Genomic DNA, 72,089 nt, shown 5'->3' with positions numbered 1-72,089 from the left:
TTCAAAATTGCGCATCGTATTGATAAGAAATGTCATTACTATTTCATCTATTAATATGAAAAATTTAATAAAACTTTAGCATATAATAAAATGGGCTTATATAAAGTCAAATCTTTAAATTTGATTATAGAGATTGACATATGGATAGGGTTGGGCTGGGTCAAAATTGAGTACAAGTAAAGAATGGGGCAAACTAAAAGATTGCTAGTCCTAAGCCCAATTTATAGGTCTATTCAAGCACACACATGCACTCAATTTAATCCAATGACATCTTAGATCCATATTTTATTATGCTCGAATCCTCCTTAAAATCCCAAACCCGTTTAATCAAAGCATCAATCAAGCAAATGATCCCACAAAAATTAAGTGGTAATTAAAAAAAAAAAAAAAAAAAAAAAACATTCCATAAGAGAAGGATCATTCCAGTGCATTTGGTTTTTGTAATAACTTTGGTTGCTGGGTTGTGCTTGGATTTGAGCTTGGACCACTTTAAATCCTGTATGTCACACAAGTTCGTGAGTCCCATGGTATGGGTATTGAAGGGCCTAATATTTGCGAGATAAAAGTCCAATTTGAGTTAAGCCGCACGATTAAAACACTTCAATGTAAACAAAATGAAGTTATGGGACTTATTTTTAAAAATTCCAACTATTAGGTAAAAAAAATTAAGACATTTAGAAACCATCATGATTGAGCTTATTGATTGAAAAAGGAAAGGAGGTAAATTATAGAGCTCAAACCAAGTTTAATATACCGACTAAACAGTTAAAAGGAACCTCTAGTGGAGATTGATATTCTCAGTCTCGAGTCAATTTATTGGTTGCACCAATCATTTTGAGAGTGATTATACAAAAATCAAGTTGTGATGAAAAACCAAACTTGAATCAATTAGAATCATATATTAAGATAAAAACAAGAAAAAAATTGAATGGATATAAATATAAAGATAATGCTATTTATAATCATGAATAATATCTTGATGAATACATAGGAATAACAGAGATACCAGTAGATGACCCAAAAACTTTTAAACTAATTAACCCAAAAGAATTGAAAACATGATGCAAAGAAGTAAAGCAAAATTGATGATTAAAGAAGCTTGTATCATCAGCATATTTTTTTCCACAAATTATCAAATTATACATACAGTGATACAGAGCATGTCAATTAGGAATAGCTACGAATGATATTCACAACCACTAAACACCAGCATGCCAGAAGTGTGCACTGCTTCAGTACACTAACCACGAGGTATAGACAAAGTGTTCCCAGGGAATAGGGATAGATGAATCCCAAATCTGTGATTCTGCAACAAAAAAAAAAAAAAAAAAAAAAAATCAAATTAGATCAGATCAAATGGAATTATGGTCTCTGCAAAAAGTATGTTAAATCAAGAGAAGATCAAGTATTTCCCCAAATTTAAAATTTTTTTTTTTTTTTTTCTAATAAGTAAGAAAGATTTTATTAAATATACTACTTCATGCAAGAAGAATGCAGTAGCTAAACAAAATATGTACATAACTTATCTTCACTAGTGCTCATTGTGGCAATTAGCATGAAACTCTTAACCTACCAATTGGAATTTTGGAATAATAAGCAAACATTCTCAGTTTCTCACCCTTGGACAAGTGTGATGAAAGATAACAGTGCACAAAATTTTCCTTTTTACCATGCAAAGGCTTGCACCTTACGGAAAAGTGTAACAAAATTGAGGTCTCTTTTGCAGAGCAAAATAGTATTGCCAGATTCTGGCCAATAAGTGTATTGATTAAGCACAGGTTGGAGATTAAGATTAAAGAAAGTAACGTCGACACATTAACAAAGACACTCATACCAAAAATACGGGTGGAAAGTGAAAAAGGTTAGAACTTGATGGCAAGAAAGTTAGTGCAGATGAAAAGGCGACCAAGAAGGGGGAAAAAAAGAAAAGGCAAAAGAACATAGTGCATATTCTGGATCATGATAGAATCATTGAGAAACTTATTAACAATTTTTTTTTTTACAGGTAAGAAAAATTATATTAAGAGGAGACTACTTCATTAAAAAAATTTAAGTAGCCAAAAAAATACGTACGGACAACACGACGACAACTCCCAAACCACAATGCCAAATCCAAGCCGATCATCTATCCAATCTCACCCTCTACCTACACACAGTAACACACTCAAAATCCATATGACATTTTGGATTCTTCCGTATCTAGCTCTAATTCCCTTCAAAATCCCAGGCCCATTTGATCAAAATATCAACAAAAAGTCTGTTTGTTGGTGATGAAAAAAAAAGAAAGATAAAAAAAGCTCCATAGCATATAGATCAATTGGAACTGAGCCCATGGCGAATTCAACATAAGAAATAGTTGGATGGAACTGATTAACTGAAGAATGAAGATTGATTTGCTCTGTCTATTGAGACAATTAATAGATTACACTAGTCCTTTTTTGAGAATGACTATACAACAAAGCAACAATTATCTTGTAGATAAATACTCTAAAAAACTCTTGATTATCCTCAATTTTGTAATTATCTAATTATCCCCTTTATTCCCATACAAACAAGCCTATTTTTGACACTAACTAACAATCAATTACAAAATTATTTAATTAATTTTAATTGTTTAACCAATCAGACTTAATTTAAATTAATCATGCATGGTTGATTCTACCTAAACACAATCCATGCTGACCATGCAAACTTGGTTATGCGATATCTTTCGATTTGACGGTCCGATTTGGAAACCGGGCATACCGTCACAACCGTTAGAATCTTAAGATCTTTTTTATGATATGCAATGAATAAATTTAATGCATGTAATGCATGTAATGCAATCATGATTTTTGGGTACATGAATGGTCATTCTAGTCATCTTCCACGATTAAATCATGAGTGCAAAATCGATTATCTACAGGTTCAATTACATGCAATGGCGTGGTAACACAAAAAAATCACCAACTAAACTAAATGTAGTAGAAATTAAATTTGGCACGGTAATTTGTTTATAAATGGAGAAAACCACCAAGGCAGAACCCCACCAGGTGATTTTAAGGTCACCACTCCCAAGAATCCACTATTATCAATCACAAGCGGTTACCAGTATAAGGAATCTTACCAAACCTTTTGGTCTATCCCAAAATACCAACTTACAGTTAAACTCTTAACCCAATACCCAATTGGACTTGTATTGTAGTGGCAATTTTCCGTTCAATGCACGAATCCCAGTACGTGACTAACCAATGATGCACAGATCCCAATACGTAACTAACTCCTTTGCACGAATCCCAGTACTTGACTAAATCCACAGCAACCCTTTGATTGATGTAGTTGATTTGCAATAGCTTCACATAGAAACACCAATAAGATCTTCAATAATGGTGTGAGAGACTTTGCTTGGTTACAGAATCCAAATGCGTACAAGAAACGCAGCAAGAACTCTTTCTTCTGTAGGAGGAGGCTAGGGTTTCAAAATGAAAACATTATGAAGCTCTCTGGGGTTAAGTTTTTCTTTTTCCACCTCCTTATTTAAATAAGAGTTTAATGGGCTCTCCTATTCCAAATAGGTATATACAAACCTTGGATTTTCCTAGTTCAATAAAGATTATACAAACCCATAAACAGATAGCCTTTTAGAATAAAAAAGTTGCTGGTTATAGTCTGAATCTCGTAAGCTTGATAGATCGAGACATGTGTCGAGCTTTAATGAATCTCGACAGATCGAGCTTCTGTCAAGGAGGTATCGAGACCTGCAAATTGCACTTTTCTTAAGCAGTTCTTGAGTTATATGAGAACATCTAATACACTCACACACAATCATAACTATTTGATGGGGACTATCACTTTTTGAGGTACATCATATAACTCTCACATCTCCTAGAAACACACTTACAATGATTTTAAAAGCATTTTGATTCTTTTTGCTTTTATATTCTTTGCATATTTTCTTTTTGAACATATCATGCATGGGCATATAAGAAAGAAAAGAAATACCCAATTATGTAAGCCAAAACATAACAATTTTGATATACCGAAGCACACAGATGTTATACATGATTGGCGGGCTTTAGTGGTAGGATGGTTATTTATGCTTTTCTCTTAGTATTTTCTAGTCCTTCCCATCACAAAGAGTGATATGAGTATTAAGTATAAAAGATTACTTAATCGTACTCATCACCAACATGAGCCACAAAACTCACTTGCTTAGTTGTGCATTAAAATGCTCATCCAAGGTACACAAGTACCAATATATACAAACACACACTGTTTTTGTATTTTTCAAAATTTTTTTAAAAATAAAAAATAAAACAAAAACTGAAAACAAATAAATAAAAACAAGCAAACAACTATAAAGCATAAAAACTAGATGCAAATGCATGAAAGTATGATTCCAAAAACAAATAAGAAATCAAGCAAGAAAGTCCAACTTTAGATAGAAGGAATTAAAGCAGAGAACAAACAATTAAGTCTTAGGATCCTTTATTACCCACATAGCACGAGTCTTTGGCCGTGAAGATGAAAAGGCACGTGTCCTAATATGACTACTAAAGGACATAGAGGAATTAGAATTCCCCTGAAATTGAGTTAAAAAGCTTAAAACTTTTAATAACTCACCAAGAATAGGTACAGAGCTTTTAGACAAAGGATGAGACCTATTGGACACTCGCTTATGAGAAAACAACTTGAAACAATTAAGGCGAGTGTGACTAGAACCACCACAATGGTGATAAACATGAGTAGCTTTAGAGCTACTCGACTTCCTAGAAGGAGGTCTAACCTTAGAGGTTGACAACTTAGGACAATTTGGCCTAATATGACCAACAATATAACAATGATGCCAAGTGGGGACAAATTCAGAATTTTTATTCAACCAAGGAAGAGTTTTAGACATAGGTTTAGAAACTTTAGCGTTAGCATCAGATTATTTACCTTTGTCTATCTTAGCAATATTAGCATTCAACTCTTCATTATTCCTTTAAAATGGAGGAATATAAAAATCTTTTTCTTTTGAGTTAGGCTCAACAACAAGTTTGGCACAAGTTAATTTTTCAACTTCGGTTTTAGATTCAACTAGTTGCTCTTCCAAACTCTTAATTTTGTCCACTTGAGATGAAATTTGATTTTTAAATTTCTCATTCAAATTATTAGCTTCATCCAATTTTGCAATCAATTCATCTCTTTCAAGTTTGATCTTTTTAAAATTAGCTTTTAATTTTGTAGAACATTCAAGAGATTTCATACAAAAATTATAAAACTTGCAATAGGTATCTTGAATATCATCATCATCATTCAACACAAGATCATGCAAATCAAAACAATCAAGAGTTTCCATGACAATGGGGGTCAATGGATCACACAACAAAGATTAAAACCAAATCAGAGTGTGTTTGCTTTGATACCACTTGATAAGTTAAAATGCATTGACCCCTTACAAATTAATTAATTACCCAAGTTAATTAATTAGGTTCAATTACATGCAATGGCATGGTAGTACAAACAAATCATCAACTAAACTAAATGCAGCATAAATTAAATTTGACTCAGTTATTTGTTTACGAATGGAGAAAACCACCAAGGCAAAATCCCACCAGGTGATTTTAAGGTCACCACTCCCAAGAACCCACTATTATCAATCACAAGCAGTTACAAGTATAAGAAATCTTACCAAACCCTTTGGCCTATCTCGAAATACCAACCTACAGTTGAACCCTTACCCCAATACCTAATTGGACTTGTATTACAGCAACAATCTTTCCATTCAATGCACGAATCCCAGTACATGACTAACCAATAATGCACGAATCCCAGTACATGATTAACTCCTTTCCACGAATCTCAGTATGTGACTAACTCTACAGCAACCATTTGATTGATGTAGTTGATTTGCAACAACTTCACATAAAAACAACAATAAGATCTTCAATGATGGTGTGAGAGACTTTGCTTGGTTATAGAACACAAAGGTGTATAAGAAATGCAGCAAGAACTCTTTCTTCTGTAGGAGAAGGCTAGGGTTTCAAAAAGAAAACCTTATGAAGCTCTCTAGGGTTAGATTTTTTTTTTTTTTCCACCTCTTTGTCTAAATAGGAGCTTAATGGGCTCTCCTATTCCAAATAGGTTTACACAAACCTTGGGTTTTCCTAGTCCAATAAGGATTATACAAACCCATAAACAAATAGCCTTTTAGAATAAAAACGTTGCTAGCTATAGTCTGAATCCCGTAAGCTCAATAGATCAAGACATGTGTCGAGCTTTAATGAATCTCAATAGATCGAGTTTTTGTCGAGGAGGTATCGAGACCTACAGATTGCATTTTTCTTGAGCAGTTCTTAAGTAATCTTCATGTCTTCAATGTAATCACTTGTAATGACATCTTGAACCTAATTAGATTTACCCAAATACAAGTAAAGTGTGTTTTGTCAAAGAATATGCCAGTTACATAAAAATATGTCCCTTACAAATTGAGAAGAAAATTTATTTTCTAGTTTTCTCACCTCGGCTCTACATACTCTTTATGACTACCAAATTTCCCACAAGTAATGGTAACTAAACTAGAGATGAATATAAACTAGAGTGCCAATATTGCCAAGGGCAGATGGGAATCTTTTTCAACAATAGACATATAAGAAAAGGGTGCTCATTGATTTCTAGTTTTACACATCTTTGACTTTTTGCTCCCTCTGTTTCAAGTTCAAGAAAGAACCATATGCCCCTCTACTCCCTTCACGTTAATTTCTTCTTCTTTTTGTCTAAACATTAGGTATTTTTTTATTATAAAATATTATTTTATTTTTTATGTAACAGGAGCGTGTATCAATTTATACAATTACCATTTTCTATGTTTAATTTTCTTTTCTATCAAACAAATTTTTTTTCATCATTTCACCTTTTCAAGTCCAACCATATGCACATAAAGAAAAACTAAATCCTTTCTATGTCCACCATTTTCTATTCCCCCATCTTCCATTCCCATTCTTATCCTGATTTTCCTTGCATGTCATCATCATTTACATTATCCTCATATTGTGCATGCCCTTGTCACCTTGGGTCTATAACACGTTAAATTTGGGAATGCAGGTCACCATTGCGTTGATTCACTTCGATGAGGTGCTAGTGCAACGTATGTTTGTTGTATGAACAGGAATATACACGTGGTCAACAACTATTTCACGTAGTGGGAGATGTACGTTGTTGGTGATTTAGTTTCTGGGTTTTACTTTCTACTGCTCTGCTATACCCTAACGCCAATATTTTTTTTTTTTTTTGGTTTTCAGTGTATTTCCATTTTTTTAAAAAAATTTAGTATGAATGTCACTTATTTATTTATATATTGGCATATATATATATTTGATTTGGATCTATTCATTTTCTTCCTTTTCAAGATTTGGGTTTTTCTTCCTCAAAAAATGATTTTTTTTCTTTTTTTCTAATGGAATTTCAGCTTTAAAAAAAAAAAATCCAGAAAAGAGTAAGAATAGCATGAATTACTAACAATATTATTTGAATTTGTGAATAAAATGTTTGTTTGTTTTTGTCTTTCAATATAAAATTTACAATCTAACACAAATGAACCTCTCAATTATACATTTCAATGTAAAGGTAGATATATAGTTCCCATAAAGATGCTTGAGAGACCTCCTAGAGCTGAGGATGATCACGAAGATAGTTTAGTTTTGTTAAAGAATGTTGGAAACAATAACTTTCAAGGTGCGACACTTGTAAATGCTATTGCAGGTAATGGCCTCTACCCTTTTCTTTATGCGAAATATGTTGCTATTATAAGCACTTTTCTCTCTGTAATAAGTTTGTAATCTTTCTATTTTCCCTCTCTTTCTCTTGTTTTCATAAAGAAAAATTTACCCATTTCTATAATCATTGCATGTCACTTGAAAGATTCATTTATAATGTGGAAAGTTTAAACTAATTTATCATTTGTATCCCTTTTCTATGTTTGTTTGTGATAAGTTACCAATTCTCTGAAAAGCTTAAACTATTAGGAAATGGTGAATTTAATTATTTAACTATAGTTCTAACACTCTCTCTCATATGTGGGCCTAAATTCCCCCTTCAATAAATAGGGCTCAGAAACAATAAAAGGTACTTGGAAAACACCAAATTTAATTTGCTTGCTTAAGTGCCAATAGGTACCCTGTTGATTTCTTAATCCTTACCATTTTTCACGTAGCTCCATTACCACTAGATTTAGCCAGCCATTTTAAGGGGGAGAGATTTTTAAATGACAACTTGAATTCTCAATCAAATTACTTCTTTCTTTTGTAAAAAAGTTGGTTAAATGGATTATAAGTAGTCTCAAACCTCTTAAATATTGAAGAAGCCATTTTAGGTCTTTAAGGTTCAAATAAGACTCATGTCACATTCTTAGAGATTATAAGTGTGTACAATTTGCAAAATGTACAAATGTAAAATATTAATCACAAAATATGTAATATAATCAAATTGATATGATGCTTGACTATCGACCATCTAACAAGGTAAAAGTAATTTCATTGGTTGAGGATGGTTGGTTCTTGCTTGACGAAGGTGATTTTTTTTCCCACATAGAAACCCGGCTCTCTGGGTTCTAGTAGAGAACTCTCACTATGCAACATCATAACTACAAATGACATGTTAGGCCGATCCTCATGATGTTGTAGCAAACATAAGAAACTAATATGGAGACAACGTTCAAGCTCTGACAGGATGCAAGAGTCCTTTAAGCAAGTATCAATTAGCTCCAAAGTCCTTCCTTCTTTCCATGATTTCCATGCCTAAAACATTTGAAAATTTCTTGTCATTGTTTGTATCATAATATGTAGAAAAAATAAATAAATAAAAAGGAAGAAAAAAAAAAGTTAAATCTTTTGACAACTCACATGTCCAACAAGTTTTAGACCATGTTCTAGATGGAAAGACCCTCGATTTTTCTTTCCACATATTATCTCCAACATTAATATTCCAAAACTAAAGACATCAGATTTTACTGAAAATAGGCCATCAATGGCGTATTCAAGTGCCATATAACCACTGTTAGAATGGAAATCTTTGATTAGAAAATTTTTCAATAACAAAACATTTTAGAAATAGGCAAAATTACACTGTTGGCCCTTGAATTTTACCTTGAAATAGGAATTGGTCCTTCAAATTTTAAATGTACATTACCGGTCTCTCATGTTTCAAAATGAGCACTGTTAGTCTTTTAGTCAACTACTATTAGTGTTATTGCTTATGCAGGTAACGTAATAGTGACGTGACATCTTTTTATAGACTTGGACCAACCAAAATAAGGCAAATCAATTAAAAATTCAAGTCAAATCCATATATGTAAAAAAAAAAACGAAACAATCTCTTTTCTATATCATTCATCCCTTATATCTTTCCCTCCTCTATCCCAAATAAATCACTACCTTCTCTCCATCATCAACCTTTGAACCTTTGCCATTCCTAGTCCTATGGAGCTCTTTGGACCAAATAAGAAGGTCTTGTTTGTGTTGAAGAAGGAATTGAGTTTGTTGATTACGTCAGGAGGTCAAAGTCGGAGCATATCTCAGTGAGGATGTGGTTGGTCTCCTCAATGACTCTATAACTAAACTCATAGGCTCAACTATGGCAGAGGGTGAAAGAGGTGGATATCCATCATGATCTTTGATGGCCATGATTGACGAAGGTTAGGATGTGTGGGTTTGGGTGCAGTGGAGGATGACAAAGGAGATGATTGGGAGACTCTATAGACATCGTATTTCATTTCGAGCTTTACCTGAGATCCCCAACCCCAATGACGAAGAACTTAACCACTACCAAAATTATCAACATCATATATGAAGCCCAACAACATACAAGCCTAATTTGTAGCCATAAAATACCCAGGCCCTAACCCAAAACTCTTTTTCTATCCCAATTTGCAAATCTGCCCAGAGTGGTGTATGCTAGGAATTGGTGGCGTACGCACCAATTTACTAGCGTACGCCAATATGGGACAACAAGCCCCATTTTACTCTTTTTCCATTTTGGTGAGATTTCGGGTTAACCAGCCTAATCAACTAGTTGGTTCGACGTCCCATTGAAATCTCAGAGCCTAAAAATTTCTCTAGCAAAATCACTTGAAAAATTGGCCTCCTAGCTTCAAAGAGTGCAAGAATAGTTTTAGTGATCATTTGATTTAGTTTTCTAACATTTAGTTGTAAAACTAATCTCCTTCTCATTCATTCTCAATTGCACACACCATCACTTCCTTGCCCATATACCTGTGTAAGGATTTTTGTCTCCTAAGACGTTTAAGGCTAAATTTGTCTTGAGTTATAGCTTTACACACATCACTGTGGTAATTGGTAAAACACATCCCTTTTAAGGTGTTAAAAGTTAAGGTATGAATCCGTCCCATGATCCATATCCTCTATCTTAGTTTTTTTTTTTTTTTTTTTTTTTTTTTTTTTTTTTTTTTTTTCTATGCTTTCACATGTTTACATGTTATTTCATGATTTTTGTTCTTGAAGTAATGTTGGTGTAACATATTTCTCAATGACTACTTGCTTCATTCCTTAAAAAATCATGTAAAATTGTAAATCTGCTTAAGTGGCATACGCTTGAAATGATGGGCGTACACATTCTTACTCAGTGTATGCTGGGTCTTGACAAATTAGGGTTTTCCTTCCAATTGCTTTTTTGGAAAATGGCATGAGAGCTAGGTTCCTGAAGTATTAGGTTTATGTCTGTTAAGTTTAGACCCCTAGAAAACATAGTCTGTTTAACCTAATTTATTAGCCAAGTAGTTACTTAGGTTAATTATTCAAATCTAGGTTAAACATTCATCACATGAAATAAACACAGTGGAAAAGTAAATGATACAAGATGTGATGACCCAAGAAAACCAATGAAACAAATCGTTTCAAGGTAAACAATTTGGGGGGAACTATCCCAAGAGAACAATCAACTATATCAAGTTGAGATTTACAATCTAGAATACTACTTCGTAGTACATCTAACACAGTTAACAAATTGGGCTCTAAGCTCTATAAACTTCCTTGATCTGGATCTGTTCTCACATGAACCAATTGTTCATGCTTTGATCTTCAGTACGCTTGATAGCTGAAGGCTTCGTAGTAACTTTACTCCACCGGTACTAGCAATATGAATTTAATCTCTGGTAGGTGCTTGTAGATTTAGAAAGTTACAGAACCTCACAGATCTCACAGGAGTAACTCTCAAGACTTGAAAAACGTGTATTAGGGTTTCCCTTTTATATCTAGTAGTGTTGGACTCAATCCATAAACATTTCGCGGGCTATTGGGCTTCAGTTAAAATTCTACATATCTCAGTTCGATCTGTCGAGCTTGACAAATTTTTATTTCTTCTTTCTGCAGCTTGTTCATTCTTGAATCTTGACTTGTATCTACTTGAGCAATGTATAAAATAGTTCAAAGAACCTAAGATCTAATTCTAGACAAGTTTTTGTTCTCGGTTTGCCAAACTACAATAAATTTAATTCCTAAACATTTAAGTCTAAATATTTAGAACCTAACAACGCCAGTTTCATCTAGCATGCTCCTGCCTGGGAAAAATCTTGATTTTGACATTTTTTATTTAATGCTATATAATTGTTTTTACTTGCCTTATCTTTCTTTATTGGACAAAATTTAGGTACAATAACTTAAGTGCAATTCTTTAGGTTCCTCTCTTAAGATTCTAACATGTGGATACTTAACTAAAAAATAAAGTTTCATCCAATGAGAAAAAATCCACATGGCAGAATCTTAAGAGGGGAACCTAACAAACAGCACTTAAGTACTGTATCTAAGTCTTGCTCTTCTTTATTCATGTATATTTGTTTCCTTTCTTACTATTCTTTCCTAATTTGTTTTAAAACATTTAATAAAACCCAAAATACAAAAATATATTCGTTGCTTTTTTAATAAGCCATTTAACTCTTCCCTTCGTTTCCTTTTTTTTTCCTTTCCAATCAAGAAAGATAATTGAGCATAAATTGTAAAAGTTTCCTAAAAGTTTCCAGTCAACAGTTATTTAAAATTCAAAATCATTTAAAAAAAAAAACTTAATTGTTCAAAATAAGGAAAGTCTCTGTCGTTTAAAACTCTTTTAATATTTTGAAAAGGTAATTAAGCCTAACAATTGATTCAAAATTAAATACTTTCCAAGTCAAATGAAGCAATCAAGATTTAATTAAGGGATGAGAACTAATTACCTTTGCAGAAAAAATTGATTAAATTAATTAGTCTTTTAACTTTAACTTAAATCCCATTTGAATTTGAATTTGAATTAAGAGTCTAATAAGAAAACCTCTCACTTCTTTTTTAAAAGACTACAATATCTAGATTTTAATTGGTTTAAGGAAAGTGGGAAGTTAATTAAAGCATGGAAGATTATCAATGAAGAATGAAGACCAGTTAAGTATAATAAAGGAAAACATTAAAGATTTAATAAAGACTCCACATCAATTAATTCTTCTTTCCTTCATAAGACTTAAGCATTCAGCCTTAACAAACATTCAACTCTTATTTGATATCTACATTTTTGTACATTTATGCATTCACATGATTGGGTATACACAAACACACTTCAGTGCTTCTCTACTCTTTGTGTTCACATGTTTGGATGATATCATGATCTTATAGTTGTATAGTTATACTCATATTCTCAAATGATAGATCGCATGCTTAGGTGCCTTTTACATGTCATGAAATTTATTTATTCACATGCTTGCTTGCTCCTCCCATGACTCGTTTTTTAACTCTAGCCCTTAGATACAAGCGTGCATTCACTATAGCTTATTTGTGATACCCCAATTTGATTGATTGTGTGATGTGTGTGGGTGTGTGACGAGTCCCACATCGGGTATTTACTGGGTAGATCTGGGCTTTATTAACAACTACAAGAAGCCTCAATTGTGACTAGTCCTTTTGAGGTATAGCGCAGATGTGGCTAGCACTTTTCCTTGGGTCGTTACATATGGTATCAGAGCCGACCCGGTAACCCTATGTGGGCTCAGAGACACTACCCCACAAAGTGGGTCCTAATGAGGACGTTAAGGATTTAAGTGGGGGAGATTGTAATGCCCCAATTTGATTGATTGTGTGATGTGTGTAGGTGTGTGATGAGTCCCACATTGGATATTTACTGGGTTGAACTGGGTTTTATTAACAACTACAAGGAGCCTCAATTGTGACTAGTCCTTTTAAGGTATAGTGCAGATGTGGCTAGCGCTTTCCTTGGGTCGTTACACCACCATTTACCCATTAAACAAAAAAAAAAAAAAATCCAAAATTCAACCATTTCATAAAACCATGTCATTATACAAAATCCAAAACCTAAACCCTAAACAAAGCCCTAAACCTAGAGGTCCTAAATAATTCCTAAACCTAAGAGTTTCACATCAACTTTTAAAATAAACATGTTCAAAGCCAAAAAAATAGGAAGATCATTTTTTCTTCAATCTTTTCTCCTTTGGTTTTTAATTGATTCCATCTATGCTAGGTACTTTGTCATCTTTGTCCCTCCTTCTAAACTCATAGTTTTCAACCTCATGTCTTTCTCGGCTACCTCTAAGAAATTGTTTTCTCATAGCAACCATGTCAGCCTCCTTGTCTGCAATCTTGTTCACCAGCCAATTAGAATAGTCTGTGGTCATCGTTTGGAACTGAACCTTAACAAAGGATTGATCCACTCGATCAGCCATCTCTAAGACCAACAATATATTCCTTATAGAAGTAGGATTTGTCTCCACAGGAGTGAAAGGTTTTCTTCCTTTTCCACTAGGCATTCCTTGCTCATATTGGAACTACCTTAAGAGTCTATCCGCCTTATGGAAAGTTACTCTCCTTAATCCAACTAGGAAGATGTGATCTGATTTCGAGGACTCCAACAAAGGAGGTGGGCACTTCCTTCGATAACAATTCCAACAAATGAAGACACTGGATTTCTTGTTCAGAAATTTCATCCAGTCACTTTCAGTTTGACACTCGGTTTTAAGGATAGTCCTACTAAGGAAATTGCCAAGACCATAATTAACAACAGTAGACGTGGCAATCATATCTAGTCTTTCCATCAACCATATCTACAAAGTAAAGGGACTCCCAAGAAAGTTTTGTAACTCTCCACCATGAAATACAGAGTCCAATCCTAAAAGAGTTTCTGCCAAGATCAGAGAAACAAGATTATCACCATCCTTAACTTGACTCACAATACCTATGGCTCGTGCATCCACAATACCAGGTCTTCTAGAGCAAAGCAAAAATTTTCCCACGAAGCAAAGAGCTAAGCCAAAATTCTTCTGCTTGTTGTCAGTAACTCCATGAGTACGTTTATTAAGCAGTCTTGAAAGAACTGCACGTAGATTCACCATGTGCCCTTCAATCATGCTACTGGTAATTGAAGTAGGAAGTCCTAGAGCATCAGACAAAATTTCCCTATGTCTAGGATCACAAGAAACTGTTACGGACTTCTTGCTAGGATCACAACCCAGAATAGCTGAAAATTCTTCAATTATGGGACAAAGTTCAACAGTTTTAAACCGGAATACATGATCTTTAGTATCTAGAACTTCACAGTAGCACAGAGGAAATCCCACTTGATCTTGACATTCCTTAAAGCCTTGATTCCCTCCAGTTTGTAGTCTGTAAAATTGGTCTTGGTACCAAAATCAAAGCTACGAACCCATCTATTGATATCATGAATTGTTGAATAAGGAAAATTTTGATGGTTAGCCATGGATAACTCTTGCTTGTGATTATTGTGTCTTGTTAACCTTGATGCAGAGATTTGTTTGCAGGATAGATGCTAAAATAAGCTACCTCAGTCCTTAACCAGGTTTAAATAAGTTTCAAGAGTTTGTACTTGACTAGGAAAGCGTTTCATGGTCTCAAACGAAGAAAAATTTTTTCAAAAAACTCAAAAACACAACAACAACAACAAAAAAAAAAAAGGCGTTGGAAAAGTGCGAGGAATCGGCTCGAAATTGGGTGTGCCAGTCGAGTGTCGATTGGCACCCAGCTTAACCGAGTCCCACTCACCCTGTTTAGTGTTTTTGGGCACTTTCTGGGTCCTTTTTTTTACTCTGTTCTTCACTCAAAAAAAAAAAATTTGGTTGTGCAATAAAGTTTCTCAAAAATTTCCGTGGATTGTCAAATTGGGGCATTTAGACATGCCTTGTCTATTTATTTTCAAAAAAAAAAAAAATCACATACATCACTATTTTTCAAAAAAAAAAAAAGGGAAAGGAAAGAGAAAAGTAATTAAATCAAGATTTTCCAGAGTCAGGCATTCATCTCTTAAACTAGGGGCATTCGGCTATGCCTTATCCCCTCTTTCTAGAACAAGTAAAAATCACTCACTCGTTTTCAAAATAATAATAATAATAATAATAATAATAATCTTTTCAAAAGGTGAAGGGTTATCATGCATAAAGTTTTCAAACTAGGGGCATTCAGCCGCGCCTCATTCAAGTAAGTGCAAATCCCATCAGAAGTGGGCAGATAAGTTCAAATTGTTTACTACAAGACTTCATCAAGTGAATTCTAAACTTTTCTAAACTAAAGTTTCAACAAGATCAAAAGCAATCCAAAGGTAAAGAGCTAAAAGCTGAAATTAATACAAATTGTCCAAGGAATACTTTATTGTTTTTGCAGGAAAAATAAAATATAGGTCAAGCATCATTAAGACTCCAGGTCCACCTACGCGAAGATCTCCTAGACCCATCTCTAGAGGAGCCACCCTTAGTGTCTCCTTCTTGACTTGCATAAAACTGAGATTCTTGTTACTAGTTCTGAAGTTCAAGATTTCTGATCCTCTTTGATAGGCCAAAAACGAATTGACCCCTTGTGATAAATTAATTGATTAATTACTCAAGTTTATTAATTAATCAAATTAACATACAAAACACGTGGTAGTACAAACGAATCACCAATTAAACTAAGTGTAGTGGAAATTAAATTGACACGATGATTTGTTTACAAATGGGGAAAACCAACACGACAAAAACCCCACTGGGTGATTTTAAGGTCACCACTCCCGAGAATCCACTATTATCACAACAAGCAGTTACAAGTAAAGGAATCCCAATACCTTATACCAACCTACAGTTGAACCCTTACCCCAATACCTAATTGGACTTGTTCTGTAGTGACAATCTCTCCTTTTGATGCACGGCTGCCAGTACAGGACTAACCAATTGCGCGGATCCCAATACGCGACTTCAATCACTAACTAGAGAAGGTTGTTGGCTGCAAAGTTCTTCAATTCATCCAGACGATGAAGATCAAGAAGACGCTTGGTCACAAAACCCTACGATGCACAAACACAGCAACTTCTTCACAAGAACGATGAACTAGGGCAAAACTCTGTCCCCAGTCCCAATTTACTTCAACAAACTTTGCTCAACACTTGTGCAACTTGTGTCCACTTTGACGGCCCTTAAATAATCCTTTCATATGTCTAGGGTTGTGAGAAAAGAAAGCCCAAACACATAATCACGGATTATAGTCAAAATAGAACTGAAATTCTGTTTTTCATAAACCTCGACAAATACCCTATCTATCGAGTTGCTATCGAGCCACGGGGCTAGAATCTAGGACCTTTAGCAAAGGTCGAACATGGTGTAAACTGATGATCACCCCAATCAAAAGGGTGCTCGTAGAAAGTAGAGATCATCTCGTCTTTGGACACAGTCCTCAGATGCTCACATCCAGGGTAGTCAGGATGCTCTACCTTCAAAACATGGAGTACATCGGATACCAACTCCAGTGTGACAACAATGCGCGTACCTCGAACGCGAGTATGAAAGAGAGGTACTGAAGAATCAAATACATGCATGTTGGAGTAAAACTCCTGGATCAGCATGGAAGGACATGTGACCAGGACGTCACACAGTGACTCCTAACCCCGACTGTGAATGACATCAGGTAGGTCAGTGTCGATGAAGTCCGCCAAAACGACTTGGCGTTCCGAATGAACACCTCATCGAGAAAAGTTCTCTGAGAAGTCCTTTCGGGTGTCCTCATCATGGAATCGAATAGAAGAGGAGGTAGGATCAAAAGAAGACGATGCCCCGGAATGAAGAGGGTTCAGGGACTGAGCGGATTTACGTTTTGGTGCCATTGACGCACTAACGTAAACTAGAGAGTGAGGGGGGAAGAAAGAAACACTCAAAAAAGTCCCAAACAATTCAAATATACATAAATTTATTCAATGTAAGGTACGTATGCAAGAAAATGCGTGAGCATGTGACGTGTAAAGTAAAAACATCATGGGCTCAGCCCAATTCAAATCTACCAACACACAATCAGTTTAACATATATAACACACATCTAAATGCATGAAAATATAGTTATAATGCATATGTGATGCAATTCATGAGGTTTAAAGATCATTTAAACAAAAACCCATTCCAAAATTTCAATAAACACTTAACAATTTTGAAAAACCCCAAAACCTAGGTCTAAATGCATGAAATGCATGAATAATGAGAGAAAAAGAGATCATACCAAGTGATTTGAAGCAAGGAAAGGCCGAAAATCACATGGGTTGAAGGTTTAGAGAGAGAAGAGAGTGTTTGGGAGGTGAATAGGCGCAAATAGATCGAGAGAGATCGAGAAAATGAGGATTGGATCACGCTGAGACCTATTTATAGGTGTTCAGTAATTCTCGACAGATCGAGGTGTCGAGAGGTATCGAGGAAGGTGTCGAGCTTTAAAAGCTTTGACAGATTCAGCTATTGAGAGGTGTCTAGGTAGGTGTCCACAGCAACCAAAGCTCGATGGATCGAGGAGCTATCGAGGGGACAGGATATTTCTCAATCGATCCACCTAGCTATCGAGAGGTGTCAAGATTGTGATAACAATCAACTGAAGAGCTCGACAAATGGGCTAGGTATCGAGAGGTATCGAGGAGGTGTCGAGATTGCTTAAAAACAGTTTTTCAAGAAGGGAAAAAACACAGATATGAATGCAATCAAACACGTAACTCAACCAAGGATCCAAACATCATTTTGAACTCTTCAAAACATCTCTCAACAATAAAAATGATAAGCATTTTGATCCCAAACCACACACACACATTAAACAAGTCTAACCAATTTAATATTTCAAAAACAAGTCAAGACGGTTTAGTGAGCATACATTAACACATATAAACCTTGTGATGGCCAAATCACATTGTACTTGCACATGTATCAATAGTAGCAAAGAATATTGCGTGTTGTGTGTGAAAAACATCACAAGATTGCATAAGTGTATACATGTTATGATGATTTGAGATATGAGAAAATCACTTTAACTCACACATAATCATAACTGTTTGATGGGGACTATCACTTTCGAGGTACATCATATAACTCCCATATCTCCTAGTGTACACGCTTGAAATCATATTTAAAGCATTTTATTCTTTTTTCTTTTTATTTTCTTTGCATATTTTCTTTTTAAGCAAACCATGCATGGGCATATAAGAGATAGAAAAGAAATACCAAATGATGTTAAGCATTTAACATTGCACTTTTGCTATGCCAAAGCATATAGATGTCATTGACGTTGCACTTTTGCTATGCCGAAGCATACAGATGTCATTTAATGATTGGCGGGCAACAGTGTTGAGATGGTTATTTATGCCTTTCTCTCAGGATTTTCTAGTCCTTCCCGTCAAAAAGAGTGATACGAGTGTTAAGTACAAAAGATAACTTAATCTTACTCATCACAAACAAGAGCCACAAAACTCACTTGCTTAGTTGTGCATAGAGATGCTCATCTAAGCTACAAAAGATACAAAGTTTAGAAAACTTTGTTTCAATGGCCATCCAAGGTACACAAGTACCAATGTACACAAAACACACACTGTTATTGTATTTTTCTGATTTTTCAATTTTTTTTTTTTTTTAGAAAAAAAAAAAAAAAAAAAAAAAAAAAAAAAAAAAAAAACAAAACAAAACAAAACTGAAAATAAATAAACAAAAACATGTTAAGAAAAGCAAATCATAAAACTAGATGCAAATGTATGAGGAAGAAGGAGGAGAGAAAGAGATCAATCTATGGAGATAACACCAATGTTTGGATGAAGGAATTCAAAACGTTTGCTGTCAAGAGATTTGGTAAACAAGTCAGCCTTCTGATCATCAGTGTGAATAAACTCAAGAAAGAGAATGCCATCTTCAACAAGCTCCCTAATGAAGTGATGTCGAATCTCTATGTGTTTGGTTCGAGAATGTTGAACTCGGATTCTTAGAGATGTTGATGGCATTGGAATTGTCACAATAGATGGTGAGATGCTTTTGACAAATACCATAATCATGGAGGAGTTTTTGCATCTATAAAAGTTGGGTGCAACAGCCACCAGCAGCGATGTACTCAACTTCTGCAGTGGATAATGAGATAGAATTCTGCTTTTTGCCCATCTAGGAGACAAGATTATTACCCACATAAAAAAAAAAAACCCCCGATGTACTCTTTCTATCATCAGCATTCCCAGCCCAATCAGCGTCAGAATATCCAACTAAGATATCATTTATGTCCTTGCTATACCACACACCAAAGTCAGCTGTGGTTTTGACATACTTAATTATTCTTTTCAAAGCAATCATATGAGACTCTTTGGGATTAGCTTGATATCTAGCACACACTCCCACACTGTAACTAATGTCAGGTCTACTAGCAGCAAGGTAAAGAAGGCTACCTATCATGCTTCTATAAAGAGATGAATCAACACTTTTACCTAACAAGTCAACAATGAGTTTAACATTTGGACTCATAGGGGTTCTGACAAAACTAGCAGATTCTAAACCAAACTTTTTCACAAGATTTTTAGCATATTTAGATTGAGAAAGGAATATACTTGAATCTTGTTGACAAATCTACAATCCAAGGAAGTGAGTCAACTCTCCAATCATGCTTATCTCGAACTCGGCTTGCATGAGTTTTGAGAAGCCATGAGCAAGTTCATCCTTAGTCGACCCAAGGATGATATCATCAACATGGACTTGAGCCATGATCAACTCGCCATCTTCCCTTTTGATGAAGAGAGTTTGGTCAGCCTTTCCTCTTGTGAACCCATGTGATTGTGTGAGCCTATCATACCAAGCTTTAGGGGCTTGCTTCAACCCATAAAGTGCCTTCTTGAGGCACAACACATGATCCGGGAAGTGTGGATCAATGAATCCTTTTGGTTGAGCCACATAGACATCTTCTTTAAGTAGCCCATTTAAGAAAGCAGTCTTTACGTCCATCTGGTAAAGCTTGAATTTTGGGTGACAAGCTAGGGCAACTGGGACAAATGTTTTATCATAGTCTACTCCTTCCATTTGTGAGTATCCTTGAGCTACAAGACGAGCCTTGTTACGGATCACATTACCTTCCTCATCAGTCTTATTGCGGAATATCCATTTTGTGCCGATGATGTGCTCACCCTCCAGTCTAGGTACTAGAGTCCAGATATCATTCCTCTGAAACTGAAGTAGTTCATCATGCATTGCCTCAACCCAGCTTTCATCCTGAAGGGCTTCCTCAACTTTAGTGGGTTCAACCTATGACAAATAACAAGAATAAGACACAAAGTTAGCAACACATTTATCAACTGTTCACTTTCTTAATGTGAGTTCATTCATGCTTCCCACAATAACTTCAGGAGGATGATTTAATTTAATCCTGGAAGAAGGTCCTTTTTCTTCATGGGATTTAGAATCTGGTGATATGGGTATATCTGCAGAATCTTCCACAACACTAGGAGTACTAGGAGTATTTGGAGATGTGGGCTCTTGTTCAATAATTTCTGGAACTTCCTTTGGTTCAAGAGGAAGAATTTCTTTAGGGAGTTCCTCACTAATCTTCTTAGAACCAAAATCTGAAGACTCATCAATAACAACATTCACTGTTTCCATTACCTTCATGGTTCTTTTGTTGTATGCCTAATAAGCCTTGCTTGTGGAGAAGTATCCTAGAAGTATTCCTTCATTGTTTCGAGAGTCAAATTTTCCCACATTCTCTCTATCCTTGAGATTAAAACAAGTACTTCCAAAGATTCTAAAATACTTCACATTCGGCTTCCTTCCTTTCCATAACTCATATGGAGTCTTCTTGGTACCAAGTCTGAAGTTCACCTATTAACCGTATGACATGCAATATTAACGGCTTCTCCCCATAAGTTTCTAGCCGCATCCTTGTTATGCAACATGGCTCTGGCCATCTCCTGAATAATCCTGTTCTTTCTTTCTACTACACCATTCTGCTGAAGAGTAATAGGACCAGAGAATTCTTGAGATATACCTGATCTTGTGCAAAAGAACTCCATATACGAGTTCTCGAATTCTTTACCATGGTCACTTCAAATTCGATCAATCTTCGGGCTCTTTTCATTTTGCAGTCTTGTACACAAAGCTTCAATGTACTCAGGAGCATCAGACTTAGATCATAGGAGAATGACCCAAGTGTACCTAGTGAAGTCGTCTACCATAACCATGATGTATCTCTTCCCACCAAGAGACTCGGTTCTAGTTGGACCCATGAGATCCAGATGTAGAAGTTCCAATGGTCTAAATGTAGCTGATGTCTGAGTGCCTGAATGCTTAGATTTCATCTGTTTCCCAAGCTGACATGGTCCACACACTACATTGCTCATTCTACTGAGCTTTGGTATCCCCAAGACTGATTCATGCTTAGATACAATAGAAAGATATTTGTAACTAGCATGTCCCATCCGTTGATGCCATAGATCTTCATTTTACAAACGAATGTTGTTGCACACAATATCAGCATCAGGAACCAATCCATAACAGTTGTCTAGAGTGCGAACACCACTTATGAGTTTCTTTCCAGACTCATCCATGATTAGAGACTTTCCCTTTGAGAATAGCACCATGAAGTCTTGATTACATATCTGACTTATACTCAACAAATTCACCCTTAGACCTTCTACATATAGAACATTTGCAATGTCTGGCAGTCCAGGTAGAGAGATGATTCCCTTCCCTTTAATCTGTGATTTGCTCCCATCACCAAAAGTAACATTACCACCTTTCTTAGACTCGAAAATCTTGAAGAGAGATCGGTCTCCAGTCATGTGTCTTGAGCAACTGCTGTTAAGGTACCACAAACACGTGTCTATAACTTTAAATGCTGACTTCATCATAAAACACACTTCGTGCTTAGATGACAGATTAGTGGGAATGGTGCTTTCTCTCATCTGCCTTTTACGAGCTAAGCCTTTAACTTTCACTCTTCTCAGACGAACTCCTTTGCACATTTTCATTCTGAGATAGTCTAGTTTCTTCTTAGTCAAACTGAGATCTTTTCCAATAGTCATCCTAAGAGAATTCAAATAACTTTTAAACTTGTGTTTTCTGAGACACTCAAACAAATAGAGATTAGAAAAACAAGATGTATCTAAAAACAAAGATCTCTTCAAGCCGGCTACAGCCATGACAACAGGGGTCAATGGATCAACACAGCAAAGATTAACCCTAATCAGAGTGTGCCTGCTTTGATACCACTTGATAGGCCAAAAATGAATTGACCCCTTGTGATAAATTAATTGATTAATTACTCAAGTTTATTATTTAATCAAATTAACATACAAAGGCGTGGTAGCACAAACAAATCACCAATTAAATTAAGTGCAGCAGATATTAAATTAACACGGTGATTTGTTTATGAATGAGGAAAACCAACATGGAAAAAATCCCACCAAGTGATTTTAAGGTCACCACTCTCGAGAATCCACTATTATCACAACAAGCGGTTACAAGTAAAGGAATCTCAATACCTTATACCAGCCTACAGTTGAACCCTTACCCCAATACCCAATTGGACTTGTTCTGTAGTGACAATCTCTCCTTTTGATGCACGGCTCCCAATACGTGACTAACCAATTGCGTAGATCCTAGTACGCGATTTCAATCACCAACTAAAGAAGGTTGTTGGCTGCAAAATTCTTTAATTCATCCAAACAATGAAGATTAAGAAGATGCTTGGTCACAAAACCCTAAGGTGCACAAACACAGCAACTTCTTCACAAAAACGATGAACTAGGGCAAAACTCTGTCTCCGGTCACAATTTGCTTAAACAAACTTTGCTCAACACTTGTGCAACTTGTGTCCACTTTGACGGCTCTTAAAATAATCTTTTTATTTGTCTAGGGTTGTGAGAAAAGAAAGCCCAAACACATAATCATGGATTAGAGTCAAAACATAACTGAAATTCTATTTTTCATAAACCTCGATAAATACCCTATCTATCGAGCTGTTGTCGAGCCACGGGGCTAAAACAACTCTTTAAGCTCGATAGATAGCTAGCTATCAAGCTTTAATGAACTTGCACTTTTCAACTTGAATCTTGGACAGACTTGCATGGATTAACACTTGATCTTGAAACAAAGTTTCTTGAAGTATTAAACACATCCTAGATCTACCCAAATACAAGTAAAGTATGTTTTGTCAAAGGATTAGCCAATTACATAAAATGGTGACATATGTTTCTAACAAGTAAATCACATATGTCCTAACACTCTCCTCCAAGGATCTTGTGTTGGCATCAGCTAATGCCATTCAGTTGGTCTGAAGAATTAACAAAGACAAGTGTTAGATCCATTATCATGAAAGTTCAAGCAAAAACTCTCGGAAAGCATCATCATATACCCAGTTCACATCATTGAGCACATATTGAGAAGATTGGGTGCATGCTACCAGTTGCAACCTCCAATCATCCGCATGCTTTCTTCCACAAGATTAACGCCGACTTCAAGCACAGATTCACCAGTTCACAAATAACCTAACAATTCAAAAAAGGCCCCAAAGCCAAGAATACAACATGATCACACAAGGGTTTCCAACCAAAAATTCCAACAAAATTTCCACACTCATCAAAGGCAAAAACCCAGGTTCTAAGGAAGAGAAGCTCGTTGGTTACCTTCAATTCAAATCGAGGTAGAAAAGCCTATTGGTCATCACGATTCAAGATTGAGATAGAGAAGCCTCTCAATCGCCCCAGGTTTCGAGTTAAAGAATCCCCTTGGTTACCTTCCCTTCAGATCGAGGCAGATAAGCCCCTTGGTCGAGACAATTAAAGATTGAGATAGAGAAGCCTCTCAATCGCCCCAGGTTTCGAGGTAGAGAAGCCCCTTAGTTACCTTCCATTCAGATTGAGGTAGAGAAGCCCCTTGGTCGTCATAGCTCAAGATTGAGATAGAGAAGCCTTTCAATCACCCCAGGCTCCAGGGTAGAGAAACCCCTTGGTTACCTTCCATTTAGATCGAGGCAAAGAAGCCACTTGGTCACCACAATTCAAGATTAAGATAGAGAAGCCTCTCAATTACCAAGTTCCAAGGTAGAGAAGCCTGTTAGTTACCTTCCATTCAGATCGAGGTAGAGAAGCCCCTTGGTTGTCAGAATTAAAGATTGAGATAAAGAACCTTCTCAATCACCTTAGGTTTCGAGGTAGAGAAGCTCCTTCGTTACCTTCCATTCAGATCAAGGTAGGGAACCTCTTGGTCGTCATAATTAAAGATTGAGATAAAGAAGCTTCTTAATCGCCCCAGGTTCCAAGGTAAATAAGCACCTTGGTCACCCACAATTCAAGATTGAGATAGATAAGCCTCCCATTCACCCTACGTTCCGAGGTAGACAAGGCCCTTGGTTACATTCCATTCAGATCGAGGTAGGAAAGCCTCTTGGTCGTCATAATTAAAGATTGAGATAGAGAAACCTCTCAATCGCCCAGGTTCCAAGGTAGAGAAACCCCTTGTTTATCATCCATTCAGATTGAGGTAAAGAAACCCCTTGGTCACCCACAATTCAAGATTGAGATAGATAAGCCTCTCATTCACCCCAGGTTCCGAGGTAGAGAAGCCTCTTGGTTACCTTCCATTCAGATCGAGGTAGAGAAGCCCATTGGTCATCACAATTCAAGATTGAGATAGAGAAGCCTCTCAATCGCCCCAGGTTCCGAGGTAGAGAAGCCCCTTGGTTACCTTCCCTTCAGATCAAGGTAGAGAAGCCCCTTGGTTGTCGCAATTAAAGATTGAGATAGAGAAGCCTCTCAATCACCCCAGGTTTCGAGGTAGAGAAGCCTCTTGGTTACCTTCCATTCAGATCGAGGTAGAGAAGCCCATTGGTCATCACAATTCAAGATTGAGATAGAGAAGCCTCTCAATCGCCCCAGGTTCCGAGGTCAAGAAGCCCCTTGGTTACCTTCCCTTCAGATCGAGGTAGAGAAACCCCTTCGTCGCCCATAATTCAATATTGAGATAGAGAAGCCTCTTAATCACCCCAGGTTCCAAGGTAGAGAATCCCCTTGGTTACCTTCCCTTCAAATCGAGATAGATAAGCCCCTTGGTCGTTACAATTAAAGATTGAGATAGAAAAGCCTCTCAATCGCCTCAAGTTCTGAGGTAGAGAAGCCCCTTAGTTACCTTCCATTCAGATCGAGGTAGAGAATCTTCTTGGTCTTCATATCTCAAGATTGAGATAGAAAAACCTTTCAATCACCCCAGGCTCCAAGGTAGAGAAAACCCTTGGTTACCTTCCATTTAGATCGAGGCAAAGAAGCCACTTGGTCACCACAATTCAAGATTAAGATAGAGAAGCCTCTCAATCGCCTAAAATTCCAAGGTAGAGAAGCCCTTTAGTTACCTTCCATTCAGATCAAGGTAGAGACGCCCCTTGGTCGTCATAGCTCAAGATTGAGATAGAGAAGCCTTTCAATCGCCACAAGTTCCAAGGTAGAGAAGCCCCTTGGTTACCTTCCATTCAGATCGAGGCAAAGAAGCCACTTGGTCACCACAATTCAAGATTAAGATAGAGAAGCCTCTCAATCGCCTAAAATTCCAAGGTAGAGAAGCCCTTTAGTTACCTTCCATTCAGATCAAGGTAGAGACGCCCCTTGGTCGTCATAGCTCAAGATCGAGGTAGAGAAGTCTCTCAATCGCCCCAGGTTTCGAGGTAGGGAAGCCCCTTGGTTACCTTCCATTCAAATCAAGGTAGAGAAGCCCATTGGTCACCCATTATTCAAGTTTGAGATAGATAAGTCCCTTAATCACCTTAGGTTCCAAGGTAGAAAAGCCCCTTGGTTACCTTTCATTCAGATCGAGGTAGAGAAGCCCATTGGTCGCCCATAATTCAAGATTGAGATAGAGAAGCCTCTCAATCGTCCCAGGTTTCGAGGTAGAGAAGCCCCTTGGTTATCTTCCATTCAAATCAAGGTAGAAAAGCCCCTTGGTCGCCCACAATTCAAGATTGAGATAGAGAAGCCTCTCAATCACCCCAGGTTCTGAGGTAGAGAAGCCTCTTGGATACCTTCCATTCAGATCGAGGTAGAGAAGCCCCTTAGTCACCCCTCCCTCCCCCCCCCCCCCCCACCACATTCAGATCAAGGTAGAAAAGCCTCTTTATCCACCCCAGATTCAGACTGTGATAGAGAAGCCTCTCAGTCACCTCAAATTTCAAGATTCAAATCAAGTTTATCAGTTGTCAAGTAGGTCATGTATTCACAATTTTCATTTTTCAAAACAGCAAAGCACTAATTCTGTGTTCCAAGGTTTTAGGTTCTAATGCTAGGAAATCTTTAAAAAGTCAAACTTGATTAAATCATGGCTGCTAAAATCAGTGTCTTTATTTTACGTTGACATTCACTTTGCAAGCTCTGTCAATGAAGGGCATTCTGTAAACACTCGATTTACCCATAATTTAGTCTTGGAAGATGACTAAAGTAACCATTCATATACCCAAAATTTAGAGCAGCATTACATTCATTAGTTCATTCATTGCATATCATAAAAATGATCTTGAGGTTCTAACGGTCGCAATGGTATGTCCGATTTCCAAATTAGACCGTCGGATTGAAAGATATCATATGATCACGTTTGCACGGTCTGCATGCATTTTGTTTAGGTGGAACCGTCCATGCATGATTAATTTAAATTAATTCTTATTGGTTAGACAATTAAAATTAATTAAATAATTTTGTTATTGGTTGTTAGTTAGTGTTAAAAATAGACTTGCTTGCATGAGAATAAAGTGGATAATCATATAACAAAGAAGTTGTGGATAGTCAAGCCTTTTTGGAATGTTTATCTATAAGATAATTAACACTTTAAAGACCTGAATATCCAGAAAAATGGATTAATTTTTAGAATACGGATTAAAAATGCATCTAGGTACAATTCCCGGCTCAAAAATCCTCAAAAAAGAAGTCCAAATTGGACCAAAACTCAAACACGGGCTCAGCACCTAAGAGGGCCATTCGACACTCTTGGAGTGCCGATCAGCACTCTCCAAGTGCTGATCGGCATATCCCAAGTGTCGATTGGCCCAAATTTTTGGCCCAGCCCGAGGACTCCCTAATTGAGATAAAGCTTATCTTTTTCGACTTTTTTGAGATAAGGATGCATTCCAATTCGTATTTGATCTCATTCAACTGATTTTTTGAAGCATCCCAACCTCTATAAATAAAGAAAACAAATCAGAATTAGGGTCTCTTCTCTTCTGACTTTTCAATTCCCCTTACGTCAAAGGCGTTCTAGAGGCTTTTGCTTTAGGAACTTCTTTTTAGTAAGTAAAGTATTTTAGGCTTCAAAGAGGTGAACAAGCTTCTTTGATTTAAAAATATTCTTTTATTAGAAGAGCACGCTCATGCAAGAGGTATTCTGCTTTTCTTCTTTCTTTTCTTCTTCCATTAATTTTTGTTATTGTTTGATGCATGAATATATTTAGCATGTTTTATTATGTCTTGTTCTTGATATATAATTACCATGCTTCGATACTTTGCTAGAATTTTCTTTAACATGTTCTTAGATGATTGTTTATTATAATTCTTTTTCTTAAGTTTCAAAATCTGCTAATGACTATCAAAGATTATTTTAAAATTCAAACACTGATTTGTATTTTTAGATCTGATTTTTTTTTAGAAAAAGTTTTCTTTCTTACAAAATTGCAGATTTTGAAATTTAAAAGAAGGGATTGAAAGTTAGGTTGAAGTCTTTTCTTTTTTAATATGTGATGCATGCATAATAAATTTACCTCATGAATGTGAATCCTCTTTCAAAAAGTCTTTTTTTTTCTTTTTTTCTTTTTTTTTGTTTCTAAAAACAGATTTGATTTTTCTCTTACAAACCTAAAATTATTTTTTACAAAATCTCATTTTTTTTTCTTTTACAAAAACATATATGATTCTAACAAATCAAATCTTGTTTTTTTTTTAACTATACATAAAATAGATCTGATTTTTTTTCTTGATAAGATTTTTCTTCTTAACCCTATATAAAAACGAATCTAATTTTTTTTTAACAAAATCTTATTCTCCTTGTTTCTAAAAATAGATTTGATTTTTTTTTAACAAACCAAGTCTTTTTTTTATCCTCAAAATAGATCTGAATTTTCTTTAAAAAAGAGGACATATTCACAAGGTAAATTTATTTAAATTAATTTTTGTCAAGTGTCTGTCATGTGTGTTCAACATATCATTCAACATCATGCAAAAAGCGTATATTGGTCATTAGAGTCTAGAAGACTAGACTTTGTCTGGGCGGAATAGGTGCCTAACACCTTTCCATTCCATAACCTAGCTCCCGAGCTTAGGATTTTTGGATAGGTAGATTAGTGCTTTGTCTTTTAATTTTGGTAGATTGTAACTAGGACCAAAGCTTTGTATTCTTTTGCATAGATTATAACTAGGACCCAAAGCCTTGTAAGGTTAATTTACCAAAATTTTATTTTTTTTATTCAATCAATGACATTCGACGTATTTTGAATATGTAATTTGTATTTAGTTTTTCTTATTTTTTATATAAAAAATAAATGGCGACTCCATACCACTACCCCAAAAGAGAGGTGCTCTTACAAGCACCCGAATCTCTTTTTTGAAAGGGCCCAAATTTCACAGCCTCTCACAGGTTTAATCACCTCAATGAATATTTATTGAAAGAAGGATTTGTAAATAATCCAATTTGTCCATGTGTTTTTATTAAAAACTCATAATCTAAATTTGCAATTATTGCGATATACGTTGATGATTTGAAATCTTGTAGTGGCTTCAGAAGAGCTCAAAAAAAACTGCAAATTATTTAAAAAATAAGTTTGAGATGATAGATCTCGGTAAGACAAAATTTTGTCTTGGACTGCAAATTGAACATCTTCCAAATGGAATTCATATTCATCGGTCAACATACACAGAAAATGTCCTAAAACAATTCCTAATGAATAAAGCTCACCCCTTGAACACTCCAATGGCAAGTGGGTCAGTAGATGTCAAAAAGGACCATTTTTGTCCTCGAGAAGATGATGAAGAAATTTTTTGTCCCCAAGTACCATATCTTAGTGCAATTGGTGCTCTAATGTATCTTGCAAATTGCACACAGCCTAACAAGGCCTTTTCAATAAATTTATTAGCAAGATATAGTTCTACACCAACTCGAAGACTTTGGAATGGAATCAAGCATGCATTACACTACCTCCGTGGAACGACTGACTTGGGATTGTTTTATCCAAAAGGATCAAATCCACAATTGATTGGATATGTAGATGCAGATTATCTTTCCGATCCACAGAAATGCCGATCACAAATAGGGTATTTGTTCACTTGTGGCAACACTACCATTTCATGAGATCTGTTAAGCAGACATTATATGCTACTTCCTCTATACATTCAAAGATTATTTCCATTTATGAAGCAAGTTGTGAGTGCATTTGGCTAAGATCAGTAATTCAACATATTTGAGAAAAATGCGGCTTATCATCAATCAAAGATAGCTCCACAATCTTATATGAAGACAATGCTACTTGAATTTCTCAAATCGGAGGAGGATATATCAAAGGTGACCGAACGAAGCATATCTCACCAAAATTCTTTTATACACATGAGCTCCAAAAGAACGGTGAAATTGATGTCAAGCGAATACGGTCAAGTGATAATTTTGCAAATCTATTTACTAAATCATTACTAGCTGCAACATTTAAGAAGATAGTGCACGACGTTGACATGTGTCATCTTAAAGATCTTTGAAGATATATATAATCATGAGAGGGAATAAATGATCAAAATGATATGTGCTTATTGTACTCTTTTTCCTTCGCTTAGGTTTTTTCCTATTGGGTTTCCTTAGCAAGGTTTTAATGAGGCAATTTAAAGGTACTCAAAAGCTTACTAGAATACCATACTCTTTTTCCTTCGCCACTAGTTTTTTCCTATTGGGTTTTTCCTTGGCAAGGTTTTAATGAGGGATATCCTTAACGAGTGGTCATCCAAAGGGGAGTGTTGTAAACCTATATATAAGAACTTTTGCTCCCATTGTAATGTGCAGAAAAATATTAGAGAAACACCAAAAGCAAAAGAGAGATATGTATATCAGTTCTAGAAATAATATGTTGTAGTTGATGACCATTACCACTAGACAAGAAGCAATTTTGGTGTGGGTCTTGTCCCACATCGAAAAGTTTGCTTGGTATGCATGTGTATATCAACAGCTCCGCGACTCTAACTGCCTTGGAGTTGGCGTGTTGTTGTTGTTGTGTGTGTGTGTGTTATCAAAAAAAAAAAACCCCATGTGTGGGTCTTGTCCCACGTTGAAAAGTTTGCTTGGTGTGCGTGTGTATATCAATAACTCCATGACTCTAACTATCTTGGAGTTGGTGTGTTATTGTATGTGTGTGTTATCAAAATAAATAAATAAATAAAATAAAAAGACAAGAAGCAATTTAAATATAATATCATCCTCATCTTTTATTTTCTTGCCTATATATTTCATCTATTTACAACAATTACTGTATTGTGACTTAAAGTCAAAATTGGCTGCCTCTAAAAGCTTGGTGTTATAAATTCCAGGGTTCACATTAAATTGGGTCCGGCTTAGGTTATACATTTCAACAAAACCTCACTGAATAAACCCAAAAATGACGGTTGACTAACGTTACGGATAACTAAACACCTTCCTTCAAATCTCACATAGCTCTACAAGCGTGCTCACAGCTAGAACCCATCTTAATTTACACCTTTCTCTTTTTTTTGAGAAATTTTACACCTTTCTCTTTGCAGGTTGCATCAACCGTTTTCTCGAAGTACATGTTGCCCTGCTGCCCCGATGAACATATTTTACTCTCTTTTTTAGAAACAATTTGATCATACATTTGGATCAGTGTTTAACAAGTAACAATCAATCATAATTTGTTAAAAGTTCAGCTATGATCATAAATTTGGATGAGCTTTTGACACCAAAATAAAAAAAATATAAATAAAAAATCCTTTTTAATGCTCCATAACATATCCTTAAAACATATCCTCTTCAGTATCTAGCTCAAATTCCCTTAAAAATCCCAGACCCGTTTGATCAAAATATCAATCAATCAAAACCCCACCCCCCCCCCCCCCCCCCCCCCCAAAAAACAAAAGTCTGATGGTTGGTGATGAAAACAGAATATGAAATACAAAAAACGCTCCGTAACATACAGATCAATTGCAAGTTGGAACTGAGCCCATGGCGAATTCAACATGAGAAAATTGTGGCAACATCTTGGTAAAATACCCAAGAACTTCTCAACTAATTAATCCCAAAAGAATTGAAAACATGATGCAAAGAAGTAAAGCCAAATTGATGATCAAAGAAGCTTATATCATTAGCATATTTGTCCACAGATTATCAAACAGTATATACAGAACATGTCAATTTGGAATAGGTATGAAAGATATTCACAACCACTAAATATCAGCATGCCAGAAATGTGCGCTGTGCATCACTTTTGTACACAAACCACGGGGTATAGAAAGGTGTTTCCAGGGATAGAGGGATCCTAGATCTGTCATTCTGCAAACAAACAAAAATAAAAAGTAAGTCAGATCAATTGGAATTATGGTCTCTGCAAAAGGAATGTTTTAATCCAGTGGAGATCAAGTATTTCCCCAAATTTAGCATCATAAAGTATAACAAAATGCACCCAGGCACATAACTTATCTACTGCATGAAATCATCATTCCATTTAAAGATTTAGTAGTTTCAAAAAAAGCTTCACTAGTGCTCATTGTGGCAATCAGCATAAACCTCTAACCATAACCATTGGAAGTTTGTAACATGAGATGTAACCTTTCTTTAAAGCATATCATGTTTCCCAGATGGGCCACGCTGTATATTTAAGCATGACCAACGTGCAACCAGAATGAGCACTGGTAATGAGCTACATATACACCCATTACATGGAATAATGCGCAAACATTCTCAGTTTCTCACCCTTGGACAAGTGTAATGAAGATGTCAGTCCACAAAAATTCTTTTTTACCATCTAAAGGTTCGCACCTACAGAACAAGTGTGACAAAATTGTAAGTCCAAGAGAGGTCTCTTTTGCAGAGCAAAATAGTATTGCCAGATGCTGGGCAACAAGTGTTCTGATTAAACAAAGGATTGGAGACTAGAGAGAGTAGCATAAAACAAACTGATACACATACAAAGCCACTCATACCAAAAAAACAAGTGGAAAGTGAAAAATGTTAGACCTAGATGGCAAGAAAGCAAGTGCGGAGGAAAAGGCAACCAAGAAGAAGAAAAAGAAAAATAACTGTTTATATTCTGGATCATGATAGAGTCATGGAGAAACTTAGTAACATATTATTATCTCAATCATGCTTGTTTTGGGGAAAAATGATTGAAAGCATCTATAAAAAAAAGTTGAAGATGTTAAGACAAAACTGATTCCCCATTTGTGGTTTGGAAGCATCAACAATCCTAATGCAAATGAAAAAATAAGGTAAAAGATGGTGGCTATTAATCCCTTTTACAGATATGTAAATGTACTCAGATGTAAACGTGCTCAAACAAGGTAATCAAAATTGGTCCAATATGCCACAAGACAAGAAAAACTAACTGGAATGCCATGGTCATTTGCAGCAAGCAACACAAGTACATTAGTAAGCACATTCGCATTAATTCGTGTAAAAATTTCTGTCTATTTTAGCATAAGAACTTAATTTTTCTATTTTACATACTCACTTTTCAAAACACTCCACATCAAATTATCTATTTAACACTACATTTCATTAAAATACTATTTTTTTATCAATTTTTTTTTATTATTTTCCAAAATCATCTCTCTCTCTCTCTCTTCAACCAAAAACCACAACATCTTTGTCTCTCTCTCAGAAATCACTCTCTTCTTCCTTTCCAAAACTCTCTCTCTTCACAACTAGTCTCTTCTTCTTTTCTATTTTACATACTCACTTTTCAAAACACTCCACATCAAATTATCTATTTAACACTACATTTCATTAAAATACTATTTTTTTTTTATCATTTTTTTATTATTTTCCAAAATCATCTCTCTCTCTCTCTCTTCAACCAAAAACCACAACATCTTTGTCTCTCTCTCCGAAATCACTCTCTTCTTCCTTTCCAAAACTCTCTCTTTCACAACTAGTCTCTTCTTCTTTTCTATTTTACATACTCACTTTTCAAAACACTCCACATCAAATTATCTATTTAACACTACATTTCATTAAAATACTTTTTTTTTATCAATTTTTTATTATTTTCCAAAATCATCTCTCTCTCTCTCTCTCTCTCTTCAACCAAAAACCACAACATCTCTGTCTCTCTCTCCGAAATCACTCTCTTCTTCCTTTCCAAAACTCTCTCCCTCTTCACAACTAATCTCTTCTTCTTTTCCAAACCCAAGGCGTTCTCTCTCTTCCTCCACAACAGTCTCTTGGTCCTTTCCAAACTCAAGGCTCTCTCTTTCCTCCTCCAAAAGGATCATAACCAGTCTCCTCTTCCTTTCCAAACCCAAGATTCTCTCTCTCCTCCTCCATAACCAACTCACCCATTGCACAGATCCTCAACAAAACAGTCAATGATTCTAGGTTCTCCCACGCACCGATTAGCCCGCATAATCACTGTTCTCACTCATGGTGGTCCAATCGGCATCCTACCCCGCCATCACAGATCAACCCATCTGCAACTAGATCCACAAAAGCTCAAGCAACCCTATCCACCAATAGGCCTAATCAGCAATCTTAGGCGACGATTCCAAATTCCCCCAACACACTGACGAGCCCACATCATCACCATTCTCACTGGTGGTGGTCAACAAGAGTATTAGTGGAAGAAGGAAGAAAGAAGAGACAGAGAGAGTCCAAGATGAAGAAAGAGAGTGAAGGGAAGAGAGAGAGAGCAAATCTGACATGGGACAGTGGAAGAAGAAAATATTAAAATGCAAAGCTATTGTAGCCAAGTATATTTACACGGCTATTGTAGCAATTTTGTAAATTTGCAGACTTTTACAATCACTGATGTGGGTATTTTTTTGGTTAAAATGTGTAAATTTTACACCTTTTGGTTAAAACCCATCAGTGATTGTAAATTTTACAATCACTAATGTGAGTGCTCTAAGGAGCTATGTGGCCATAACCTGATGAATAACAACTAAATAACATAAGGGATAATCATAAATAAGGCTTTGTTGACTAGACTCAAACAATTAGTCTATAAATTGACTGCATAACATATAGCTGGGAAAAAAATATTGTAAGAAAAATTAAATTTTTGAAGAAATAAACAATTAAGGACTCTTTTTTTTTTTTTTTTTTTTTTTCAACAATTAAGGACTCATATTTTACCCAAACAATATCATGCTTAACAAGAAAATTGAAACATCAACAAACAGAATACAACTCAATGATTTACCATTAAAAAACATACGTGTCCTTGCATCTAATTACAGAATCTCAAGCTTGGCAATACAAAAGCTAAACCTGATAGGTATAGAAATCATAGTGCAAAGTAAATAGAAACTTAATCTTGTTGCAGAAGTTCAATTCAACTGAAACTGACCACTACCTAGACAGGTTGGTTCACAGAGATAGCCCAGCAAAAAGCAACTCCAACTCCTGATCCTGTGCCACAGTTCTCTGACATAAGAGGCATAAAATCAATAACCCATATGGCTTAAAGTCTAATTGTAATTAATTAATTAATTGTATAAAATGCATAGAAGTTCATGTTGTATATCAACCAAATTTGTACTTGGATAAGAGCTGATGAATTTCAAAGTATCGACCATGACCTTTATGAGCGCTATGAGCTATCATTCTTTTTCCCGCAATCTCACCGATGTCAAGATTTTCCAAGATGAGGAGACATGATGAGGAACATAACTAGGAGCCCCCAGTGAAGACTTATACAAGCCAAAGGAAAAAGCAGGTTCTATTGCTCAAACATTAATTTGGGATGGTTCAAATGATGGAGATCTCTCTTGGGACCTTGCTTAGTTAGTCTAAGTTGAATTGAGCCTTTTTTATTGTTTATTTGCTGCTAGATCAGTTTTAATTAAGTTTAACTACAACAAGGGCAATCTGATAAATTCCAGGCTTTCCGGAATGGGCTGACCTTGGGCTGTACCAAAAACCCAAGAGTCTTATTTTGTGTTTCAAGTCCTGTTCCTATTTGTTTTAGAAGTACTTGCACACTTTTTTTTATTGTTATTGGTAGTCCTAGTCTTTCAAGGAATAAATTATTTAGATCCTAATCCTTCTAGGAAAGGATTTAGCAAAGCACTAGGCTGTGTTGTGAGAGTGGTTTCAATAAAATTTCAGCAGCTTATATTAACCATTGAGGTTGTGATGCTTTCTCCTACCTAAGTGTGATCACTTAGGAGGTGTGATTGCCTAGTGTTTATCTTTCTTTATTTCTAGCTCTATTCACTATTGTAACATCCAATAACCATCACACATATTAAATATCCAATCTTTTTATTACTCAACCCTATCTAAACCTCAAACATCAAACCCTCTTCAAGAACCCATCAAGATTTCATCAATAAATTTAATTTAGTTCTGTATTACTAAAAATTCTACAATTAAAATTTCTTGGCATTTGATAAGGAGAGGAATGTAGGGTTGTAAACTATACTGTCTTCAGTATAACTTATAAGAGTGATTAAACCTGCAAAAATACCAAGGAAGAATTTCAAGTTTGCCAAAAGCCTTGTAGATCAATTGGCTGGCACCTCCTAGTGTTTCCATGACATCCAAGGTTCAAATCCCCTCTCCCCCATTGTAACTGTTGAATAATCAAAAACAAGCCCACCAACTTACCTTTGCAGCACTAAGCTTGAGATTGATGACCCTGCTTCCTTGGGGCTATGCAATGACCTTTGAACTTTCACAAATATAATCTGCAACTCTCTAAGATTGTACATGCATTCCTTATGAAACTTTTTCCAATATCTGAACTGTGAGTTGTAGAGAAAAGAAATAAAATTTTCTTTTTTAGATCACATTATGTTGGAATTTGTTTGGACACAACATAGACAGTAGACACTCCAAATTTTGAGCATCCAATGGTTACATACCTCCCTACTTCTGCTCCTTGTGCATGTGCTTTCACACTACCGGCATCAAGAAAATGGAAAATATTTGTGTAACATTAAAATTCTATGGTAAATATCAACAATCACTCATAAGTCCTAAGCTTTTAAAAGGCAAGACTGGTTCCTATACCCTCTTTTCCACTTTCTACAATTCTACAATTATATTGTTCCCACAACTTAAACTATTTTTTAAATAAGTAATTTTTAGCCCCACAGGGAGGGGGAAGGGGATACTCAAGCTAGTGACCTCTGCTTCATGAGGTATGGTCCTCAGCTGATCATACTATCCCTAGAGGTTACTTCACACTAACTCTCAGTAATACACAACACCATTTACACTGTGAATCCAAGTTTCCAATTGTGCTATCCCTTGGGGTTAATCCACTTGTTACCATATATTAAAGAGGGAATAATGTTCTTTATAGACAAAACAAATTCTCTCTCTTATAAACAAGTAGTTCCTTAAACCTGTTAGCATTGACCTTTTACACAATGCTTATAACATAATCGGCCCTATAAAGGAATTGATCCCGGTCAATCATACTAAAGGACGAATCACAATGTCCAGCTTTCATTTTCTAAAACATTAATTTTTTTTTTTTTTTTTTCCCTAGACTCTAAATTTCCTCTTCTTCTTCATTGTGACTCTAAATTACCATTTGAGCAATAACAACACATAAGTTAATTTTATATACTCAAATCCACTTTCACAAATAAAAAAAATGCACGATTTAGATGCGATGCCAAACCTGAATGGACATAAGTTGCAGTATCTTATTAAGAACCCGCAAGCGATGAGTAGCATACGTGCTGTTAGCAGGAAGTCGGTTCATTCTCTTCATTTCGTCATGAACTGCAGCCGTCTTCTCTTCATAACCCACTTCCTTCGACTGACTTTTTAACTGAGTACTAACTCTAGTGTCCATCTATATACACTTTTCAACCAAACCTATTTTTGAAAAGCACAACAAGATTAATTTTATCACAATCAAGAGAATACCCAACAATGAAGCAAACAAATAAGACCCAAAATTTTTAAGTTGTTCTCTATTTCAAACTCTAGGCAAGTGTAAACCCTAGTCCCTTGTTTGGTTGGTAAGAAAATTTACAGGACTGAATTTTTCTCGGGTGAAGCAGGTTAAATAAACGATGGCGGGCATCAAGGATTATAATTGAGTGTTGAATTCTGTGTCTCCGTAAACAATAATAAAAAAAAACTCTTTTTACGATTCGAAAATTCTAAATTCATAGACACCGCCAAACAGAGTCTTATTATAAGCCATAAACGAAGGAATAAAGCGAGAAAAGAGAAAGGAGAAAAAAAAAAAAAAAAAAAAAAAAAAAGCTTACAATTACAGGAAGCGTAGGCCAATCAATTTCGAAGAGAGAATGATTTGAGAGATTGAAGCTTAAACTACACGAAGACAGAGCCACCGTCTTTTACTTTTCACACAAGGTATTACTGATTACTGAAAAAAGCGAAACGTACCGTTTTGTATTGCGTAGGCCAAAGTTGTCAAATCGTTTGCCGCATTTCAGCGACGCAGCAAACGGCGCCGTTTTCAAGTAGATACAAGTTTTTTTTTTTTTTGGGATAAAAATATCATATAACAAAATTAATATTGTTAATTTGTTACAAGAGGAACAATTTTTTTTTTTTTTTCAAAATTTTAAAAAATGTGTATTATTTGAACTAGGGATAAGTTCATTATACTTTCCTTTTCTTTTTTTTTTTTTTAACTAAACTTACTTATAGTCTATAAGGTGAAATGTGGAATTATCTTAATTTTATAATATACTATTCCTCAAACACAGGTTAGGGAGAAAATAGGAAATTTCAAAGTTTTCAAGATTAAGATTGCATACAATAGGGATGAGAGGAACCACAATTTCTTGATTTATGGCCTGTTTGGATGTTAAAAAATAGAGGGGGAGTAGAGTAGAGTGAAGGAGAGTAGTTTAATTACCTTGTTTGAAAGTTTTTTTAAGGAAAGAGGGGGAGGGATTTGGAGGGGTTTGGAGGAGTTTCAACTACCTCTAACCCCTCATTTTTAATTCCCCCAAATTGGAGAGATTTGGAGGGAGAGTAGATCACATAAATTATTAAAAATATAAATTACCTAATTTGCCCTTGATATATTAACAAAATTACAAAACGAATTTGTTTGTTTCCCTAGAAAATTTGAGGTTAATGAAGCAATTTCCCTTCACACTGTTTTTGTTTAAGCTTCACCATTTTAGATTTGAGCTTTGTGTAAAATGGTCGGAGAACATGGCGTCGTCGTCGACGTCGTCGTCGTCGACTTCGGCGAGAGCTGGAGGAGGCTCCGATCAACCTTCGCAGCCGCAACAGGTTACCATTCATGGTGATGACTTCACTACCGGCTTTCACCACTTGCCGTCGAAGTCAAGTACAAATCTCACGCCGCCGCGATCGAGTTCATCGCCGACCTAAACCACGGTCGTTGACCCACCGGTCCAGTTGCCGATGAAGCACGACGGCGACTCCCCTTTGATGCCGGTGAACTATCCCGACGACGAAGAGGATCTCGCTTTGCTTGCTCTTCGTTCTCCAGGATTTCGCTTTTTTTTTTCTTTTTCTTTTTTTTTTTTTTGGTTGTGTGCGTTTTGGGGGATTTGGTTTGTCTTTCTGTGAATTTTTTTTTTTTTTTCCTCGACTTGTGTCTGTGTTTGGTTGCTCAGAAAATGTGGAAAAAAAATGGGAATTTGGATTTTGGTTAGAGTTTTAAAAAACCTACTAAATTTGGCGATGTTTAGTATTTTATTAAAACTGATATGAACGCTTTGTTTTCAAATATTTAGATAACAGTTCAATTTTGACTGATTTTTACTCTCTTTTTTTTTAGTTTTTAGGTGTATAAATTGTTTTTTTTTTTTAAACATTTTTTATTTATTTATTTTTCTAAAAAAAAAATCACTAACATATTTTAAGATTTGGACAAATGATAATCAAGTTCAAAACTTTACAAAACTAATAAATTAATCATAAACCAATGTTACAAGTTCATTTTCAAATAGGGGTAAATCTGTCTATTTTAATCATTTTCTCTCATTTCTTTTCTATTTTTTAAAACATCCAAACAAGGGAAAAGGCTAATTACTCCCTTTCTCCTTACTAATTTTAAAAACATCCAAACAAGATGGAGGGGAATCATTCCCCTCTACTCTCCTCCCCACTACTCTCCTCCCCTCTACTCTCCTCTACTCTCCTCCCTCTCTAAACTTCCAAACAGGCCATTAGTGGGAAGTTGGGAAAGATTTATTTAACAATTAAAGTTATTTGTGAAGAAAGAAGTATTGAGATGCTAATTGATTAAAAAAAATAAAATTGTTAGAGATTTATTTAACAATTAAAGGGTTTTTTTTTTTTTTCTTACATTGATAATTGGAAGTGAGGGATTTGAATCATGGATTTCTCTGTTTGAAACATTAAGAAGTGCCAAGTTGAGATAGCCTATAAAGCTCTTGGCAAAGTTTGTTTGTTTTTAACTCCAATTTTTATTATTTTACTATTTGAAGTTCTTGACATCATTTTCTTTTACTTTTTTTTTAAAAAAAAAAAAAAAGCCTTGCAGCAATATTAGATTATAGATTTTTTATTTTTGATAGTTATAATATCGGAGATGACCCATAATGGGGTTCGAGCTTTAATTCTTTCCACAAAGGAGATAAGACAATGTCGTGGAACTACATAGCTCTTGTCATAACAAATATATTTTATAAAAATTAAAAGATGGGACTAAATAGTAATACTATTTCCATAATATATATGTAACACTCTTATAAAGCACTAGAAGTCTCCTATGAAATTCATCCAAATAACAAAAAGACACTAGTTAACCATGCATCCAAAGATAGGGATTTTTTGGTACCATCTAGACATGTATCGAACATTCAAACTGTTCATTACCCTAAGTTTCGTACCCTCATCCTTGACTTTCAAGGCAAAAAAGGCTCTCTCTTATTTCTCATGGCATCACACCGCATGCCCCCCCCCCCCCCCCCCCCCCCAGGCCAATGTTGAGTATGGTGATTTTCAAGGGCCAAAATGGGCAAATGTCCTTTTCGTGCAAAAAAATCAGCGTTTTGCCTCTTTTTTCAAACTAATTAGGGAAATGCCCCTATTTTGAAACTTGATTTTCTCAAAATCAGGTATCAATTTAAAACTCGATTTCTAGACAATCAAGTTATAGCAAACTAAAAATTAAAAAAAAAAAAAAAAATTGGAACTCGAGCAATTTAAAGTCTTATAGTGGCGTTTTGAAGCCCTATAGTGGCGTTTTAATATGCAAGTTTTTTTCTTAAATCTGATTGCTCCATTGGGAGCCTTATAGTGGCATTTTAACATGCAAGTTTTCTTCTTAAATCTGATCGCTCCATAGGGAGCCCTATAGTGGTGTTTTAAATACCTATAGTGGCGTTTTTAATGGAACTCGAGCTCCATGAACTCAAGTTCCATGCATTTTTTTTTTCTTCTAAGTTTGATTGCTCCATACTCGATTTTTTACAAATCGAGTTTTACATTGAAACTTGATTTTGAGAAAATCAAGTTACAAAAGAGGGACATTTCCCTAATTAGTTTGGAAAATGGGGCAAAACGCTGATTTTTTTGCACGAAAAGAGCATTTGCCCATTTTCTCCAATTTTCAAGGCTTCTTTATTGAAGTATCTATTAGTAGCAAAGTGACCCAAGTACCCAACAGACATTTATCCCTAAGAGTCTTTAGTGACCATCTTCTTATCAATCATCAAAATTTCTTTTACTTCATCTCATGTTAATGTTGCTATTAAACTTGTTATAATTTGTCTACCTTAACCTATGTATAGAGAAAACATGTACCCTCACACACAGACGAGATAGGTGATGGATTGGAGAGAACCTTGTACCTAGATAAGGCTCACAGCACACTGTTATTAGAGCAGTAGAAAATATAATTATTAACTAAATTGTATTTTAATTTATCTACTAATCTCTAAACACGTGCTTACGTGCATGCTTAGAAACTTTTCTATATTTTTTTTAAAAAAAATTAATAATTTTTATTCATCATAATATGTAACTCACGAAAAAGAGTAATATAATGAAAGAGTATTACATTCATTGTAGCATTTGACCTTCTCATTTTTTATTCCACTTCTCCACTTCGAATCCTTCATTGAATCAAATGGAAACAATTACATTTATCTTGTCGCACAGTAATAGTAAGCACTCATTATATTTTTGTTGGGGAAGTAACTAAAAAATGAAAAGTGGATTTATCGGAATATCACTGGAATAGTAGAATTAATCAACTTCGAATGCTTTTTCAAAACATTCATTTGCCCTGGAAAACATTAATATCACATAAGTAGTAGAATTGAAAAAAAATTCAGTTTTGATAAAGCCATAAGCAAAAAGGATAATACATGCTTGTGAATGTTTTAATTAAAAAAATTATTTGTATTTCTAAATGAGTACAAAGTTCCAAACCATTAGTTAATGTTTGCTCCTCTTGCAATTACATTATAAATAATTTTTTAAAATGCTTCACATAAACAAATTAACCCAAGTGTTTTTTTTTTTTTTTAAAAAAACATATAAGACTGAATCACACCAAAGCTATAACTTACCAAACAATTACTGTGTTATCGGATTCAAAATCAACCAAACATTCCTAAGAACCACATTGAATCAAAACATGAGACCATAAAACAATATTGGACAATTTTCAAGTATAAAACTTTATAAAGTCGTAGGAATGGAATTAAATATAAGTACTACTATAAAACTGTATAAAAGATTCTTACATGTAAATCACATGGCCTATCCCATTTTTTCAATTGTAGAGTTCAAAGATGAAGGGAGACATTGACTATTTTATTGAAGTAGGCAAACTGCAAACTTGGAAGTGTATCCCATGAAGGAGTAATAAGGATAATATTGGGGGAAAGCCCACTATGTTTGGGGTAGTTTACAATTTCCTCCTTTATCTTTGAAACCAATCAATTTCCCCCTCTATGTTTGGGAAATGAGCAAATACTCTTAATCCGTTACTTTTTCAGTTAAATCCAATGAAATTACAATGATTACAAATGCAATTTTCAAATTTTTTTCTTCCTTGTGGTGTACAAACTAATAATTTCTTTAAAAATTCTCATTTGGCTTAACTAAGAAAGTAACAAATCTAGAGTATTTGCTCATTTTCCAAACATAGAGGAGGAAATTGGTTGATTTCAAAGATATATGTGGGAATTGTGGACTACCCCAAACATAAAGGGGTAGTTCACAATTCCCTCATATATCTTTGTTAAAGGGATAATATTTGTTTGGTTTTGAAAACTAAAAAACAAATGACAATTATTCAATCGTTTTATTTTGAAAACTAGAAAAAAATGACAGCTATCCAAACTTTTCGGTAGGGATAAAGATAAGAAAATAAGGACAATATTTGTTTTAAAATGTGGGGTTCAATAAAAAAAACTAGCTTCATCACACGCGCTCTACACGTGCGATGAGGCTTTTTTTTTTTTTTTTTTTTTTTTTTTTGAGTTTAATGTTGTAATTTTTCAATTTGAATTTATCTATTGTTAGTGAGTTTACACGAGAAGGGATTTTTATAAAGCTAGAATTTAGGATTTTGAAAAGGAGTAAACTATTCGGTTTAATGTGTACTAATTTTTAGGAAAAAATGTATTAAACGTGTATGAGATATATTTAAATAGAAAGTGTGTGCTAATTTTTAGGAAAAACGTTTCTCAAATAGTTTTTGTTTTTGAATTTTGTTGAATTATAATTTTAACCCTATTATTTATTTTTTAGGAATAAGAATTATCAAATTAGATTAGGGGTATTTTTGACATTTTATAAAGTCATAACTAATTTTCTGAATTCTCTTATTATCTATACTACTATTTAAGGGGTTTTCCCTGTTTGGGTTCCTCAATTTTGATGCCCAAAATACCCTTAAATTTACCAGTTTGTAAAACTTAAATAATAGGGTTAGACATGTAAAATTACTAATTTAAGAACTCCTAAATTTTAGTTAAATTTAAAAAAACAGTTTCTTCTATGATTCTATACACGTTTCATACCTCCAATCAGTTTCCTATCATCATCTGGCAGTTACAATATTATCTGAACTCTATCCATCTCAAACCTCACGTCTCATATTTTATAAAAATTCACAACAAAAAAAAAAATGCTACATAACTAGCAAGATAGGACTGCAAAAGTGGCCCGATCAAATTAGAATTTAAAAAAAGGTAGACTACTCAAATCTTTCTTTTTGTTATTGACATTTGAGTTATTATTATGTGTTGTGATTTCTGTGGGTTGTGATCCCCAAATACTTGACAGGAAATTGTCAACAAATTGTAATTCTTTTCATATACACTAAAGTTACAAATTTTTTTAATTCTTTAATTTCTTGAATTTTTCTTCTTCTTTTAATTTATATATAGAATAAGTGACCAATACATATGATTATATGTAATTTTGTCAAAATCCAACACTGTGATTTTTCTTTCAAGAAAACGGTGAAGACGAATGTATTTTGGTTCTAGACGATGAAGTTTGTGGTGATATGTGAATTGAAGTGAGAGATGAAGATAGGATTGAATTCTAGATTGGATTTGTGGTTGAATTTATGGAGGTAAGGGATTCTCATACGCCGATCTCAATGATCTATGTACAAATACCCATTATTAAAATTCACTACTTTTTCACTCTCTATTTGTGGAGATCTTGATCTTGAGGTATGATTATTCTGAAACATGGCCATTGAGTTTGTTGGAAAGTAATCCATTGAGTTTGTTGGAAAGTAATTTTGTTTGTTTTGAAGCATAGTAGGAATGAGTTTCATCTTTTATCAAAAGTCAAAACCGTGTACTTCTAAGCTAACTAATGTATTCAAGGTTTTATTTTTATTTTTTACTCTACAAGAATATCAAACTGTTTACAATTTTTTAGTAATTCTTTTCCTATTAGTTATTACTTGCATTTTTCTTTTTAATATTTGTGGTTAAATAATAAATGACAAAACTTATGTACAACATCTTACTTAAGTCTTGCCTAATAAAAAAAAAAAAATAAATAAGGATGTTTATCCCACATTGGTTGTATGTGTTAAGAGTTTCAATCCTTACTAGCCTTTGAGCTCACGCGTGTGCTCAGAGACTCTTTTATTTTTTGGGATAAAGATTAATAATTTGCATCTTTTATAATTTGGGATTACTAAATTTTCCAATTACAAAAAAACCTAGGAGTGTGATGAAAAAATTATTTCACTTGCATAATACTTATCACACCCCAAGAGAGTCTCAACTCGCAAGCTTATTCACGTACACATTATACGCTTAAGTTTGATTCATTTATTAAATTAACGAACATAAACACACGTTTTAATGAGTTTGAGTTCGGGTTGTTTATAAATAGCTCGGTTCATTTACAACCTAACTCTTATAAATGTTTCCTTATAGAGAAATTGTAGAAGGGACTTCAATTTAGGTTAGAAAATTGCATAGATATAGTGATGATGATATTCATTTTTTCCCAATAAATACTGACAGTTGTTTAATTTAGATGAAGTATGAGGCCCGTTTACACTTTCATTCAAAGAGACATCATAAAAGCCAATTAATCTCACTAAAAATTGTACCAACTGCCATAAAAAGAAGTATGAAGGCCTGTTTACACTTTCATTCAAGAAGACATCATGAAAGCCAGTTAATCTCACTAAATATTGTACCAACTGCCATAAAAAGTGGGGGGTCAAACAATTTTGTGACATTAGTTGAAATGTGAACATAGGATGGAGAATCAAGTTGTAGTGTTATTATGTTGTACAACATTGTTTGTGTAAAAAACTATTGGGGGAAGGAGGGATATATATGATTAGGGGCAATAATTCCCATGGTCCCAAAAAGGCCTTCGCAAAAGTCAATGGCAAGAAAGTTACAAATTTTAAAAAGAAAATGGGCTCAAAGAATTCGACTCTATGATTAGTTACAAGGACTCTGTAAACCAATGATAAAAGCTTGATTAGCGAAATTTGAAGTTTTATCTTTTTCTCTATGACTTTGTGTCTATTATAAGAAAAAAAAAGTATAGAATATACATATAATTGAATGATGAAGACCACACAGCGGAATTGATTTAATATTTTTCATTCATATGCTTGGAAGGCCAAAAGATACGAACAAGGAGATCCAGCCATGTGGAAATCACATGGCCAACCCCAACAACTTTATGCCATCATCCCACTTGTTATTAAGTGGATACATCGATTCCCACTATAATTCTTCCACTTTTTCTTGTGTTCATTCATCAAAATCTTAGGCTATGACCGATTGATTAGAAACCAGCTGCCTCACCAGCAATTCCAAATTTGGCTAGAGAGAGAGAGAGAGAGTTTTGACATGCATTGTGCTAGTCTTGGAATAAGATGCATTTTGTGTGATAGTTAATAGTTTATCTATGGTTGGTGATTGGAGTATTGAAATTTTTTACATACTTAACTTCAAAACCAATATTTGAGTATTAGTCCAATTGAATTGACTAATCAAACTACTTCTTGAAGTCCAAACTACTCAGTACCTACCAAACCAAATTTTTAAATGCAGAGCTTATCAGAAAAATCTGGTTCAACTTCAACAAGATGGTTTTTACGGACTGATGTGAGTTACTTTTAGATAAAATTGTATAAATTCTACACGTTTTTCTATTATATATAAACTGATATAAATGTTCTTAATATAATAAATAAATGCCAGCAAGGAAAAGAACAATATATTGACTCCATAAAAAATTATACGTATCTGGGAGCACTAGTCATATTGACTCCCTCACAAAAATCACATAAAAACTATAATAAGTTCTATAATGATGGTTATTGGCACCATCTTGTCACTATTATTTTCAAATCAAATCATAATAATTATATGATTTAATCTCAATAGTGCCTTCACATTCGATGGAATTATTTCAAGTTTTCACCACACATCAAAGACATTTTCACATTTTGATGGCAATAGCCCGAGTTTTCTTTTTCTTTTGTAATTTTATTTACTATCAAAGGTAATCTTTGGATCTCCTTTCATTCCACTACAAGCCTACAAGCTATCCGCCAAATTTTCCTTATTGATATTATCCAAAAAGAAAAATCCTCTTTGAGTGATTTTTGATGTTTTTACAATTTTTAGTGATTTCTTTTTATAGACTTTTATTAGTTATTTTGATAGATATTTAGTGATTTATTTTTTTATGTAATATTTTTAAGTTTTTACTAATGAATGCCGTAATATACTATTTAGGAATTTTTTTTATGGGAAAAAAATAATTGATTTCTAAGAAAATTTTATAGAAAAAATACTAATGAATGCCCTAATCTATTAATATACTATTTAGGAATTTTTTTATGGGAAAAAATAATTGATTTCTAAGAAAATTTTATAGAAAAAAAAAGTAACTGATTTATTTTTTTGCAAATTTTTTAATTATTCATAAAAAAATTTCCTAAAATGATTAATCAATGAATACCTCTTAACCGAATTTATATTCTAAATATAACATGAAACCAACAAATATAAAACCTATGACGTATAATAATTACACATAAACAGATAAACTCCTTTATGTGTGTTGATTATTTGGATCATTTGGGGATAGAAAAATGGGATAATATGTTAATTTATTTTCATCTTTTGGGAGGGCGAAGTCTTATTCATTAAAAATCTGGATATAATGAATCAAATTTTATTACACTTTTTTTTTTTTTGTTGATAACCTCAAATTTTACTACACATCAGAGTGTAATTTAATCCGTGGATTGTGCAAAAATTGGATAACACATGTCTGCTTAGGAATGGTAGGGGACCCAAGGCGTACTGAGCTAGTGTAGACCCCTCCATTTCAAATCCCAACCCTCCACACGTGCCGAAGAACAAAAACAGCAATCAAGCACCAAACTCTCCCCCCCACCGGCACACACGTGCGCACGCCGAAGCCCAGAGAAAATATAGGCAAAAATAAAAACAAACAACAACAACAAAAAACGCCCCCCCAAAAAAAAACTCAGTTTATAATTAATAAATAAAAAAATATAAATAATATAAAAAAAGTCAAGAGGAAGAGGAGCAGAGCAAGTTGTGCTGTGTTCTGTTCTGTTGTGGCTTTTCGATCTCTCTTTCTTTCTTTCTTTCTTTCTTTCCGCTCTAATATTTATCAGAGCCCCGACGAGAGAAAGAGGAAGAGAAAGAAAATCGCGCGTGAAAAGACCATTTTGCCCCCCCCCCCCCTCTGGTTCCTCTCTCTCTTAATCTCTCGCTTCTGATTTTTGTGCGGACCACCATGAACGAGAAGGCCAGCGTTACCAAAGAGCTCAACGCCAGGCACAGAAAGGTTTTTTTTTTTTTTTTTTGAAAATAATCTCAAATTCAATGAAATGCTAAATTCGCAACTCGTTTTGCTCGAAAAAAAATGACCATGGATCATTGATTTGGTTGTTGTGCTGTTTGATTGGTTGCAGAGAAATCGAATTAGAAAGAAAATGAAAAATCTTGAAGACTTTGTAACTTCTATGCGTGGCTTAAATCTTTAATTATGCCTGTTATTGATTTGATCTGTATGTTTTGGACCTGAAATATATTTTTTTAACATTGATTATGAATTCTGGTTTATTGGGGTTTATTCATGTAATTGATTTTGGCCACTTTTTTTTTTATTTTTATTTTTTTATTTTAAATTTCTAATTCTTTTAATGGGGTGGGTTTGGTTAATCTTTGGTTTGGATTACTGGGTGCATTTCCATCTGATTCAATGGTGTTTCAGTTAAGCTCATTTTGTAATCATGTTGTTTTTAATTAGATTCATTGAATTCTATGGTTTTCTTTTTCATGTTATATCAGTTTACAATAGGGTATAGCACCATGAACTTAGATTTAGACAGAGAGAATTAATTGGATTGTTTCGATGACTCAAAGGACTCCAACGTATGCTTTGATGAGATTTTGCATCTAGACATGTCTTACACATTGCAATGATATGTTGTTTATAACTGGGTTTTACCATAAATGCAAGCTTGTTCAGTAGAATACTACGGTGCATAAATTTGAGTGTTTTCTTGTCTGTGGGGTTATAATTTTTTTTAATGGTGATGTGGGGATAAAACCAGATGAGATTGAATACTTCTAGGATTAAATCGTGCATAGATGAATGCATAAAAGGATGGGCGTCAGTTTTCTGTGCTCAACTCTATCTATCAGATGGTAAACATGACCTTGTACCGCTGCATGGAATATGGTTCTTTGTAGGCTGGGTGTAGGGGAAATTTTATATTTGTTTCACATGACAAAGGGATAATATGTCAGATTCTATTTCTTCAAGCAGTTTCTTATTACATGAGAAGCGGATGTTTTAATATGTAAATTAGAATGGAGATGATTTTCTTGAGTTTTGGAACCATGGGCAATTTCAGAATCAAGAGGCATTGATCAATTTGTGTAATTTTCTTCGGATGCTAAATTTTGCTTTGTCTTAGACTTGATGTAATAGTTCTACTAGGCTTAATTATGCCAATGCTGTGCTTTGCTGTCAGTGTTTAATGTTAGTTATGGTTTTTGTTTGTACACTGATCTTTGCTTCATTTTCATCTACGTTTGTTGCTCCTTCAGTGTGTTCTCTATTATATTCTTATCTATACTACTTTAAATAAATGCAGATTCTTGAAGGACTTCTTAAATTGCCAGAAAATAGAGAATGTGCTGACTGCAAAGCTAAGTATGTACCTTGAAGAATTCAAAAGAGATGATCTGGATATTATTAGAAATTTTATGGCAAGGAGCCCAGAAGAGACAATGTAGATATTGTTCACTAGCAGGGTTCCAAGTACATAGAAAGAAATTTACTACATTAAAAAAAAAAAAATATCATTGGTTATTCCAAATATAAGCATGTCATTATTTAAGTACATTACTAGTACAAGTTGCTTATAGTGACTTTACTACTATGCAGAGGTCCAAGATGGGCTAGTGTGAATTTAGGCATCTTTATATGCATGCAATGTTCTGGGATCCATAGAAGTCTTGGGGTACACATATCAAAGGTGGGTTATTATTATTATTTTATTTATTTTTAAATTTATGTGTCAATTAATCTATATCCATGGTCAAATTACAAACTTTCTTTGCAATAGGCTGATTTGTGTATCCAAAAATGGATTTGGTTGCAGGTGCGGTCTGCTACGCTTGACACATGGCTTCCAGAACAGGTTGCGTTTATTCAATGTAAGCTTGTTTATTAGCTCATGGGCTTGAATATATCTTGACTGATTTCACATTGAATTTAAGATTGAGAAACTGCCTACAGATTTTGATTTTATCTTTTCTATGTAGCAATGGGAAACGAGAAGTCAAATAGTTACTGGGAAGCAGAGCTACCACCAAATTACGACAGAGTTGGAATTGAGAATTTTATCCGTGCAAAGTATGTGATAAGAGCTAGCCTTATGAACTTGTATCTTACATTATATCATTTTAGTGCATTGTAATTCTTTTTAACGTACATTTGGTTAAAATTATAAGGTTATATTTTCTTTTCTATTCATAGTAATTTTAGCACATTCTTCTAGGTATGAAGAGAAGAGATGGATTGCAAGGGATGGAAAACCAAAATCACCAACTAGAGGGCAGGAAGACAAGGCTTCTGTGCATTGGCAGAGGCCTGGGGAAAGAAGTGGGCATGGCCATATTTCTAGTTCTGAAAATACGTATGAGGAAAGGAAGATCACTCGACCACCTAGTACTATTGCTACAAGAATTAGCCTTCCTGTTCCACCAAAAGGACCTGAGCAGGTATCTTGATTTGTATTTCGTAGTTGATTACCATTTACATATAGTCTTTGCTTTCAAAGCAATTACCTGTATGGATAAGATGAACAAGTTGAACATGATGACTTCTAAAGTATTACTGACGCAGGACAACCAAAATAAAACAGAAATAACGGAAAAATAAAAGATATGACCTAGGAGTTAGCACCTAGGCCTTACTTGTAGTCAGCACCAAGCGGAGAAACCACTAGGAGTCAGCACCTAGGGTAGACCTGGAGTTAGCACCAGACCAAAGAAAGACCAAACGGTCATTGTTTTCATTCATCAAAATATCAACTATCTCCTCAAGGAGTACAATAAGTTGCTTATAAAAGATTGCTAAACACTAGTTCTAATTGGCTAGGAAACCCTAATTGCCTTATTACAAAAATAACCTTGCTTCCCAAATTAAAATACTAATAGCCCAATAAACTACTAGGACCTAAAACATAAAAATACAATTGACTTGCGAACATAAATAATATTAAATAATAATTTTCTTGCATCTCCCACATCAATAACTTTGTGAACCATCATAACCTTTTGGTCCCACAATATGTAGAGAATGCCTGTAATTTAGCTTTGTAGTGCCAGTTATTGGTGATGTTTAAAAGGGAGGCCCAAGGGGGGCCATGAGCCCCAATGCCTCTCACGTTTGGTCATTTTACCTGGAAGTGTATCAAAATTCCACAAACTTACTTTAAATGTCCCCCCCCCCTCTTCCCTAGTCTCTTCATGTCTGGATCTGTCCCTGCTTTAGTTCTAGTATCTCAAAAGGAATACTCTCGTTTATGGGCACAAGTGGGGAGCTGATCTAGTTGGCTCAGCTATTGTTAGAGCATTATTATCATCTTTCTTAACCCAGATATTTGCAACACTGCATGCACAATGTATTCTTTCCCTAAGTGCTTATCTCTGGACATCTGCAATTTTGGAAGAAAAAAGAAGAATCAGCGACCCTTTAGGGGACACATCATCACAATGAGTTTATTAGACTGGATGGTGTTTGTTCAAATCATTGAATGCGAAAGTAAATGGCCTTTATCATGAATGTAGATCCTTTCTTGTGACCTAGATTGCTACTTCTGCTGATTTATTTCCAGATACATCTTTGGCATTTGGAAGCGTAGCAATGGGTTGGGAGAAAAATCAGGGATGTTTTAATCATGGTGGTTGTCTATATAAACCATGCCAATGTGTATCTGAAAGTGAATTAAGTACATTGTTGGAATTTCTGGGTTCTATATATTTTACATAGCAACAGTTTATTGAGCACAAGAATTTCAAATCAATGTATGGATCCTTTTCTGGTCTCAATCTTTGGTCTGAGGACCAACTATGGGTTGGCTGGCTGTCTATGTGGATGATAGATTTAATCTATTGCCATAATATTGATGAATTGCAGAAGCAATTGAGGAATTAAATATGAACAGTGTCAGTTATGCAGTGATCTAATATGGTTGAATCTACAGTTTAGTTGATGTGTTTTCTTATCTCCTAAGCTATAATTGCTAAGACTGGTTAACTGAGATGGTTCCTGTTTTTACCTCTCTTTTTTTTTTTTTTTTTTTTCCAAAACATTATCTGCCTTTCTAGCTAAATTTGATAATAGTACTTCGTTAGATTCGTTATGCATGATTTAACTACATATGAGCAGGTTACTCCTGTTCCAAAGCCTCAACATGTTGAGAAAATAGAGTCAGCATCGGCAGTGGCCCAAGATGAAGCTACAAAGCAGGCTTTGGATGCTGCTTCTGTTGTATCTCCACCAAAAGTTGACTTTGCTACTGACCTTTTCGACATGTTATCCATGGATGGTCCAAGTGAAAATGGCTCAGAGGCAGCTTCACCTGATGATAATGTTTGGGCTGGTTTTCAGTGTATGTCTCTGCTGACTACATATTTTCACTTTCTGGATCATCAAAACAGTATTGTTAATTTCGTGCATCTTTTTGCTAATATGTATGTTGCATTTTGAGATTAAGGGTTATGGTTGTGCTTTTGTTTATGGTTGTTGCAGCTGCTGAAGAAGCATCAACAGCTGAGAAAACTGGTCCGACAAAGCCAGTTGAAAGTAGCCCCCAGTCAGCTTCTGGAATTCAGGATCTTTTTCTTGATTCACCCTCAGTAATGCCTCCAGTTTCAGAGAAACCCAAGAAAGATGTAAAAAATGATATTATGAGCCTTTTTGAGAAGGTATGCTTTGCATTATTTAAAAGATTGTTATGAACTGATTTTTGACTAAGTTTATTTTTTTTTTAGTTAGTTATATAAGATTTATATTTGGTAATTGGAGTTCCAGTGTAAAAGTTCATTTTTATTCAATTTAAAATAATTGAGCTTGTGGAATACCCCAACATTTGTCTATGAGTTTGGTTGGAGTGTACAGTTTTCTGGTTATTGTTATGCGTTGCATGTAAAAATTAACAAACAATATAAGATTATGGTTTGAATTGCAGTCAAATATGGTGTCTCCATTTGCTCTGCATCAACAACAACTTATGATGCTGGCTCAGCAACAGTCCCTTCTCATGGCTGCTGCAGCTAAATCTGTTGGTGGGGACCCAAAAGTTATTGGAAGTACTCAACAACCTGGGTCAAACGGTAGTATGAATATCCCTACTCAAAGTTGGGCAAATGCTGGCTACCAGATTCCTGGGATGATAATGCCTGTTGGTGGGCAGAGTGAACTACAGACTCTCATGCAGGTAGAGTCCATAGTAGGGCTTCATTAAGTTCTTAATTTGGTTTTATTAATCTTTATCTAGTGAGTTTCTCATTTTTGTTATATTTCATCCGGAGTTAGACCAGGAACATAGGACCAGCACATCCTGTGGGGAGCTCTGTTCCATTTCCTACATCTAGGTATGTCATTAATTTTGCTTGAGATCATTTTTTGCTCTATATCAGATTTTGGAGGTCAAAAATGGAATGCAATATTTCTTTTGATGTTAAGTAATTAGAACTGAGAACCGAATTGAGTTATTATTTCATGTGCCTGCTTGTTTGTAAGGCATTTTAAATGTCATGGCTACTTGCATAACGGGTTTCTTATCCAACACATGCTGGATGGGAAGTTCTCAAGTTGGGAAAGCTTGACTTGGTTTATTTTGCAGCTTTTATCTGCACAACTTTCACAAAGTACACACGTTTTTTAAATGGCCTTGTATCCCATCTGAGGTTAGCCCATAGCAAGCACTCCCGCCAATTCTTTTTCAACTCACAATTTCAAGCATATCTTTTCATTGCCCCCTCGTGCTGCCCTATTTGATCTTGAACCTGGTGTCTGTTGCTTTTTGTAAAGGAAGACCAAGATCACTTTTTTTTTTCCTTACAAAAATTGACATATTGTGCATATATATATGTATTGATTTTGATGTGGGAAAAAAGTGTCCCTTCTGTACATACAAGACTTAACACCCCTCCAATCTTTTCTTACAAAAAAAATGCCTCTATAAAAGCTGTTTGATATATCAAAGAACAATGCTGAAAGTTTAATACTAACTAAAACTTGAAAGAATAAGATCCCTAAAAGGTCCAAATAAATACTTACCAAGCTTCTGGTATGGTTTTTAACCCTTTCAAGATTTCATTCTTTTTCTTTTGGTGTGGTTTTGCACACTGTCAGAAGGTGAAAGTGAATCATCACTTTCTGGTAGAGTGGTTACCATTGCTATTGTTATATTGTGAAATATTGCGTATATATTTATTTGGATTCCCAGTATGTAGTCAGTCAATAATCAAAGATTTAATCATCATTATGTATTGTGAGTTGTGACATGCACCTGTGAGGAAGATTACCCAAACTTCCACATCATGTGGCGGCTCCAAAAATTTTTTTGAGGGTGGTCATTAAGAAACTTAAATTATACAAAATCTAATAAAAAAGAAAACTTCATATATTAACGACAAAAAAAAAAAAAAACACACACACACACACGCACATGCAAACACATAAAGTCTTATAATTTCTTTCTACAAATTTTCTTATTTTGAAATTGTTACATGATAGTCTCATCATCAATGTTGCAAGCTACATTTCTTTCAAAATCTAGTTAAATAAAATTGACTTTTTTTTTTCCCTAGTAAGGACCTAATATATTAAGTGGACTAAAGTTTAAGGACAAAGTTTGACTACAAACTAAGCTGTAACACAATGCTACAACTCTCATTAAAAAAATTAACATTGCTATTGTTGGGAGGATTTTTGTTCCAGGCCTGCACAAGCAGTTTGTCCGCTTTGGGACAAGCCCGCACGGTTTTGTTCTCAAGTGACATGGGAAGACTTTGAGTGCAATCTCACATCGACAAGAGAAGCGCCCCACATGTGTAGTAGTGGTACACTCATGCCTTGAGCTCAAGCTTATAAGGCTAGGGTGGGGTGCTTCTCTTGTCGATGTGGGATTGCACTCAAAGTCTTCCCATGTCACTTGAGAACAAAACCATGCGGGCTTGTCCCAAAGCGGACGAACTGCTTGTGTGGGCCTGGAACAAAAATTCTCCCCACAACTATATATTTTGAAAATCTAACAGTTGAATTGCATGTTCTCTCTATGTTTTTAAAATACATGTCAAATTTCATGTCAATCGGATGTTATTTACTATTCAATTCATAAACTTATTTTTTGTGTATAATTAGACTACAAAATTTTGAAATTTAAATATTTGATTAATGACATAGTTGTTGTTCTTTGATCTTCTTGAAATTTTGCAAGCATGAAAAATATAAGAAGAAAATGTAACTAAATGGTGGATTTGTCAAAATTCACATCTAATAAAAAAATATTGAATAGAGTTGTAGTATTAGCTTACAACCAAGTTTGTTGCTAAATTTTGTCCAAAGTCTAATTATGATAGTGTCCACATGCACTATAGTGTCCCCTTTTATTTTGCTAAACACTCTTATAAATCTTAATATTCATAACTAATGCCATTTCTTTTTTGCAGCCTTTATTCTATAGGGCAAGCTACCCCAGTTAATGGCGCCACAACCACTGGAGTGAGTAAACCTCAATCAACATCTACAGTATCATCTGTTCCTCCTACTCAGTCAGCGAAGGATTATGATTTCTCCTCCTTAACACAAGGGATGTTTGCAAAACAGTGAGTGGCCTTAGGGGTGACAATGCTTGCTTTCCCTTACTAATACAAAAATAGTTGAATTACAGGAAAATAGCACTTGGAGTTTTCTTACCTGTACTCGGGGTTGTAAACCATTTGTAGAGGCAGTTCATTTTTCTTCTTGTCTGAGTGATTGCTTCATTTGTATGATTAGGTGTATCTGGAGTAATAAAAATGAGTTTAGATTTATTTTGAATTATTATTTTTCCCTTTAATCTGCATTTATTGATAAGACATCCAGATTATTCTCTTTGAATATATGGAGATTCATCCCGTGACTAAAAGGAGCACCTTTTTAACAAGTCCTGGGGTGATTGTCAGATTATGGATAATGATTGTTCGAATAGCAATGATATTTGATTTCTGCTGGATTTTGAGCTTTGATGAGTGTGAGGCCTAGTGATAACGAATGAGTTCATTATTGGTTTCTGCTGGGTTTTGTGTTGACTTGTGAGGAGTTCATTGTTGCATATTTGTTTTTGTTAGTTAAACAAATGTAGGACAACCCACGTAAAACCCCATGCCTAAACGAATGCAAAAGCTATAACAGTGTTTTTGGGTTGAGATTTTAAGCAGGAAAACTCTATTTTGGAATTCCCGGTTTGGGTGAACTAGAAAATGAATTTTCAAATATCAAGGTGGAATTTTAGCCGGGATTTGTGTGCTCCAAATCCTAGTTAAAAATTACACCTAATGGGGAGTCCACATGAACAAAGGTATTAGATTAAGAGGAGTTTATTTTAAAATAAATACGATGTGACAAGGGATTTCAAGCAGTGGACAAGGTGGTTATGTAGTGTAATTCACAAAACAAAAACAAAAAACGGTGGTTATGTAGTGTAGATAACTTGCACTAAGTTCAAACTCCTCTTAAGTTCTCTCTATTTTGGTCTCTACAAGAGAAAAAGATAAAGACTAGAGAAATTATAAATTTTGTTCGAGTGAAAAACAATGAGTACTTAAAAAATGACAATTCTTTAGTGTCATTTCTTTAGCTCTCGTTTGGGAGGAGAGAATTGAATGAAATGGAATTTGAAGTATAGAATTTATTAGAGCTCTAAGACAAGAAGGTGTTCCAAGATTCGTGAGATCATGAGAAGGAGGCTCATAAGACAAGCTAAAGATCAGGTTTGTGGGCAATGTAATTGTGCAAGATATATAGAACCTAACCTCCATTTAATAGAATTGATGTTATAAAAAAATTGTGAAAATTATTGTGTCCCTAACATTGCCCAAAAACATATGCATAAAGACATTATTTCTTATTTTAAATGTAAAGCCACTAACCTAGATTGACAAGTACTTTTCTTTTACCCTAGCTCCTTCCTAACCTACAAAACTCTTTTTATTAAAACTTCTCACTGTAGCAATTAAGCATCTTCAATTTCTTCTAAACATTTGGGCGAGTCAACTGACTCACCATAAGTACAACCATTGTGCTATTGAAGTTCCTTCCTACCCACTATTCCCCCCAATTCGCACATCTAACTATTGTACAATCATCAGCTTTAGCATCACTCCTATGGACAAGAATTTCTCTAAGCCCATCTTATCTTTATTCATCCTGAAGAGATAATTGGTAATGTACTAATGACCCTTTTGTAGAAAGCAAAGTGCCACCGCAAGACAAATATAAAATTTCTTTTAAAAAATTAGGTTATTTTATTAAAGTTGGTCAATTAATAATCACTATCAAATCCCTTTCACAAGTAAATCTCACACTTATACATTGTCATGACATAAAATACACACTGCTATAAAAGGGCTATAAGCCTATAATCCCTTTTGTAGAGATCATGGAATGTAAACTTGTTCAAGTGTTGTTATAATTTTGAGTGTGTGAGTGCCTGAAAATTTTGTAAATGGTATAAGAGCCTATATACTTCCCTTATCTGATAAAAATTCATAGGTCTATTAGTAATCTTAGGCTTAGGTTTCAAATTAATAGGCTTTAATATTGAATACTACATTTTAGAATGCCCCAAGTTGGAGTTCCATTGTTTTTAAGTAGTAATAAAATTACAATAACATCTCTATTCGGTCACTGGGTTCTAGTTAGCTCAACTAGTAAAGACTTTGATGATTGAATAAGAGATCTGGAGTTCAATCCCCATTTACACAAAAAAAACGATTAGTGTCTTGGTCTAATGATAAAGAGCTATCATTAGGAGCGGATGCCAATAAGTTGAAACTCTCTAAAAGAAAAACATCTCTATTTGGTCACCATCATTTTTGTCGGAGCAGTTCCAACAATTCTCTCTAGCTATAAAATTTAGTTTGCAAGGGGGAAAAATACACTTTAATTTTATTCATTCTAACCAAATAGCTTATATAGATTAGAAAAACCATCTTAACATGGAAGAATGAAAACAACAATTTTTTTTTTTTTTTTTTTTTTTTTTTTTTTTGAAAATACGAAGTATTTTAACACATAAAATACTTGTCTGCCTATGATAGCTAAAACAAAAAATTGAATATTTTTTAGAAAACTCAAAATAAATGCTCTTTGACTTTTTGGACAAAATAACACATTAATCTTTTGAATTGAAGGGAATTTTCGTTCAAAATCATGGGCTCTATTTGCTGGACTTTAAAATCATCTTGGTTAGGCTTTTACATCAAATTGGGCTGGCTGAAGCTTGCACCACTCCGATGTCAAGGAGGCAAAGATTTGAGACAGGGGAACCCACTCTCACCCTATCCTTTTGTCATTGCCATGCAATTCTTCGCTAGAATATTGCAAGAGAAGATCAAGGAGCCCAATCAATCCATATTTCATTTCCATTGCAAGGAGTTGAAAATAACACCCCTAAGCTTTATTGATGATCTTCTAGTTTTCGTTGCTGTTGATTTTTCCTCAATTAAATTGGTAAAATAAGGCCCTGAAGAATTCAAGCACATGCCTGGGTTTTCTATTAATCCCAGCAAGAGTGGAGTGTTTTTATCTGCTATTCCTCAGCATCTAATGAAACAAATTCTTGAGCAACTTATGGGCTTCAAAGAAAATTAACACTAAAGGACTGCTATCCATTAATAAAGTTCAAGGTAGAATCAACTTATGTGCTTCAAAGAAACTCACATCTTAGGGAGATTGCAACTCCTAAAATGCGGGCTCATTATGGGTAGCTTGGGTTCATTTGAACCTTTCGGAGGCTTTCCGGTCTAAGAAAAATGAATATACATAGGTGCACGCACACAAAACGTGTTTTGGAGGCTATTGGACTCTGATACCGTTAAGGTTTAATCGATGGTTATAGACTGTTCTTGGCTCATTGATACAGCATCAGATGCACCATTATTTTTCATGAAATAAATGAATTACGAATTTGGTTGTAAATGAACCAAGCTATTTGTAAATAGTTCCAACTTAGGTCAAGAAAAAGCTTCTTTATTTTTGTTTGTTTAGAAAACAAGCAAAGTTCAAGTTTTGAGTTTAGGCTCATTTATTAAACGAGCTAAGCTCAAACATAATAATGTGTTTGTGAACAAGCTCAAGAACACAATGGCTCAATTTAACTATATATAGTATTATATTTTATATGTAAACCTGTCTGAAAATATATTAATATAGACTTGAAATTGAATTATACAATTTTGTTAATAGGTACATATGATAATAAATTATTATTTGTAATTTATTGATAATATAAATAGTCTATTCGTAGTAACTTATTGATGATATAAATAGTTTATTTGTAGTAAAAATTCATGGAATTGTGAAGAAGTAAAAAAATTTTAGTCATGATTTCACAATATATAGGAAAAAATAAATTAATCATGTAGCTAGTAAACAAGCTCGAACTTGCTTGACAAGAGAATGAGCCAAGTTTGAATACAAAATCTTGTTTGATAATGAGCTCAAGCTCGGTTCGTGTAAGAAAAAAAATGAACAAGTTTGAATTTTTAATACTTGACTCGACTCGTCTCGTTTATAGCCCTAGTAGTGAATTCATAAAAAAAAATAAAGAATAAAAAAAGGTGTTGCCGATACATTGGCACATGTCACTGCACAAACCATAGACTTTTTTTTTTTTAATTTAAGAAAAAGAAAAGTACAAATCTTTAATTTTCAAAAGTCATAATTTCGTGATTATTGGTGTCTTTTTTTAGATTTTTAAATTGAAAATGGAAAATTATATTTAAAACCAAATAATTAATTTATGGTTGGATTTAAATTAAATCCACATTTTCATAAATTTTAAACTATATTCTACACTTAAAAAAAAAGTTTTAATTCAAATCATATGTACATCTATTTACAATGACATCATTATTGGACATTAGTTCATTCTAAGCCACACGATTTCTTTTTTCTTCAGGTAAATTGCAAATTACACTCCTAAATTTTGGGGGTATCTAGATTTTACATCATAAAATTTCAGAATTTAGATTTTACCTTTTAAAGTTTGGGAGTGTTTGGATTTTACACTCCCAAATTTTGAAACTTCAGAGTGAAAAATCCAAACACCCCCAACTTTAAGGAGTAAAATCTAAATACTTCTAAAATTTTGGGAGTAAAATCCAAATTTTGAAAATCAAGGTTTAAAATCCAAACAACCTCAAACTTCAGGGAGCAAAATCCAAATTCTGAAATTTCAAGGTGCATAATCCAAAAACCTCCAAATTTTAGGGGTATAATATGCAATTTACCCTTTTTCTTTTATAGAGCCACGTATTATGGGTTTATCACTAGCATAATGCATATTGCTATGCTAGAATAAGATAAAAAGATAGGTCACAAGAGAGGTTGAAGATGAAGCTAATACAAGGGACACCATGATTTGAGTGATGAGATACATGGAAAAGCCGAATATCAATGGAGTTTTGAGGAAAGAAACTAATGCGAGATAGTGAAAGTGACCGTAATAGTGAACGAAAGAAAGATAGGAGTAAAAAAAAAAAAAGTCATGTTATTTCAATTCTACCATGAATCAAAATCTTCTGTCCCATAGATTGTTGTTTAGAGAAATTACACTTTACCATCCTAAACTATACCACATATTATATTTTACACTCTAAAATTTTCAAATACACGTTTTGTACCTCAAACTATGAACTTTGTTATACTTTGCACCTTGACGTTAAGTTTGCTGTTAACTTGGATGAAAATTCAAAATTTAGGGTGCAAAATGTAATTAGGAGTATAGTTTAAGGTGGTAAAGTGTAATTTCTCTTTTATATTTAAGAGATTAGGAAGTGAGGCAATTAAGTCTTTTCATACTTTTCCATCTAAATTAACAGCAAACTTGATATCAGAGTACAAAGTGTAACAATGATCATAGTTTAAGATGTAAAATCGTCCATTTGAAAAGTTTAGGTGTGCAAAGTGTAATTGGGTATATAGTTTATGGTAGTAAAGTATAATTTCTTCGTTGTGTTCCATTCCAAGTATCACTAATACAAAAAAATAAATAAATGACACTTGGCTTTTTTCCCTTCTCAACTTAAAAAAAAAAAAAAAAAAAAAAAAAAAAAAAAAAAAAACCTTAATAGGAGAAGCAAACTTAATGCCTCAAGTTAACATGTTAATACGTAAGTCATAGATAGTTCTCCCTCTCTCTTCTATATATATATATATATAAACTCTCCCTCTCTCTATTTCTCGGCTCCTCCACTTAGCTGAAGCGTTTGAGAGCATCTCCAGCAAATTAGACAAATTTTTGTACTGTTTAGAGAATGATCAATGACTTTTACCTTTTAGCTACCCACTTTTTCAAATACACTTTCCAACAGATTTTCTATCTCATTTAAATATTATTTCTTCATTCATTATTTATTCTTTTTGTAACAACTACACATTTTCCAAAAATTTTTTATTCAATACCTTATTATTATAATAAAATTTTTTTTTGAAGAATGAACAGTAGCCCATCAGACTTGATGAGCTATTATTCATGAGCCAAAAAAAATTCAGGATATAGAGAGTTCATTAGAAAATGAACAGTAGCCTATTTTGTGGGTTTACTCTCTAAAGTAGAGAGCATTTTGTGTTTAGCTTTCTTATTGGAGACGCTCTGATAGATGCTAATTTTGGGGTTTGTTATGGATTAATCTCTTTTGGGGATAACCCATTTTGATTTTTGTTCAATTAGGTATAGGGTTGGAGAGAAAAAGGTTTATCTTTGTTGGGAAAATTTTTGTTCCTAACCATGTGCAAAGCAAGAATGAGTTCATATTCATTCCTGTGTAACCAAATCTGAGACTTTGGAATTTGAAATTTTCAACGATTTCTCAAACAACAACTTTATCTAATTCAACAAAATTCAGGGAAAAAGGTTTAAGATGTCGAGTTGTATACCAATTCAACCAAATTTAACTTGGAAGTTTTAAATAAATTTCAAATAGATTTTTTCTTTTTTTTGGGTTAAACAAGATCACGATATTAAGAAACAGCCAGTCTATTACAAAAAAGCTCAGTTTTATTAAAAGTCAGTAAACTTTCCCACAGAGGATAGACTGAATAGCATATAAACAAGTACTCCTGCATCCAATTCTAAATTAATGTTCTCAAGGTTCAATTGCCGAGCCAGAGAAAATGCCATCTTTAAGGCCCATAGCTCAGCCATAGTACCGGAGATACTTCCGAGTTCCAAGTTTCCTTTCAAAACTAGAGATCCATTCCTCATTACTACTGTGCAGTACCCTACGTCCACCTGCCTTCTTAGGTTTCCCAAAAATAGATTCATCCATGTTGAGCTTAACCCAGCCTGGAATGGGTTTTTTCCATTTAACTTGGACCTGGGCTCTATTTGGTTTGTTGGAGTCATCAGGAACAATAGCAAAGAATTCGGCTCCTTTGACCTTTCTTGATACAGTGAGAGTATGTGTTTGGGTCAATTCTTCCAGATTGGAAAATAAACTTATTTCGTTGGAGCCAGATTAGTCATATAGCTTTGGGGGTACGCAATCTTCCAATGCATACGAGGCTGCGAGAGAAATGAGACTCGTAGTTATTTTTTGAACAATCCAACAGCGGGATCCCAAAAAAATCCTGCCTTGCATCACTGATGCCCAAGTTCCTACAAACATGGGTAATTGACTCAGCATACATACCACACAATTCACAAGTAGTATCAAGGTTAAAACCCCTTGAACCTAAAACTTCTCTAGTAGGGATGCTATAGTGAGAGCATAACCAAAGAAAATTTTTTATCTTGACATAGTTTTAGAGTTCCAGACCCACATGTTAAAAGTATCCAGGTTCAAAGGGTTTAAGCCTTCAGCAATTAGATAGACCGATTTGAGAGAGAAATTTCCATCCTTAGAAAAAGTCCATATGTGTAAATCTTCCTGCAATGGATTTGAAGCAAGGAGAATCCCTTTAATTTCCTGCATGATGTAATCCGGTAAAACAAAGGAAATCCTTAACAGAGATGTTCCCTTCCCCATCCATTAGAGGCACTTCAATTTGTTTCCTAAGAGGGCCTAAAGCCAACCAGAAATCATCCCAAACACTCACAGCTTCCCAATTGGAAATTGACCGTTTTAATCCTTGGTTAAGCACTACACCCCCTTCCTTACAAGCTGCCCATGTTCGAGATGCAGGTAATCCCCTTCCCCTTTCACTAATTCTGGAAGGCGTAAGATATTATTTAATAAGCATTTGAGCCCAAGATGCATTTGAGTTCATAATATTTGCGTGAATGGAATCCTTAAATTAGGCCATATAAAATTGCAGAAGGGATTATCTTTTTTGTTTGAGAGATGGTTGACATATTAGCTGCAATAAGAAGTTAGGAATTTTTTTTTTTTTTTTTTTTGAGTTAAAGGAAAAAAATTTGATCTAAACAAATAGTCACTTGAGGGAGAGTTACACAGTTTACCAAAGTTATCTTTGGATGAAACATGGACGTTATTTAGAAGTGTTCACCAAACCGCATAAACCGTAAAAACTGTACCAAAACCGTCTGCAAAATAGCATAACTGCATCGCACTGCAAATAATAGTGCACCGCACCGCACCGCATGGTGCAGTGTAGTTTGCGGTTTTATAATAAGAAAACTGCACAAACCGCACCGTACCCTTTCTATATATTAATATATTTATTTATTTTTAATATTAAATATATTATTAATAGTCTAATAACCCTAGTTTCAAAAAAAAAAAAAAAATGATAACCCTAGCAAGTGTTGACTAGGAAAGCTAGTCCAAAATAAAGAAAAACTACCTCAATTGTTTAAAACTTGGCCTAAAATAAAGGCAAAAATTAGTTTTGGGCTGGGTAAAAAAAGCCCAAAATTTGAAAAATATATTGACTTTAAACAATTCAAACCAAATCTTATATACTGCATCGCACATGTGATCACAAAAATGAAGTGCGATGCAGTTATGGTTTTGGCTAAACTCTAAATTGCACCGCATTACACATGTGACCGCAAAAATAAGGTGCGGTGCAGTTATAATTTTAGCTAAACCACACCGCAAAGTGCAGTGCTAAAAATAGCCCAAAACCGCACTGCACTGCACTACACTGCAAATACCCCTAACGTTATCTAAGGCTTCCCCTATTTGGAATCTTCAATTTCGATGTCCAAAATACCCTCAAATTTACCAGTTTGTAAAGCTTAAATAGTAGAATTAGACATGTAAAATTAATATTTTAAAAACTCCTAAATTTTAGACAAATTTTAAAAAAAAAACATTGCCTACAAAATGAGAACACTCCCACTAAGCCACTTATTCTAAACAACCGTACCCTTTTTTTTGTCCTTTAAAAGAAAATTAGAAAAACAAGTTAAATAACACATGTTTCTAATATTTTATTTAAAAAAAAAAAAAAAAAAAAAAAAAAACTCATCTAAATAGATATACACATTTGATTTACACTCACCCACATTTAACTCCTATAAAACTCATACAATTTAAACTACTCTTAAATTCAAATTTCACTTTTTTGTTGGTTTTTAAATTCAATCTAAATTTTAAATTAATTCAGTTAACAATTTTAAAATTTTTATTTTTTATTTTTTACAATTTGTTTAGCATAGGATTCTAATAGCTCACTGCCCACTAACCAAAACCTCTCTAAACTCTAATTACGATTTTTCTTTTTTTCTAAAAAAACACCCCCCACGTTTTTTATACCGTTCGTTTAGTATAGGATTGTAATAGCCCACTAAGCACAACTTCCCCTAAACTCACTATCTCTAATTTATACTAGCCTTTGAGCGCGTGCTCAAATGCTCTTAATTTTTTTTTTTTTTTTTTTTTTTGGTAAAGATTAGTTTTCATTTATCATAATTTGAGATTGTTACATTTTTCAATCACAAAAATTCTTAGGGATGTGATGAGTGTTATGCATGTGTATCTATATTACTATTAAAGGAGCTTTGCTGTTTGGACTGGACATTTTTTTTTGTTCCAAAATACCCATACACCCTAAGTTTATGTAAAGGCAAAACTTTAGGATAACACTGTAAAAATATATCTCTAACTCGCACTAAACATTTCCTTCAAAATAGGATCACTTTCCCATTAATTCACTTCTTCAAAGCAACTATATGTTACTATTTTTTTTAAAAAAAAGAAAAAGAAAAAGAAAAACAAGTTATTAGCCTTTATTAAAAAAATAAAAGAGACTCTGAGCAAACGCTCTCAACTAAGTGTGTGTTTAGATTCCAGTCTCACCTAATGTTGATAAAAGAAAAGTTAAAAAGAAGTAAGATGTCATTTTATTATTATTAGTACACGGAGTGGAACACAGCTCATAGGACAGAAATAGGGAACGAATAAAAGATATGAGAAAAAGCAAGAAGGAATATCTCATGTTATTTCAATTTTACCGTTACCATGCAATCTTGTTCAGGAGCATTCACATATTTTAGCACCAAAAGTACTAAAAATAAACACAACATCAAAAGTGTCAAAAGTCAAATTTTTTATAATGCTTTACTGGTATACACCAAAAAAATATTATTTAAATGAAAGTTAAAAAGGTAGACTTAAGCGGTAAAAAAAGTAATAAATAAATAATATTTAAAATAAACAAAAATAGTTACTGTAAGTTGGAAAAAAAAAAAAAAAAAAATTAGCAGCCCTAAGATAAAGATTCCCTTGCATGATTAATGCTGAATAGTTACTTGAACAAAACAAATTAAAGCAATCCATTAACCTCTACAAAGCCGCTTTTTCCGCCTTTAATAAACAACTTTACCCCACTGGCCAGTTGCCACTACGATTATTTTCTAGCATCTTCCGCAAAGTAGAGGCCTAGAGGGTGACTCCAGTGATGTCCTCTCCTCCTGCAGTGCAATGACCTGAAAAGCAAGTCCCCGTGATTTCTGCCTAATCATGTGGGAGGTGAGGCAATTGCCATTTTCTATCTTTTGAATAAATCTGCCTAATCAGTTTCTTTTTGTTTTCCTTTTTCTTTTTGGTTAGTCTTTTTTTCGCCCCCTATGTAGGTTTGTGGTGCCCCTCAAACCAAACCCACTAACCCAGTGTTCTTTTATTTAAATTAAATACTATCTAAGATTTTGATCCACAGGCATTTTTGCTAATGTTTATAAGGGGAAAATTAAAAAGAAGCCATGTATATTTTTTTATTAGTGGTACATGGAGGAAATTTGGAAAGAAAAAAAAAAAAAAAATTTTCTACCATTATCATGTAAATGAGTAATATTGTTCAGCTAGTTGGATAAGGATTGCCTTTGCATGATTAATGTTGAATAGTTACTCTACATAAAACAAAAGCAATCAATTCACTTTGTGACCTATACAGACTACAAAGCCACTTCACCAAAAAAAACGTTACCCCACAATGATAATTTCTCCTTGTATCCTTGTCCAGCAGCGAATGGACCCGAAAAGCAAGTCCACGTGATTCCTTCCTCATCTTCTTCAATTATTATGCTACATTATTACTTTCACTCTAATTTCTTCCAAAAGATTAGCATTTAGCAAGAAGGGTTGCTTTGTTGTAATCTTCTTAGCTTGATCTGTGTGTTTTCGTTATCATCTAGATTTCTTCTTGTATGTTATCAAGTTACTTGGAGCAACAGCATGTCTAACAGCCAATCAATCTATATAAGTATCTAAACTTATCCTTTAATTTCTAAACAGTTGTTGCTAATTTGTAGATTTGGCTTTCTTTTCGAGAGAGAGATAGAGGACTGGTAAGATCTTCGACTGGATTGTGCGTCTGAATTTATGTTTTTTTTTTTTTTTTTTTTTTTTTTTTAAAATTAAAAAAGAAAGATTTTTAGTATTTTGGGAGGAACTCTACCATTTCTTTCTACGGCTATTTATTTGTTTCTTTTAAAGCTAGTTATCTTTCTCTTCCACGTGATTTTCCTTTTAAAGTAGTAATTTATTATCCCTTTCATACAATACAACTTTCCCATATTCGTATCTTTGTTCATATTGGGCTTTAAAAGACACCCAGGAGCTTGTCGTTCTCTAATTGCGTTGCTAACTAGCTATATGTCCTTCGCTTTCAGGTTATTCTACAATATATCTGATCAAGGTCGTGAATGATAGAGAACTATCGAACTCTGAGGCTTTGTCTGTTTGATTTGTTTCTTTATTTGCGTCATATGATCACCAGTGTTTTGTGCTCCCGAAGTGTGATTGTTGCTGAATAGTAGCCGTCGTCTCGGCCAAAGTGCATGTGTTCTCCGCAGTTTAAAAGACTCTTCTGTAGCTCACTGATTTGCTTATAGATAGTATAAAGGTACCCCCATTCTCTTGGCTTTTATATCTCTTTCTGAATAGTTTTTATCGACTCGGCCACTCATTCAAGGCCCAAATATGCCTTCGTTCTTTTACCTTAGGCGGTTACCAAGTTTTTGAATGCCTTGGATACGGTTGAAATTGGAAAGATTTAGGGGTTTTAACCAACAGTTTTCAGTTTTAAATAATATTATATATATTTTTATACATTTTTTCACCTACAGATATATTCAAAAAATATAAATAACGTTACTAGAAAAACGTCATCAAACATATCGTTATTTTTTCAAATTTTATTATTATTATTTTACATAGATTTAATATATTATCGCACCTATGGATTTGAAATTTCCATAGGCCGATTTGAGAGAGAAATTTCCATCCTCAGAAAATCCCATATGTGTAAATCTTCCTGCAATGGATTTGAAGCAAGGAGAATCCTTTAATTTCCTGTATGATGTAAACCGCAAAAAAAAGGAAATCCCGATATCATTAGAAAGGAAATCCTTAACAGAGATGTTCCCTTTCCCATCCATTAGAGGGACTTCAATTTGTTTCCTAAGAGGGCCTGAAGCCAACCAGAAATCATCCCAAACACTCACAGCTTCCCAATTGGAAATTGACCATTTTAATCCTTTGTTAAACACTACACCCCCTTCCTTACAAGCTGCCCAGATTCGAGATGCAGGTAATCCCCTTCCCCTTTCACTAATTAATTCTGGAAGGCGTAAGATATTATTTAATAAGCATTTGAACCCAAGATGCCTTTGAGTTCATAACATTTGTGTGAATGGAATCCTTAAATTAGGCTATATAAAATTGCAGAAGGGATTCTCTTTTTTGTTTGAGAGATGGTTGACATATTAGCTGCAATAAAAAGCTAGGAAAAAAAATTGATCTAAACAAAAAGTCACTTCAGGGAGAGTTACACAGTTTACCAACGTTATCTTTGGATGAAACATGGGCGTTATCTCAACTAATGTTGATAAAAGAAAAATTAAAAAGAAGCCCGTTGTCATTTTATTATTAGTAGTACATGAAATGGAACACAGCTCATAGGACAGAAATAGGGAATGAATAGAAGATTTGAGTAAAAAAAGAAGGAAAATCTCATGTTATTTCAACTCTACGGTTCTACCAACCATTACCGTGTAATTTGTTCCGGAGCATTCACATATTTTAGCACCAAAAATACTAAAAAACATACTGCATCAAAAGTGTCAAAACTCAAATTATTTATGGCACTTTACTAGTAAACACCAGAAAACATTATTTAAATGAAGTTAAAGAGATAGACTTAAGTAGTAAAAACGTAAATAAATAAATAATATTTAAATAAATTGATAAAAAATATACTTGATATTAGATGTATATTAAAATAAAAGTTTAAAATAAACAAAATAGCTTTTTTAAGTTGGAATAAAGATATTTTTTTTAGCAGCTCTTAAAGCAATTACATCAGGTTGTGTAAACTTGTGCAAAATAGAAAAAGGTAGTCTTTTTACACATTTTGGCTTAAAAAACACTCACATCAGTTGGGGCAAAATTGTGCATTTATGCACAATTGCTACAGTAACCGTGCATATATGCACGGCTACTGTAGCATTTGCATATCATATTTTAGTATTTTTTTTCTCTCTCACCCTCTCTTCTTCTCTCTATCCCCTCTGACTCTCAGCTCTCTCTTTCTCTCATCTCATTCCTCTAGCTTCCATGATTGTCGATCGCCACCAATCTCTCACCACTGATCAACATCACACCACTGTTGCCAATCAACATCAAACCACACGCCGCCTGATCAAATCGCCGCCGATCACTCTCCCCTCACTCTCCGTTTTTCTCATTTGATCAAGATCAAACCATTGCCGCCGATCAACTCGCTAATCAAGATCAAACCACTGCTGCATGAAGCCTGATCAAATCGTCGCCGGTCAACTTACTGATTTCTCATTGTTTGATCAATGGGTTTCGGGTTGGGTGGGTTTCTAATCTTGGGTTGGTTTGATCTTGAGTGGTTCACCGATCGGGTAGTAATGATGATGGTGGTTGTGATGGGTTGACGGATAAGAGGAAGGAAAAAGATTCTCAAAAAAAAAAAAAGAAAGGAAAAAAGAAGAAGGAGAAGACAGAGAGGCGGAGATAGAGATAAGGATTGTGTGAAGAAGAAGGGGGTGTATTCAGAGGAAAAAGGAGGGTTAGGTGGGAAATAATAAAAAAAAAATTGAGGGAAAATATTATTTTAATAAAAAAGTGTGTATAATAGATAAACTGATGTGGGTATTTTGTAAAAGTGACACTGTAAAATAGAAAAAGTAGATTTTTTGTGTAAAATAGACAGAATTTTTTGCACCGACTTATGTAATTGCTATTAGATAAAGATTCCCTTTGCATGATTAATGTTGAATAATTGCTTGAATAAAATAAAAGCAATACGTTCACTTTGTGACCTCTACCAAACAACGTTACCCCACGTCCCCCCAGTGATACTTTCTCAGCATCTTCCGCTAAAGTCGAGGTGACTCCAGTGATGTCGCCTTGTCCTACAACGAATTGACCTCAAAAGCAAGTCCACGTGATTCCATCCTTGAGAATTACCCTGTCTTGTGAAAAAACTTAGGTGTTTTGGGAGTAATCTTTCACATAAGGGTTAGGCCCCATGGTGGAATCCATGCGTAGGGTTCACCTCTCATGTGAGAGGAGGGAGCATTGCTCCCGAAGCATGTAAGAATTATCCTTCTTCACTTATGCTATATTGATACCTTCGCTTGTTTTTATATTTCTCAAGAAGTGTTGCTTTGTTGTTATCTTCTTATAGCTTGATCTGTGTGTTTTCTTTATCATCTAGATTTTTTCTTGTATGTTATCAAGTTAGTTTGAGCAACAGCTAGCTAGCATGACAACAGCCAATCAATCTATGTATCTAAACTTATCCTCTACTTTCTAAACAGTTGTTGCTAATTTGTAGATTTGGCTTTCTTTTGAGAGACACAGGACTGGTATGATCATTGACTGGATTCTGCGACTGAATTTATGTTCTGTTTTTGTATTTTTTTTTTCGATGTTTATAAAAAAATTTTAATTAAAAAAAAATTTAAGTATTTTAGGAGGAACTCTACCATTTCTTTCTACGGCTATTTATTTGTTTCTTTTAAAGCCAATTATATCTTTCTTTCCCACGTGATTTTCCTTTTAAAGTAGTAATTTGTTCTCCCTTACATACAACTTTCTCATATTCGTATCTTTGTTCCTATTGGGCTTAAAAAGACACCTATGAGCTTGTCGTTCTCTAATTGCGATGCTAACTTTCTATATGTCCTTCGCTTTCAGGTTCTTCTACAATATATCTGATCCAGGTCGTCAATAAGGGAGAGAACTATCAAACTCTGAAGCTTTGTCTATTTGATTTGTTTCTTTATTTGCGTCATATGATCACCAGTGGTTTGTGGTCCCAAAGTGTGATCGTTTCTGAATAGTAGCCATTGTCTCGGCTGAAGTGTGTTCTCCGCAGTTTAAAAGACTCTTCTGTAGCTCACTGATTCGCTTGTAGTACAAAGGTACTCCATTCTCTTGGCTTTTATATCTCTTTCTGAATAGTTTTTTTATCATCTCGGCCACTTATCCAAGGCCCAGATATGCCTTCGCTCTTTTGCCTTAGGCGGTTACCAAGTTTTTGAATGCCATGGATACTGTTGGAATCAGAAAGATTTTTAAAAAAAAAAATTTATTATTATTATTATTTTACATAGATTTTAAATATTATTGCACCAATGACTACGGCTAATTGACTATGGTATCGAGCTAAAATATCAATTGATTTTTTTATGTAAGCGGGGATTAAATCTCTTTATTTTATTTTATTTTATTTTTTATAAATCCTCGTAACTTTTGTTTGATGACAAATTTTTTTACCAATTAAGTTAAAAGAATAAGTTGAATTACTTATCCCTCAGTCTATTAGTGGACTATCTCTCCAAGCATTGTGAAAGACGTTCCACTAGAAATATTAAGTTTTTTATTTCGACTCATATTCCCCAAAAAGTAGATCCCACTCTAATAGCTCCGAATAAATTAAATACATGCATTAAAAGCATCTCCAACAAGTTCGGTATCCGGGTTTGTTAGCTAAAATTTGGAGAATTTGTGCACTATTCATGCTCCAACAGGTTCGGTATACTTAGATTTTTTTTTTTTTTTTGGCTAATGAACAATAGCTCATCAAGTCTGATGGGCTACTGTAGATTAGCAACTGATTTTTTTTTTTTTCATTAAAAAATTCCAGCACTTAATATTTTATCACTTCTTTCTCTTTCTTCTTTGATTTGTTTCTTCTCACAGAACAATTCTTGCTCTAACAAAACAATTCTTGCTCTCATAAAAAACTGATTTAATTTAAACAATAAATCTAAAATCAAAACAATAACAAAAACAGATCAAGAACATAAAAAAAAAAATTAGAACAACAATAAAAGATCAAAGAAAAAAAAATAGAGACGTATGTGTGTGGTAGAGCAGCAGCGGTGGCGGTGTGGTGGAGCAAGGGCGATTTCTCCTTTCTCTCCATGCGTGTCTGTGTGTGTTTGAAGATAATGGTAGAAAAAGAAAAGAAAAAGAGTAGAAAAGGAGAGAGCTGGAGAAAGAAATAGAGAGGGAGGTTCTGGAAGTGGAAAGTAGAGAAAAAAAAAAGTAGAGGATGAGATATATGGGTATACGTGTGTGGTGTAGAAAAAACAAGAGGAAAAAAAAAGGAAACATATGGATGAAAGAATGGAAATACTACCACAATATTTTTACAATATTTTCACAATAAATTTTAAATAATATATTGTTATTAGCTAATATTGGTGAGTAAAAATATATTTTCAGTGGTGGGTTCAAATTAAAATTAGTAACAACTTTTCATATAAGATTTTGTTATAATTCTTGTGAAAGTATTGCGAAAAATGTTGTAAATATAACATTTTTCATTAAAAAATATAATTGTTGGGAATAAATATAGGAAGAATAAATGATGATAAAGAATGAATAAAGAATGAATGAAGAAATAATATTTAAATGAGATAAAGAATGGAATAGAGAGTTTGTTGGAAAGTGTATTTGAAAAGTGGGTAGGCAAAACCTAAATG

The 72,089-nt window shown here is 34.3% G+C and overlaps 2 protein-coding genes and 1 pseudogene across 6 annotated transcripts; 2 read left to right on the top strand and 1 right to left on the bottom strand.

Moving 5' to 3' along the window:
* Nucleotides 1-31,549: 31,549 nt before the first annotated feature.
* LOC126694901 (uncharacterized) lies at nucleotides 31,550-37,807 on the bottom strand. 5 transcript variants are annotated; one of them, XR_007645923.1, is made up of 5 exons: nucleotides 37,663-37,807; nucleotides 37,062-37,261; nucleotides 34,776-34,852; nucleotides 32,183-32,248; nucleotides 31,550-31,762 (listed from the first exon to the last, which is right to left on the bottom strand). XR_007645923.1 is itself a non-coding variant. In XM_050391439.1 (4 exons), the coding sequence occupies exons 2-3, from the start codon at nucleotides 37,236-37,238 to the stop codon at nucleotides 34,796-34,798; spliced, it is 234 nt and encodes a 77-aa protein (XP_050247396.1). In that variant the 5' UTR covers nucleotides 37,239-37,261; nucleotides 37,663-37,807; the 3' UTR covers nucleotides 31,550-31,762; nucleotides 34,776-34,795. The 5 variants fall into 5 exon arrangements, 2 of the variants coding, with proteins under 2 accessions (XP_050247396.1, XP_050247395.1); XR_007645922.1 differs by having other exon boundaries at nucleotides 34,782-34,852; XR_007645924.1 differs by lacking the exon at nucleotides 32,183-32,248 and having other exon boundaries at nucleotides 34,697-34,852.
* Nucleotides 37,808-47,464: 9,657 nt separating this feature from the next.
* On the top strand, nucleotides 47,465-55,495 carry LOC126694900 (ADP-ribosylation factor GTPase-activating protein AGD5). Its single transcript, XM_050391437.1, has 11 exons — nucleotides 47,465-47,710; nucleotides 49,029-49,087; nucleotides 49,322-49,412; nucleotides 49,539-49,593; nucleotides 49,702-49,792; nucleotides 49,938-50,160; nucleotides 51,833-52,055; nucleotides 52,196-52,371; nucleotides 52,635-52,883; nucleotides 52,982-53,040; nucleotides 55,123-55,495. The coding sequence occupies exons 1-11, from the start codon at nucleotides 47,660-47,662 to the stop codon at nucleotides 55,280-55,282; spliced, it is 1,437 nt and encodes a 478-aa protein (XP_050247394.1). The 5' UTR covers nucleotides 47,465-47,659; the 3' UTR covers nucleotides 55,283-55,495.
* A 10,533-nt stretch (nucleotides 55,496-66,028) lies between these two features.
* LOC126694899 (disease resistance protein RPS2-like) overlaps nucleotides 66,029-72,089 on the top strand; it is a 22,146-nt pseudogene continuing 16,085 nt past the window's right edge.

This window comes from Quercus robur, chromosome 8 (assembly GCF_932294415.1).
Source record: "Quercus robur chromosome 8, dhQueRobu3.1, whole genome shotgun sequence".
Lineage (NCBI taxonomy): Eukaryota > Viridiplantae > Streptophyta > Magnoliopsida > Fagales > Fagaceae > Quercus > Quercus robur.
Note: the sequence above shows the minus strand (reverse complement) of the source record. Positions and strands in the feature narration are given on the sequence as shown.

Excerpts from the sequence above, each read along its gene's own strand:
- LOC126694900 (XM_050391437.1), top strand. The coding sequence starts at position 47,660 with ATGAACGAGAAGGCCAGCGTTACCAAAGAGCTCAACGCCAGGCACAGA. Across the intron at positions 49,793-49,937 it reads GAGAATTTTATCCGTGCAAA|GTATGAAGAGAAGAGATGGA; the intron begins GTATGTGATAAG and ends ACATTCTTCTAG. Across the intron at positions 52,056-52,195 it reads TGTTTGGGCTGGTTTTCAGT|CTGCTGAAGAAGCATCAACA; the intron begins GTATGTCTCTGC and ends TGGTTGTTGCAG.
- LOC126694901 (XM_050391439.1), bottom strand. The coding sequence starts at position 37,238 with ATGGACACTAGAGTTAGTACTCAGTTAAAAAGTCAGTCGAAGGAAGTG. Across the intron at positions 34,853-37,061 it reads TGCAACTTATGTCCATTCAG|AGAACTGTGGCACAGGATCA; the intron begins GTTTGGCATCGC and ends CTCTTATGTCAG.